Genomic DNA, 72,089 nt, shown 5'->3' with positions numbered 1-72,089 from the left:
GTTTGCTCGTCTTTTCAATATTTAGGAAGGGGAAATAAACAAAAAAATAAGTTTTATCTTTAAATATCCTTAGCAACGCTACTGCTTTTTCATTAGATTAAGTGTGAGTAGTTTAAGTTGCAGCAGTGTGAGTCACTGATATTGTGGCTAAGATAAGCAGCTTAACAAATACTACTAATATTATAATGTATGAGTTTATACTCACACACAATCTGGGAAACCTGACAAAATAATACAACTTAATGCTTCGGTAATAACAACAATATTAAGAAAAACAACAACTTACAGATATGTTTATATGCAAGGAGATATAATATGTATTTGAAATAAATTTAATTTTGATATAAAATACTTTATATCAAATAATTTAGAAAAGACTAAGAACAGAACTATAACGGAACAGAACTAGAACAGAACTAGAACAGAACTAGAACAGAACTAGAACAGAACTAGAAAAGAACTAGAACAGAACTAGAACAGAATTAGAACAGAACTAGATCAGAACTAGAACAGAACTAGAACAGAACTAGAACAGAACTAAAACAGAACTAGAACAGAACTAGAACAGAACTAGAACAGAACTAGAACAGAACTAGAACAGAACTAGAACAGAACTAGAACAGAACTAGAACAGAACTAGAACAGAATAGAAACAGAACTAGAACAGAACTAGAACAGAACTAGAACAGAACTAGAACGAACTAGACAGAACTAGAACAGAACTAGAACAGAACTAGAACAGAACTAGAACAGAACTAGAACAGAACTAGAACAGAACTAGAACAGAACTTGAACAGAACTAGAACAGAACTAGAACAGAACTAGAACAGAACTAGAACAGAACTAGAACAGAACAGAACAGAACTAGAACAGAACAGAACAGAACAGAACAGAACAGAACAGAACAGAACAGAAACAGAACAGAACAGAACTAGAACAGAACAGAACTAGAACAGAACAGAACAGAACAGAACTAGAACATAACAGAACTAGAACAGAACTAGAACAGAACTAGAACAGAACTAGAACAGAACTAGAACAGAACTAGAACAGAACTAGAACAGAACAGAACTAGAACTAGAACAGAACTAGAACTAGAACAGAACTAGAACAGAACTAGAACAGAACTAGAATAGAACTAGAACAGAACTAGAACAGAACTAGAATAGAACTAGAACAGAACTAGAACAGAACTAGAACTTAATTCCACTTGAAGTGGATAAGAAATTATCCATGTTTAGTTGTGTAGTTGCATAGAAATGTCCTTACATTTGTCTGCCTGTCAGTAAGTATTTTATTTTGTTTTTAATTCTTAAGATTTCTTCTTTAATATTTATATAACAGGAACAGATTTTTTGGTTTATTGTTTATCAACATTGTTTTAAGTCTATATGATATGTTTATATAATATTGTAAATATGTATGAGTATATAATATATACATTCGTATCTATGTTTATTTATTTAGACTCATACATATCTTGTTTATTATAAATGATTCTAACATTCATTCATTCAACTGCCTTTGAGGTCCCCAGATACTAACAAAACGACATCATATTTTTCCAGTTGCCAGCCGGCTAGTAAACCATAAACATAATCTTCCTTCCTCCCAACAAATTAAAGAGTTTGAGATAAATTATAAGATTTTAGGGCATAAATTACATAAGTACTAAGACTAAGGCGGTCTGAAAATTTATTTTGGTAATTATAAATAATTTAAGATTTTTATACCCATCATCAAAAAAGATGGGGGGTATATTGATTTTGTCATTCCGTTTGTAACACATCGAAATATTGGTCATAGACCCACAAAAGTATATATATTCTCGGTCCTCATTAATTTCTAAGACGATCTAGCCATGTCTGTCCGTCCGTCTGTCTGTCTGTATGTTGAAAGCACGATAGAGTCCGAATGGAAAGAGCTAGAGGATTGAAATTTCACATAAATATTTTTTATAGGTAATATTTGTTTGGTATTGAAAATGGGCAATATCGGTCCACGTTCTCGGATAGCCCCCATGCAAGTGGCCCCTCGAAAAGCAGCTTTAACAGCCATAACTTGTTTAAAAATACGAATATAGCGATGAAATTCGACATAAGTAAGTTTCTTATGATCACTATGAATCACTATGCAAAATTTTATGAGGATCGGTCCATAAATGACCCTACCCCCCATATAAGGTCCCCTTCAGAAAATGACTTTAACGCTTATAACTGGCCTAAATATACGAGTATATAGATGAAATTCGACATAAGTAAGTTTCATACAAGTCAAAATCTATCTAAAAAATTTTATGAGGACCGGTCCATGATTGACCCTACCCCCCATATAAGGTCCCCTTCAGAAAATGACTGCAACGCTCATTAATGGTTTAAAAATACGAGTGTAGCGATGAAATTCGACACAAATAAATTTAATACGAACCAAATTCTGTCTACCAAATTTTATGAGGATCGACCCATAATTGACCCTAAAACACAAACACCCCCCCCCCATATAAGGTCCCCTTCAGAAAATGACTGCAACGCTCATTAATGGTTTAAAAATACGAGTGTAGCGATGAAATTCGACACAAATAAATTTAATACGAACCAAATTCTGTCTACCAAATTTTATGAGGATCGACCCATAATTGACCCTACCCCCCTATATAAGGTCCCCTTCAGAAAATTACTTTAACGCTTATAACTGGCCTAAATATACGAGTATATAGATGAAATTCGATATAAACGAGGTTTGATGGTGGGAATATAAGATTCGGCATAGCCGAATATAACACTTTTACTTGTTCAAGTTCAAAATTAAAAATTTAAATTTTAAGGACATAAATTTACTTTTAAGGTCCTGGCAAAGGCTGCTGAAAGAAGCTAAAACTGTATCAATTGTTGTATCTAATTATTTTTAAACTTTTGCCAAAATTTGAACAATTATTGAGAATGTTTAAAAATGTTGTTACTTTAGGAGTTGAGCAGCAATATTTGAATAAAGTTTTTTTAAAATTTTGTTAACAATAAGATTTATTCTATATGCAAAACTTTTAACAAACTTTTTCTTTAATGAAAAGTCTTTACTTTGAATTGACTTTTCTGTCCGCCCCAAAGGATGACAGACAGACAGACAGACAGACTACGTGTGTGAGAATTCATGTTTACGAATCTGTGTGTTTACGTAATAAATATATTTTTATTAGTAAATATCACTTGTGTAAAAACACATGCTGTGTTTTATTTTATTATATTCTATTTATTTATTCCTTTTTTAACTGTTGTTATGATTACAGGGCCATTTTTCTATGACAATGACCCATAACAAATAAATGTCTATGTTCTTAATATTTGTTTCTATCTCTTTCTCTCTCTCTCTCTCTAGCGCACTTTTGCTATCCTCTTTAAGAGAATTTGTTAATGTATGTGTAAAGATTCATATCTAAACTGCTTTAAGTATAAACAGGGACAAATGAAATCAGTGGTCAGTCTTTAGTTATAAATGTTAATAGGACAAAATAAAAACTTTTCTCCTTTTACTCGGTCCTCTGTATATGAAATTACCATAAGTTTTCTCTTGTTCATAAATGCTTTTAGTAATTTTATTAAAAACATTCTATTTTATATTTTCTTATGACCAGCATTTAACCTTTTGTCTAAATGTCAGCAGCAACAATATTAGACTAAAGTCCGAGCAAAAAAAGAAAATAGACTATAAACTATTTATCTGGAGAAAATATGTGTCACAAAGAAAATGAAAACAATGAAGAGCGTATCAAAGTAAGGGGGAAAGAGACACAAGGATAATAGACAACTTTGTCGATAACTGTTTTATGTAGTTTTCATTTAATTTATGAAAAATTATAGAAAAATAGTTTTATTAACAATGTTCTACTTTTGTGTTAGTTCTGTTCTAGTTCCGTTCTAGTTCTGTTCTAGTTGTGTTCCATTTCTATTCTAGTTCTGTTCTAGTTCTATTGTAGTTCTATTCTAGTTCTGTTCTAGTTCTGTTCTAGTTCTATTCTAGTTCTATTCTAGTTCTGTTCTAGTTCTGTTCTAGTTCTGTTCTAGTTCTGTTCTAGTTCTGTCCTAGTTCTGTTCTAGTTCTGTTCTAGTTCTGTTCTAGTTCTGTTCTAGTTCTGTTCTAGTTCTGTTCTAGTTCTGTTCTAGTTCTATTCTAGTTTTGTTCTAGTTCTGTTCTAGTTCTGTTCTAGTTCTAGTTCTGTTCTAGTTCTGTTCTAGTTCTGTTCTAGTTCTGTTCTAGTTCTGTTCTAGTTCTGTTCTAGTTCTGTTCTAGTTCTGTTCTAGTTCTGTTCTAGTTCTGTTCTAGTTCTGTTCTAGTTCTGTTCTAGTTCTGTTCTAGTTCTGTTCTAGTTCTGTTCTAGTTCTGTTCTAGTTCTGTTCTAGTTCTGTTCTAGTTCTGTTCTAGTTCTGTTAGTTCTGTTCTAGTTCTGTTCTAGTTCTGTTCTAGTTCTGTTCTAGTTCTGTTCTAGTTCTGTTCTAGTTCTGTTCTAGTTCTGTTCTAGTTCTGTTCTAGTCTGTTCTAGTTCTGTTCTAGTTCTGTTCTAGTTCTTGTTCTAGTTCTGTTCTAGTTCTGTTCTAGTTCTGTTCTAGTTCTGTTCTAGTTCTGTTCTAGTTCTGTTCTAGTTCTGTTCTAGTTCTGTTCTAGTTCTGTTCTGTTCTAGTTCTGTTCTAGTTCTGTTCTAGTTTCTGTTATAGTTCTGTTCTAGTTCTGTTCTAGTTCTGTTCTAGTTCTGTCTAGTTTGTTCTAGTTCTGTCTAGTTTCTGTTCTAGTTCTGTTCTAGTTCTGTTCTAGTTCTGTTCTAGTTTCTGTTCTAGTTCTGTTCTAGTTCTGTTCTAGTTCTGTTCTAGTTCTGTTCTAGTTCTGTTCTAGTTCTGTTCTAGTTCAGTTCTAGTTCTGTTCTAGTTCTGTTCTAGTTCTGTTCTAGTTCTGTTCTAGTTCTGTTCTAGTTCTGTTCTAGTTCTGTTCTAGTTCTGTTCTAGTTCTGTTCTAGTTCTGTTCTAGTTTTGTTCTAGTTCTGTTCTAGTTTTGTTCTAGTTTTGTTCTAGTTCTGTTCTAGTTCTGTTCTAGTTCTGTTCTAGTTCTGTTCTAGTTCTGTTCTAGTTCTGTTCTAGTTCTGTACTAGTCTGTTCTACTTCTGTTCTAGTTTTGTTCTAGTTTTGTTCTAGTTTTGTTCTAGTTCTGTTCTAGTTCTGTTCTAGTTCGTTCTGTTCTAGTTCGGTTCTAGTTCTGTCCTAGTTCTGTTCTAGTCTTCTGTTCTAGTTCTGTTCTAGTTCTGTTCTAGTTCTGTTCTAGTTCTGTTCTAGTTCTGTTCTAGTTCTGTTCTAGTTCTGTTCTAGTTCTGTTCTAGTTCTGTTCTAGTTTTGATCTAGTTTTGATCTAGTTCTGTTCTAGTTCTCTTCACTTCAAAGTTATTTAAAGTTTGTTAAAGATGTCAGCAATTTAATGCCAATTTTTAGTATTAAAATTCCTTTGTCAATATTGTTCTTTACATTTTTACATTACGTATTAAAAGTCCATTTTATCCAATTTTCATTTTTTGTTGAATTTTTTTCAAACTACTTTTTCTTGTGCTTGCATTCATTAGACTTTAATTTAAAGTTCTTTTGAATAACTTCATTAAATCTTTTAGTTTTTATTTTTCTTTCTGCCAATTTCCATACAAATCGTTGTCCCAAAAAATACAAAAAATTTTTGCAAATTCTTTTTCATTTAAACAATTGATTGAAATTTTTGTTTTCAGTTCAAAAATAAATATTTATTTTTATTATTGCTTAAAACTTGTTTACAAATATTTTATCATAAAGTATTTTACAAATAAATTTCATTTTATTGGCCTTAAAGAGACAGACGGACAGTTATTGCAATGAGAAATTTTTCGAAATAATATTATTCATTAAATTATTTATATTACCAACAGCATATGGAGACCTTCAGTAATAACCTATCTGTATAATTGTGCTTTATCCTTTCTTTGTTGACTCTTTTTTAGATATATTTTTTTGCTGGTTTCATGAATAAATTTTGTCGTTTTGTTCAAAATAAAATCATAAATTCTGATTCAAGGAGACAAATTAATGAAGATTATTTTAATAAATAAGTTTTATTGAAGCAAAACCAGTATAAAATATTTTTATATTTTTGGCAAACTTTTAGGAAAAAATATCTTAAGGATATTAGAATTTCAAAAATTGGGGCACCATTTTGCTTATTGGGTTAACAATATCCAATGTATTTTTTAATTTTTGTTTTTGTTATCCAATTGTTGTCCATTACCTTTAAATTTCTTTATGAACAGAATAAAAGCTACGTTAATGTTGTTTCTCAAATTTTCATAAGAAAAAGTCCTTCTTCAGATATATTTTAGCAAATTTTTTACATTTCACAAATCAATTTTTGAACAGATTTGGAAACCAATGCAGTCAGTTATTGCTACCATGATGATTTTTAATTAACAAAAATTTAGAATTTTTGTTTGGGAAATTTTAATGGCTACGAGATTATTTCATTTGAGACTAAAACGAGAGATACACGAGAAGTTCTAGAAGATGAAAGAAATTATAGGAAACTAAGATTTAACTAGAACTGAACTAGAACTGAACTAGAACTGAACTAGAACTGAACTAGAACTGAACTAGAACTGAACTAGAACTGAACTAGAACTGAACTAGAACTGAACTAGAACTGAACTAGAACTGAACTAGAACTGAACTAGAACTGAACTAGAACTGAACTAGAACTGAACTAGAACTGAACTAGAACTAACTGAACTAGAACTGAACTAGAACTGAACTAGAACTGAACTAGAACTGAACTAGAACTGAACTAGAACTGAACTAGAACTGAACTAGAACTGAACTAGAACTGAACTAGAACTGAACTAGAACTGAACTAGAACTGAACTAGAACTGAACTAGAACTGAACTAGAACTGAACTAGAACTGAACTAGAACTGAACTAGAACTGAACTAGAACTGAACTAGAACTGAACTAGAAACTGAACTAGAACTGAACTAGAACTGAACTAGAACTGAACTAGAACTGAACTAGAACTGAACTAGAACTGAACTAGAACTGAACTAGAACTGAACTAGAACTGAACTAGAACTGAACTAGAACTGAACTAGAACTGAACTAGAACTGAACTAGAACTGAACTAGAACCTGAACTAGAACTGAACTAGAACTGAACTAGAACTGAACTAGAACTGAACTAGAACTGAACTAGAACTGAACTAGAACTGAATAGAACTGAACTAGAACTGAACTAGAACTGAACTAGAACTGAACTAGAACTGAACTAGAACTGAACTAGAACTGAACTAGAACTGAACTAGAACTGAACTAGAACTGAACTAGAACTGAACTAGAACTGAACTAGAACTGAACTAGAACTGAACTAGAACTGAACTAGAACTGACCTAGAACTGAACTAGAACTGAACTAGAACTGAACTAGAACTGAACTAGAACTGAACTAGAACTGAACTAGAACTGAACTAGAACTGAACTAGAACTGAACTAGAACTGAACTAGACCTGAACTAGAACTGAACTCGAACTGAACTAGAACTGTGCTAGAACTGAACTAGAACAGAACTGGAACTGAATTAGAACAGAACTAGAACTGAACTAGAACACAACTAGAACTGAACTAGACCTGAACTAGACCTGAACTTGAACTGAACTAGAACTGTACTAGAACTGAACTAGAACAGAACTGGAACTGAATTAGAACAGAACTAGAACTGAACTAGAACACAACTAGAACTGAACTAGAACTGAACTGAATCTTAACTAGAACTAAATCTAAACTATTACCTTATTATTAATATTAATCATACGTCACTGCTATAATATATATCATACGTCATATTTTCAAAATAAAGTAATATTAATCATACGCCACAGATAGATATATTTAAATAACATATTAAATTTGAACATGTATTAAATAACTATTTTCTCTTTTTCTTACAGGTAATTTTCTAATGTTGAAAAGTAATGCTTGTCATATCTCTTTGTAATCTAATAAAGGTAATTTATAGTTTAATAGAAATTTTTTAATTTTTTTTCTGGTCCCTAAATTTCTCACTCCTATTACCTTTTGCCCATAAATTTTGTTTACAATTTCAATTATCCTTATTTTCATCTAACTATGCATGTTAACTATTTTTTAACAAACATGCCTCAAAGTATGCTAAACATTTTCGGTTTGATTTTTCAATTTGTTTTATAGTAATAAAAAGTTCGAGTAACATGTTTAGGGCAAATAAGAGAAAATTGAGCTGGTATGTGTGTGTCGATGTTTTGAAAAAAAAAGAAAACGAATATATCATTTTTAATGGCCAATTGAAACAAAAGTTAACTAAAAATAGTTAACAAAACACTACTGCTGCTAACTAATGTCACTAAAACAAATACCTATAGAGATCAGAGTATACTAACACACAGAAACAGGCAAACATTTATATGAATATGAATGAGTAGAAGTACAGATAGAAAAATAATATGACACAAAGTTATAAAGTTATAATGATTTAAAGTTTTAAGGTTACAATGAAGTTATAAAATTATAAAGTTATAAAGCTATAAAGTTATAAAGGTATAAAGTTATAAAGTTATAAAGTTATAAAGTTATAAAGTTATAAAGTTATAAAGTTATAAAGTTATAAAGTTATAAAGTTATAAAGTTATAAGGTATAAAGTTATAAAGTTATAAAGTTATAAAGTTATAAAGTTATAACGTTATAAAGTTCTCCCGTTTCCCGTTCTCCCGTTCTCCCGTTCTCCGTTCTTCCCGTTCTCCCGTTCTCCGTTCTCCCGTTTCTCCCGTTTCTCCCGTTCTCCCTTTCTCCGTTCTCCCGTTCTCCCGTTTCTCCCGTTCTCCCGTTCTCCTTCTCCGTTTCTCCTTCTCCCGTTCTCCCGTTCTCCCGTTCTCCCGTTTCCCCGTTTCTCCGTTCTCCCGTTTCCGGTTCTCCGTTCTCCCTTTCTCCCGTTCTCCCGTTCTCCCGTTCTCCCGTTCTCCCTTCTCCCGTTCTCCCGTTCTCCCGTTTCCCTTCTCCCGTTCTCCCGTTCTCCTGTTCTCCCCTGTTCCCCGTTTCGTTTTTCCGTGTCTGTGTGTCTCCCCTGTTTGTCTGTGTGTTTTGTGCTGGTGTCACTTTAGGCTCTCCAATCGGCATTAAACTGACAATGTTGGCATATTTGCTAGAGAAAACATAGAAAAGGTTTACAACAAAAAAACTGCTGCAAACAACAAATAATAGAGCAGCAGCAACAAGAACAATTGCAGGTATTAACATAAAAATTGCAGGCAACAAGCAACAGTAGTTAAAACAAACATTTGTTTAAACATAAATATTATTCTATGACAGCACAACAAAACACTTACGCACACATGTCTCTCTGTAACTATGACTTTTTATGGCCGACTTTAAATGTATTTGTAAAATCAGTTATGTACGTACGTATGTATGTCTGTGTATGTATTAGAGTGCACATTTAATGGCCGAAAAACAATTTTGTTGAGCTTTTTCACAATTGTCATAATACGAATCTTTTGTGATGCTGAATGAGAGCCTACATTTGTTTGTTTATTAGTAGCCATCGTTAATGGCAAGTGTCTCTCCTGTCTGTAGATGTCACAATTTTTATGACACACAAGTAGTTGTTAAAACCAGAGAACAGTTTGTACCAAATAGACAAATTTTTCTGTTGTTCCTTTAATAAAAACCAATTATAAATGCTGCAAAAAAAACTGGTATCAGTTACAGTTATTACTTACAGTTGGTAGGAGTTTGAGGAAAGGTTTACATAGAGAGCAATGAAGCAAAAAATCATGTTTATAGATAGTCTACAGGTATTGGCTAAGAGGTAAAACATTTGAGGACCGAGTTTGAAACAAACAAAATTTTAATTGTAAACTTAAGAAGGACGGACATAACGACAGCTAGAAAGTAGCACAAGTTAGCAATAGCTAGTCAAGGTAGAAGATACTAGCTAAAATTTATGTTTTTAAAAATTTGTTTAAATAAATTTTATAAATAACATCTTTAAGGCCAAATTTTTAAAGTTTTCGATTATATTTCTTGTTTCTTGTGAACTCACTAGTAACGAAAATTCATTAAACTCTCTAAAACAGTTAAAATATTTGCTGAACATTCTTTAGTTTAAAAGTTATAAGTTTTTTAAGAAATTTACTCTATAATTAATATTAATCATACGCTCTGTATGCCAACAATAGAAAATTAATAAATATTGAGAGAAATGAACTTATCTAACTTTATAACTTTAAAAACTTTATAACTTTATATCTTTATATCTTTATAACTTTATAACTTTATAACTTTATAACTTTATAACTTTATAACTTTATAACTTTATAACTTTATAACTTTATAACTTTATAACTTTATAACTTTATAACTTTATAACTTTATAACTTTATAACTTTATAACTTTATAACTTTATAACTTTATAACTTTATAACTTTATAACTTTATAACTTTATAACTTTATAACTTTATAACTTTATAACTTTATAACTTTATAACTTTATAACTTTATAACTTTATAACTTTATAACTTTATAACTTTATAACTTTATAACTTTATAACTTTATAACTTTATAACTTTATAACTTTATAACTTTATAACTTTATAACTTTATAACTTTATAACTTTATAACTTTATAACTTTATAACTTTATAACTTTATAACTTTATAACTTTATAACTTTATAACTTTATAAATTTATATCATTACAACTTAATAACTGTATAACTTTACCACAATTCATTTAAGGTCCTTTAACCTTAAATAAACCTAATTTTCAAGCTTGAACTCTTTAACATTTAAATTTTGGGCAAAATTTTAAAAGTGCTTTAATAGTCTTGAATTCTTCACTCATATGGATTTCCAGAACACTTGATATAAGCTTTATACTTTGTAGGTGTTCTTTTACTCACATATAAATAACACTTGCATACATAAATAAGCTTTTAAACTTTTTTTTTTACAAAAAACCTTTCCAAAAATAAAATACGCGTTACTACAACATTTTGAAACAACTTTACTTTCCTTTTGTTAAAATTTGATTTTGAGTTTTATTCACCTTAAAAAACACTTTGTTCTTCTTGTTGCTCAGAGTGACAAACAATTGATTCGTGTTGCTGCTGCCACTTTTTTCTTTTCTTTTTTGTTAGCAGAAGAGATTTATTTTTATTTCTTTTAAGATTTATTTTTACTTTTTTTTTTGTATTAAGTTGTTGCCATTTTGATTTTATACAAAAACATTGCTCCTGACAAGATTAAGCATGTTGTATGCTATGAACAATATTAAGTAGGAAATAAAAAATAAATATTTTAAGATTTTTTTTTTTTAATTTAATCTAAGAAATTTAAAGAAAAAACGAAAGTGATTTTAAAAAGATGTTGTAGGTATTAAAACCTATAAATCTAGGCTTTTAAATGTGTTTTATAGTTTTAAAATATATTTGTTAGTTTGGCTTGTATAGCGTTTTTAGTAATTATAGTCCATAATTAATATTAATCATACGCCACCAGGAGTGTTATTTTAAAATGTTTATTAATTAGTTAATTCTGGTAATTTTGCATATTTTTCTTCTAGATTTGCTTTGTTTAGTTAGTTTTTACATTGCGGTTATGTTAAACTTTTAAAATTTGCTTTACATTGTTTAAAATTTGTGTGTTTTAAAAAATATTTTCTCTTTCTGTCTGTAGATGTGTTTTTTTTTTCAGGCATACAAATCAAATTAATCTGTATGCTTTGTACAATTTATACACCATAAATCAACAATTTAATTCAATTGCAAATACCCAATATAACCAATATCGACGTGATTTTTCTCGTAGTTTTTTTTTTTTTAATTTTTTATAGAGAATGCAAAACTCTACGCACTTCTAGTGTTACACAGTGAGAAAAATACCATAAATTTTTGTTTAAATGCAGCCAGTGAATGTCTAACAAATGCTGGCAGCAACACGCAAAGCATACAAATGAGCAGGTTTTTGAGGTGAGGAAAGGCATTTTCAAGTTGTAGCGGTAGGGCAGCAGTGGAGGCATTAAATTGTGGCGATAGTGGTAAAGTTTAAACTATATAGATAGTTGGATTGCTTTTGGTTTTATTTTTATTTTCTTTTTTATTTAATAAAACAAATCACCATAAATTTTACAAGTGGGCTTTTAAAGCGACCAAAGTAGAGTGGTGCAGCATTTGCTAGTATTGTGGATGAAAGTAATGGCAAAATTTTATACCAGTGTGGTTAAGTTTGTTTGCAGAGAATGATAAATTGTTAAAGGAATGAAAAATGTATATATTTTATAACATTTACTTTCAGTTTTATTTTTATTTTATTCTAGTTTTAAATATCGAAAGTGGGTTAAAGTTTTATTGGAAATTTGAAGAAAAATTAAAAAAAGTTTCAAGATTTTTCATTGAAGTCTTATTAAATCAAAACAGATTTTGAACTGTTATAGTAATTTGTAAAGAAATATTGCCGAATTAGTATTAATCATACGTCAGGGAGTTCTTACTTATTAATTAAACAAACATTTATTTAAAAAAATGTTATAAAGTTATAAAGATATAAAGTTATAAAGTTATAAAATTATAAAGTTATAAAGTTATAAAGTTATAAAGTTATAAAGCTATAAAACTATAAAGCTATAAAGTTATAAAGTTGTAAGGTTATAAAGTTATAAAGTTATAAAATTATAAAGTTATAAAGTTGTAAAGTTATAAAGTTATAAAGTCATAAAGTTATAAAGTTATAAATTTATAAAGTTATAAAGTTATACAGTTATACAGTTATAAAGTTATACAGTTATAAAGTTATACAGTTATAAAGTTATAAAGTTATAATGTTATAAAGTTATAAAGTTATAAAGTTATAAAGTTATAAAGTTATAAAGTTATAAAGTTATAAAGTTATAAAGTTATAAATTTATAAAGTTATAAAGTTATAAAGTTATAAAGTTATAAATTTATAAAGTTATAAAGTTATACAGTTATACAGTTATAAAGTTATACAGTTATAAAGTTATACAGTTATAAAGTTATAAAGTTATAAAGTTATAATGTTATAAAGTTATAAAGTTATAAAGTTATAAAGTTATAAAGTTATAAAGTTATAAAGTTATAAAGTTATAAAGTTATAAAGTTATAAAGTTATAAAGTTATAAAGTTATAAAGTTACAAAGTTATAAATTTATAAAGTTATAAAATTAGACAAATATCAAAAAAGGAAATAAAAGCTTAAGCAAAAAATTAAAAAGAAACGAAATTTGGGTCACGGAAGCTTTTGCCTGGAGTTATCAAATCGGGTTTATATAGCAAAACAACAAAAACAAAGACATAAATCAAATTAGAGACATAACTTGATTCTCTAATAGACATTCCCGCAGACCTATGGAAATCTAGCAGACATTCCATTAGACATGCTTAACAAGATTTATGTCTCTTATAAGGAACCTCTCCCCCAGCGTGTTTGTGTCAAATTTGTAAGCAATACTTTAGGAAACTTTTCATATAGTCAAACATATCATCATACATATCCCTTGGCCCAGGATATTATTAAATAGCAAGTGTCGTTAGTGTTTTCTACACATGAACAAGATGAATACAAGAGTCTATATGTGTGTATGTGTTTGTATTGTGGTATGAGGACTGGTATGTTTTCTCATCTAGTTTTAAGCTTTTGGAAAAAATTTCAATAACTTTTTCCCCTTCTCCCAACGCCTGTTTAAATTATGAAAATATTTAATGGGGATTACAAAAAAAAATGAGGAGAAAATTGTAAAATGTGTTAAACAAATTGCTGCCTAGGAGTGGGGGATTTGAACACTTGACTAAAAAAGTCTTACACACAGAACTTAACAACCGATATAATGAATAGAACCAAGAAAAAAATATTGATTTTCTTTTTTTTATTAAATTAAATTTTAGTATTAGATTTTATTATTACATTTTGCTGTTATTAAAAAAAGAAATGTTCCACACAACATCAATCAAATTAATGGGAGCATTTTTTTTCAACTTTTTTTGGTAATCGGTTTCATATTTTGTTCATAACATTCTTTTGTTACAATTTTCTAGCTAAAATTGTTCCATCTTTTGAAATCTTTTGTTAACAAGTTTATTTTTTTGGGGGGACTTTTTGAAAACAGTTTAATATAATTTTTTATTAAATCCAAACTTTAACCTTTTTTTTGTTATAAAAGCTGACACCTAAAAGTAGGCTAAAGTTTTGCAAAGGCAAAAAACTTTATTGATGAGTGATGAAAAGAAGATTATTAACTAATTAATTTTTCTTTTCAAAAGCATATATAGAAATACTTAAAACTTTTTCTCTTCTTTTATTTCTCTTTCAAGAATTACAAAAATATTTATGTAATTTTGTTCATTTCCTTTAATAAAAAAAAACTATTTTAATTGCTGTCAAAACAATTATTCAACATATTTTGTATTTTTGTTTTAATTATAATGGCCATTTAAATTCCACTGGCGACATTTACTTAATAATTTGCAACCATAAACTATGAAAATAAATAACAAATAACAGTAAATATTGTAAATAATAAATAAAAAATATATAAAACAAACAAAATTTTAATGAATAAATGTTTGCAGTAAAATATTAACTGAGGAAAAAATTGGTAACAAAGTAATGCTGTTAAGGGCCGACTACATAAAACCCTACAACGCCAAAAGCAGTTCTAGTTCTGTTCCAGTTCTGTTCTAGTTCTGTTCTGTTCTAGTTCTGTTCTAGTTCTGTTCTAGTTCTGTTCTAGTTCTGTTCTAGTTCTGTTCTAGTTCTGTTCTAGTTCTGTTCTAGTTCTGTTCTAGTTCTGTTCTAGTTCTGTTCTAGTTCTGTTCTAGTTCTGTTCTAGTTCTGTTCTAGTTCTGTTCTGGTTCTGTTCTAGTTCTGTTCTAGTTCTGTTCTAGTTCTGTTCTAGTTCTGTTCTAGTTCTGTTCTAGTTCTGTTCTAGTTCTGTTCTAGTTCTGTTCTAGTTCTGTTCTAGTTCTGTTCTAGTTCTGTTCTAGTTCTGTTCTAGTTCTGTTCTAGTTCTGTTCTAGTTCTGTTCTAGTTCTGTTCTAGTTCTGTTCTAGTTCTGTTCTAGTTCTAGTTCTGTTCTAGTTCTGTTCTAGTTCTGTTCTAGTTCTGTTCTAGTTCTGTTCTAGTTCTGTTCTAGTTCTGTTCTAGTTCTGTTCTAGTTCTGTTCTAGCTCTGTTCTAGATCTGTTCTAGTTCTGTTCTAGTTCTGTTCTAGTTATGTTCTAGTTCTGCTCTAGTTCTGTTCTAGTTTTGTTCTAGTTCTGTTCTAGTTCTGTTCTAGTTCTGTTCTATTTCTATCTAGTTCTGTTCTAGTTCTGTTCTAGTTCTGTTCTAGTTCTGTTCTAGTTCTGTTCTAGTTCTGTTCTAGTTCTGTTCTAGTTCTGTTCTAGTTCTGTTCTAGTTCTGTTCTAGTTCTGTTCTAGTTCTGTTCTAGTTCTGTTCTAGTTCTGTTCTAGTTCTGTTCTAGTTCTGTTCTAATTCTGTTCTAATTCTGTTCTAGTTCTGTTGTAGTTCTGTTGTAGTTCTGTTCTAGTTCTGTTCTAGTTCTGTTCTAGTTCTGTTCTAGTTCTGTTCTAGTTCTGTTCTAGTTCTGTTCTAGTTCTGTTCTAGTTCTGTTCTAGTTCTGTTCTAGTTCTGTTCTAGTTCTGTTCTAGTTCTGTTCTAGTTCTGTTCTAGTTCTGTTCTAGTTCTGTTCTAGTTCTGTTCTAGTTCTGTTCTAGTTCTGTTCTAGTTCTGTTCTAGTTCTGTTTAGTTAGTTCTGTTCTAGTTCTGTTCTAGTTCTGTTCTAGTTCTGTTCTAGTTCTGTTCTAGTTCTGTTCTAGTTCTGTTCTAGTTCTGTTCTAGTTCTGTTCTAGTTCTGTTCTAGTTCTGTTCTAGTTCTGTTCTAGTTCTGTTCTAGTTCTGTTCTAGTTCTGTTCTAGTTCTGTTCTAGTTCTGTTCTAGTTCTGTTTTAGTTCCGTTCCAGTTCTGTTCTAGTTCTGTTTTAGTTCTGTTCTAGTTGTGATCTGAGTTCTGTTCTAGTTCTGTTCTAGTTCTGTTCTAGTTCTGTTCTAGTTCTGTTCTAGTTCTGTTCTAGTTCTGTTCTAGTTCTGTTCTAGTTCTGTTCTAGTTCTGTTCTAGTTCTGTTCTAGTTCTGTTCTAGTTCTGTTCTAGTTCTGTTCTAGTTCTAGTTCTGTTCTAGTTCTGTTCTAGTTCTGTTCTAGTTCTGTTCTAGTTCTGTTCTGTTCTAGTTCTGTTCTAGTTCTGTTCTAGTTCTGTTCTAGTTCTGTTCTATGTTCTGTTCTAGTTCTGTTCTAGTTCTGTTCTAGTTCTGTTCTAGTTCTGTTCTAGTTCTGTTCTGTTCTGTTCTGTTCTAGTTCTGTTCTAATTCTGTTCTAGTTCTGTTCTAGTTCTGTTCTAGTTCTGTTCTAGTTCTGTTCTAGTTCTGTTCTAGTTCTGTTCTAGTTCTGTTCTAGTTCTGTTCTAGTTCTGTTCTAGTTCGGTTCTAGTTCTGTTCTAGTTCTGTTCGAGTTCTGTTCTAGTTCTGTTCTAGTTCTGTTCTAGTTCTGTTCTAGTTCTGTTATAGTTCTGTTATAGTTCTGTTCTAGTTCTGTTCTAGTTCTGTTCTAGTTCTATTCTAGTTCTATTCTAGTTCTGTTCTAGTTCTGTTCTAGTTCTGTTCTAGTGCTGTTCTAGTTCTCTTCTAGTTCTGTTCTTGTTCTGTTCTAGTTCTGTTATAGTTCTGTTCTAGTTCTATTCTAGCCCAAAAATATGCTACATTAATACTAAATATGTGTTAATAAGCAACGTAAGTCCAATATAACTAAAAAATTGTAATAATTTTATTACTACTACTATAAGTTATTATTTGTAGTTAAAGTAAATTGTACTACACACAAGTAACTATTGTTGTTGCTTATAATTATAAACAAATATTTTCATTGAAGTGCATTATTTTGCACATAATTTTGATGAGAAAAAACGTTGTAAATTTAAATTTAATTTAAAATTTTGCATAATTATTAAGCTGTTATAAACATGTGTAAGTGTGATTTTAAAAGTTATTAATATAAATAATAAATTTGTTAGGTTTACAGATAATGATATTGCTTTAAACGTTTCAAAACTAATTGTTAAAGTAACTAAAATCTTATAAAGGACTTTTAATGTAAAATATTAATTATGCCTTTTGGTTTGAAATTGTTTTAAATTTTAAGATGTATTGTATAACTTTCTAATTAGTTGCTTTTACGCCTAACGAAATTTGTTCACAAAATAAATTGCATATTTTGCTTTCTAACTAAAATTCAAAAACTATAGCCTATTTTAGGGCAGTCGAAAGAAAATTATCAAACTTTTTGTTTTGTATGAAAATTTTGTTGCTTTTGACAGCAAAGTAATCAAAAACTAAAGCAAAAAATATCAGTTTTTTTTCAAGAATTTGAATAATACAAGTCTATAGAAAATTGTTAAATAAACATTACTTTTTATTTGACAACAAACCAAAATACATACACATGACTTTTATACAAATGTTTGGGTGTAAGTACAAGAACTAATTTAAAATTCATGCTTGAAACTACATTAGAAACAAACAATTGTTGGTGTGTAGTGGTGGTAGTTTTATAGAGATAAAAAAAAGGAAAACACATACCCTGTAGTTCGAAGTGGCGCAGCCGGACTCCAACCCCAGAAGTAGCTTCTCTGTAGCATACTTAGGGGAACTAAAGTAATGATTGTATCTTCTCTTAGTGTTAAAACGATATTCCAAATATTCGCTATCAAAACTGCTGGTACCCATTATACTTGACAATTCACATACATACATACATACCCATGTGTGAGTAAATATTCTTGCTTTTGTGATATTATTTGTCTCTGGGGTATTTTTGTAAAAAGTTAAATAACAATTGTTGGTTTTAGTTGTAAAATAAGGACAATGAAGTTTCTAGTCTTCTTGTAAAAAAGAAAATATAAATATTAAGACCCAATTTTTCGAACATTTTGTTACAGAAAAATTTTTTAAATATTCACACATGTGTTATTATGTATAGACAAATACCAATGCATACATACATCTGTATGTATGTTAAACAATGACATTGTAATACTTTTGTTTAATAAAATTCTTTTTCTATAACAAAAATTCTTTATTATTAAACTCTAGTTTGTTAAATACCCACATGAATTTGTTTTTGCGTTGTATTTAAATATTTTTGGGACATGTGTTAGCATACCAATGAAGAAGACAAGAAGGTTATAGGAAAATTAGATCATCATTTTAGTTTTCCAAAAGACAATATACAAATAACAAAACCACTATAAAAAACAACTATTTTTAGAAAGCCTTAACTCAAAAGAAAACAATTGTAGACTACTTTAAGGCTTCAAGCAAAAACCACTTTAATAAAACAGATTTTTTAATAAATCCTTAAAGTAGACTATGGAATTTCTTACGTTTTCTTTAGCAAGAGCAAATTTTTCTTTTAAAATGTTTTATTTTAAAATTTTATAACTTATAAATTTATAACTGTATAACTTTATAACTTTATAACTTTATAACTTTATAACTTTATAACTTTATAACTTTATAACTTTATAACTTTATAACTTTATAACTTTATAACTTTATAACTTATAACTTTATAACTTTATAACTTTATAACTTTAATAACTTTATAACTTTATAACTTTATAACTTTATAACTTTATAACTTTAGTAACTTTATAACTTTATAACTTTATAAACTTTATAACTTTATAACTTTATAACTTTATAACTTTATACTTTATAACTTTATAACTTTATAACTTTATAACTTATACTTTATAACTTTATAACTTTATAACTTTATAACTTTATAACTTTATAACTTTATAACTTTATAACTTTATACTTATAACTTTATAACTTTATAACTTTATAACTTTATAACTTTATAACTTTATAACTTTATAACGTTATAACTTTATAACTTATACTTATACTTTAATAACTTTATAACTTTAACTTTATAACTTTATAACTTTATATAACTTTATAACTTTATACTTTATAACTTTATAACTTATAACTTTATAACTTATAACTTTATAACTTTATAACTTTATAACTTAACTTTATAACTTTATAACTTTATAACTTTATAACTTTATAAGTTTATAAGTTTATAAGTTTATAAGTTTATAGGTTATAAGTTTAAAGTTATAACTTTATAACTTTATAAGTTTATAACTTTATAACTTTATAACTTAATAACATTTTAATAAGTTCTAGTTCAGTTCAAGTTCAGTTCTAGTTCTAGTTCATTTCTAGTTCTAGTTCAGTTCTAGATCGTTCTGTTCTAGTTCTGTGCTAGTTCTGTTCTGGTTTTGTTCTGTTCTAGTTCTGTCCTAGTTCTGTTCAGTTCTAGTTCAGTTCTAGTTCAGTTCTAGTTCAGTTCTAGTTCAGTTCTAGTTCAGTTCTAGTTCAGTTCTAGTTCAGTTCTAGTTCAGTTCTAGTTCAGTTCTAGTTCAGTTCTAGTTCAGTTCTAGTTCAGTTCTAGTTCAGTTCTAGTTCAGTTCTAGTTCAGTTCTAGTTCAGTTCTAGTTCAGTTCTAGTTCAGTTCTAGTTCAGTTCTAGTTCAGTTCTAGTTCAGTTCTAGTTCAGTTCTAGTTCAGTTCTAGTTCAGTTCTAGTTCAGTTCTAGTTCAGTTCTAGTTCAGTTCTAGTTCAGTTCTAGTTCAGTTCTAGTTCAGTTCTAGTTCAGTTCTAGTTCAGTTCTAGTTCAGTTCTAGTTCAGTTCTAGTTCAGTTCTAGTTCAGTTCTAGTTCAGTTCTAGTTCAGTTCTAGTTCAGTTCTAGTTCAGTTCTAGTTCAGTTCTAGTTCAGTTCTAGTTCAGTTCTAGTTCAGTTCTAGTTCAGTTCTAGTTCAGTTCTAGTTCAGTTCTAGTTCAGTTCTAGTTCAGTTCTAGTTCAGTTCTAGTTCAGTTCTAGTTCAGTTCTAGTTCAGTTCTAGTTCAGTTCTAGTTCAGTTCTAGTTCAGTTCTAGTTCAGTTCTAGTTCAGTTCTAGTTCAGTTCTAGTTCAGTTCTAGTTCAGTTCTAGTTCAGTTCTAGTTCAGTTCTAGTTCAGTTCTAGTTCAGTTCTAGTTCAGTTCTAGTTCAGTTCTAGTTCAGTTCTAGTTCAGTTCTAGTTCAGTTCTAGTTCAGTTCTAGTTCAGTTCTAGTTCAGTTCTAGTTCAGTTCTAGTTCAGTTCTAGTTCAGTTCTAGTTCAGTTCTAGTTCAGTTCTAGTTCAGTTCTAGTTCAGTTCTAGTTCAGTTCTAGTTCACGTTCTAGTTCAGTTCTAGTTCAGGTTCTAGTTCAGTTCTAGTTCAGTTCTAGTTCAGTTCTAGTTCAGTTCTAGTTCAGTTCTAGTTCAGTTCTAGTTCAGTTCTAGTTCAGTTCTAGTTCAGTTCTAGTTCAGTTCTAGTTCAGTTCTAGTTCAGTTCTAGTTCAGTTCTAGTTCAGTTCTAGTTCAGTTCTAGTTCAGTTCTAGTTCAGTTCTAGTTCAGTTCTAGTTAGTTCTAGTTCAGTTCTAGTTCAATTCTAGTTCATTCTTGTTCAGTTCTAGTTCAGTTCTAGTTCAGTTCTAGTTCAGTTCTAGTTCAGTTCTAGTTCAGTTCTAGTTCAGTTCTAGTTCAGTTCTAGTTCAGTTCTAGTTCAGTTCTAGTTCAGTTCTAGTTCAGTTCTAGTTCAGTTCTAGTTCAGTTCTAGTTCAGTTCTAGTTCAGTTCTAGTTCAGTTCTATTCAGTTCTAGTTCAGTTCTAGTTCAGTTCTAGTTCAGTTCTAGTTCAGTTCTAGTTCAGTTCTAGTTCAGTCTAGTTCTCATCTAGTTCAGTTCTGGTTCTCTTCTAGTTCTGTTCTAGTTATTATTATTATTATTTTTTTTTTGTTGAATATACATACATACATATGTATACAGGCGAACCTTTCACTTATGCAATAAAAATAAATATTAAATTTAAATGTAACATATTTTCTGTCTCAGAGTAAAACAAAAGGCTCCACATAAAATTATAAAATAAAAAATTTTATACTAATATTTGTGGTTTTCAGTTAAATTTTATACAATTGCTGTGCAAGTTTGTTGGCATTCAACAAAATACTCGTTTCTGCAAAGTGTTTGCCTTTTAGGGCCAAAGGATTATAGCCTGGCTAAAAATCTTCGGAAAAAATCAAGCCCAGGATTTAACTGGCATTAGGAAAAAAAAGGAGATTTTTGTTCAGCATTGTATTGTTTATTGGCTTAAGTATACAAGGCATTATAGCAGTAAAAAAAAGAAAAAGGAGAAAAAAAATTAAAATCAAAATAAATTATATGTTTATTTTTGTTCATTTCATGTTGTATTTTCATTCTTAAACAAATACCCTTGATTGAGGTTTCTTTTTTTTTTTGTTTTGCTTGCAAAGTGAGCCCATGCCTGTTACCTTCCAGTTACAGGAGTTTGGTAATAATGCTGAAAAGCCAACTCAGTAAGGAATATTGCCAAGTTAACCGCAAAATTTGTTAACCCTAATTTTCAGTTTTAAGAAATATACTTTTTGTAGTTTCCTTTTCTTCAGTTTCTTTCAAAGTAAATTTACATTTAAGCAGAAAACATGGACAATTTTATTCAAATAACTTGTCTGAATATAAATAGAACTTTAAAGTTTTAAATTTTTTTATTAGAGGATAAAAAATTAGAGCATGGGTTAGTAATGGGAAAGGAAATCATAGATTTTCTATTTCCTTTCGAAAAACAAAGGAAATGAACAATTGGTCTTATGAAATTATTCATGGTTTTGGCCTTTATTGACATAACATTTCAAGAAACTAAAGACTTACAAGTAAATCTGCATCTCATGGTTGTGCTAAAATGACAAGAGGATTCTTAATTTATTATTGCAAATATTATGAGGATGTTTTTCTCAAAAAAATAGAAATTTCTTAGAAATATCAAAATTTACATATAATACCAGCTTAAGGCTAGAAGTTTTTTTTAAGCTTAAACATTTATGAGAGTGAGAAAGATGAAAACTGAAAGAAAGAAATTATAATTTAACATGAAATAAGCAAACAAGAAAAAAATGAATGAAGGGTTTTGATGAAAATTAACATGTAAAAACTAAAGCACACATTAGGGCGATAGAAATATTTATAATTTAATAGCCTAGTTTAAGGATAACCGTAACAAAATGTTTCTATTATTTTAGAGGTTATTACGAAATCAAATAATCAGGAAATTTGTAAACAAATTTATTGAATTGTAAGAACTTAATTAATTCAGAAGAGAACTAGAACAAAACTTGTACTGAATAGAACTCAACTAGAACAGAACTAGAACAGAACTAGAAAAGAACTAGAACAGAACTAGAACAGAACTAGAACAGAACTAGAACAGAACTAGAACAGAACTAGAACAGAACTAGAACAGAACTTGAACACACTGGAACACAACTAGAACACAACTAGAACAGAACAGAACTAGAACGGAACAGAACTAGAACAGAAATAGAACAAACTAGAACAGAACTAGAACAGAACTAGAACAGAACTAGAACAGAACTAGAACAGAACTAGAACAGAACTAGAACAGAACTAGAACAGAACTAGAACAGAACTAGAATAGAACTAGAACTAAGAACTAGAACAGAACTAGAACTGAACTAGAACAGAACTAGAACTGAACTAGAACAGAACTAGAACAGAACTGAACAACTGAACACAACTAGAACACAACTAGAAAGAACAGAACTAGAACAGAACTAGAACAGAACTAGAACAGAACTAGAAAAGAACTAGAACAGAACTAGAACAGAACTAGAACAGAACTAGAACAGAACTAGAACTGAACTAGAACAGAACTTGAACACAACTGGAACACAAACTAGAACACAACTAGAACAGAACAGAACTAGAACGGAACAGAACTAGAACAGAAATAGAACAGAACTAGAACAGAACTAGAACAGAACTAGAACAGAACTAGAACAGAACTAGAACAGAACTAGAACAGAACTAGAACAGAACTAGAACAGAACTAAAACAGAACTAGAACAGAACTAGAACAGAACTAGTACAGAACTAGAACAGAACTAGAACAGAACTAGAACAGAACTAGAACAGAACTAGAACAGAACTAGAACAGAACTAGAACAGAACTAGAACAGAAATAGAACAGAACTAGAACAGAACTAGAACAGAACTAGAACAGAACTAGAACAGAACTAGAACAGAACTAGAACAGAACTAGAACAGAACTAGAACAGAACTAGAACAGAACTAGAACAGAACTAGAACAGAACTAGAACAGAAAGAACAGAAATAGAACAGAACTAGAACAGAACTAGAACAGAACTGGAACAGAACTAGAACAGAACTAGAACAGAACTAGAACAGAACTAGAACAGAACTAGAACACAGAACTAGAACAGAACTAGAACAGAACTAGAACAGAACTAGAACAGAACTAGAACAGAACTAGAAACAGAACTAGAACAGAACTAGAACAGAACTAGAACAGAACTAGAACAGAACTAGAACAGAACTAGAACAGAACTAGAACAGAACTAGAACAGAACTAGAACAGAACTAGAACAGAACTAGAACAGAACTAGAACAGAACTAGAACAGAACTAGACAGAACTAGACAGACTAGAACAGACAGAACTAGAACAGAACTAGAACAGAACTAGAACAGAACTAGAACAGAACTAGAACAAACTAGAACAGAACTAGAACAGAACTAGAACAGAACTAGAACAGAACTAGAACAGAACTAGAACAGAACTAGAACAGAACTAGAACTAGAACAGAACTAGAACAGAACTAGAACAGAACTAGAACAGAACAGAAAGAACTAGAACTAGAACAGAAGAAACTAGAACAGAACTAGAACAGAACTAGAGAACAGAACTAGAACAGAACTAGAACAGAACTAGAACAGAACTAGAACAGAACTAGAACAGAACTAGAACAGAACTAGAACAGAACTAGAACAGAACTAGAAACAGAACTAGAACAGAACTAGAACAGAACTAGAACAGAACTAGAACAGAACTAGAACAGAACTAGAACAGAACTAGAACAGAACTAGAACAGAACTAGAAACAGAACTAGAACAGAACTAGAACAGAACTAGAGAACAGAACTAGAACAGAACTAGAACAGAACTAGAACAGAACTAGAACAGAACTAGAACAGAAACTAGAACAGAACTAGAACAGAACTAGAACAGAACTAGAACAGAACTATAGAACAGAACTAGAACAGAACTAGAACAGAACTAGAACAGAACTAGAACAGAACTAGAACAGAACTAGAACAGAACTAGAACAGAACTAGAACAGAACTAGAACAGAACTAGAACAGAACTAGAACAGAACTAGAACAGAACTAGAACAGAACTAGAACAGAACTAGAACAGAACTAGAACAGAACTAGAACAGAACTAGAACAGAACTAGAACAGAACTAGAACAGAACTAGAACAGAACTAGAACAGAACTAGAACAGAACTAGAACAGAACTAGAACAGAACTAGAACAGAACTAGAACAGAACTAGAACAGAACTAGAACAGAACTAGAACAGAACTAGAACAGAACTAGAACAGAACTAGAACAGAACTAGAACAGAACTAGAACAGAACTAGAACAGAACTAGAACAGAACTAGAACAGAACTAGAACAGAACTAGAACAGAACTAGAACAGAACTAGAACAGAACTAGAACAGAACTAGAACAGAACTAGAACAGAACTAGAACAGAACTAGAACAGAACTAGAACAGAACTAGAACAGAACTAGAACAGAACTAGAACAGAACTAGAACAGAACTAGAACAGAACTAGAACAGAACTAGAACAGAACTAGAATAGAACAGAACTAGAACAGAACTAGAACAGAACTAGAACAGAACTAGAACAGAACTAGAACAGAACTAGAACAGAACTAGAACAGAACTAGAACAGAACTAGAACAGAACTAGAACAGAACTAGAAACAGAACTAGAACAGAACTAGAACAGAACTAGAACAGAACTAGAACAGAACTAGAACAGAACTAGAACAGAACTAGAACAGAACTAGAACAGAACTAGAACAGAACTAGAACAGAACTAGAACAGAACTAGAACAGAACTAGAACAGAACTAGAACAGAACTAGAACAGAACTAGAACAGAACTAGAACAGAACTAGAACAGAACTAGAACAGAACTAGAACAGAACTAGAACAGAACTAGAACAGAACTAGAACAGAACTAGAACAGAACTAGAACAGAACTAGAACAGAACTAGAACAGAACTAGAACAGAACTAGAACAGAACTAGAACAGAACTAGAACAGAACTAGAACAGAACTAGAACAGAACAGAACTAGACAGAACTAGAACAGAACTAGAACAGAACTAGAACAGAACTAGAACAGAACTAGAACAGAACTAGAACAGAACTAGAACAGAACTAGAACAGAACTAGAACAGAACTAGAACAGAACTAGAACAGAACTAGAACAGAACTAGAACAGAACTAGAACAGAACTAGAACAGAACTAGAACAGAACTAGAACAGAACTAGAACAGAACTAGAACAGAACTAGAACAGAACTAGAACAGAACTAGAACAGAACTAGAACAGAACTAGAACAGAACTAGAACAGAACTAGAACAGAACTAGAACAGAACTAGAACAGAACTAGAACAGAACTAGAACAGAACTAGAACAGAACTAGAACAGAACTAGAACAGAACTAGAACAGAACTAGAACAGAACTAGAACAGAACTAGAACAGAACTAGAACAGAACTAGAACAGAACTAGAACAGAACTAGAACAGAACTAGAACAGAACTAGCACAGAACTAGCAATACAGAACTAGAACAGACTAGAGTTATCAGAAACTGAATTATGACTGAACCAATAAACAGCTTAATGAAGCTGGAATATGAAAATCTCTTTTTGGCAAAACTATTTCTAACATGTGTTTGACTTCAAATCTAACTAAATATTATAATTTTGCCCGCAATAGTACATTTATTCCAATATATTTGTACACAAATACATTTCAACATTTATGTACATATGCTTCGGTTTGTACCTCTTTCCCCCCATTCACTATCTAACTATGTATTCACTGTCATTTTCTAATATACATACAATAAAATCTTAATAAAGCACATCATAAATACTAGACAACAATTGCATACAATTGTCCTTTTTGTCATTGTTCTGTCAAAGGTTTTTTCCACTTACATGTGTATACATTTAGTGCTAAAGAACGTGAGTGAAAGAGAGTTAGAGGGGTAAAGGAATATTTCATTTTCCAGGAATGTGTCCTTATTGTATTTACATGTGTCATCATTACAGTTGATTGTTTATTATTTATTTCATGGGTTTGTATCAGGGCTATTTACTGTTGTGTAATCCAACATTCTGGTTTCGATTTGATTCATGTCAGATGTTGGCTTTCAATGTAATTGTATAAGGTTTGAAGGATAACTTAAATTTTGTTTGCATGAGTTTAAGGTTTAATTGTATGGGTAAAATGAAGTGAATAGTAAGCCGAAAAGAGGAAGGACATTACATTTTTGGTAGAAAAGTTTTAATCTTTAAAATTTTGTAACCACACACCTTGTCTTTTAACATGGGTTTTCCCTCCTCCTTTTTCCACACCTCTCAGCTGGTCCTGGTCATAAATTTTCTATTATTTCCTGTCTCCTTTTATAACAATTTCCAATTCTTTTGCTCTAGAGACATGTTTCAATTTTAACACCAAGTCAAATGGAACGTAAGTAAAGGAAACGGAAATTGTGATGGCGTACACTTGAATTATTTCTTGCGCCATGTAATTTTTTTTCTCATCACTCGCCAGGTGTAAATAACTATTGAATTACACAGTTTTTGCTGGCTAACAAACTGTAAACAGAAATAATAAAAATAAAAATAACAATAATAATTTCTAGCAAAAATACCAAGAAAATCTAACAAGTTTATTACAACAAAAAAAAAAAAAAATAATTTCAAATTGTGTTCTCTTCCCAACATAAATAGAAATTACATGCAATTGATATAAAAATAAAAATATATTTTCTTTACAATTTATATATTGATATTAATTTTTATTAAAGCTGTAACAGCAATGACAACTAAACGGAAAATTGTAACTGACAATTTTCGCAAAAAGAAAAAAAAAAAAAAACTGAAAATAAATGTTATATTAAAATTCAAACAAGCTAAAAAAATTGTTTTTAAAATTTTTGATCATCAAATAAAAATATATTATATAAAATCATTGATTGGAAAGTATGGCATGAGTTTTTTTCTATATCGGAATATTATACAATATTCAATTGTTTAAGTATTTATGTATATGGAACAGATGGTTATGGCGATTTGAATGTATAAAGTATTTTATTTTTTTAAATATCTACAATACATGAATAACTAATAAAGAGAAGGTAAGGGCAACAGTAATTTACTGACAGAAACTGGAACAGAATTAGAACATAACTAGAATAGAACTAGAACAGAACTAGAACAGAACTAGAACAGAACTAGAACAGAACTAGAACAGAACTAGAACAGAACTAGAACAGAACTAGAACAGAACCTAGAACAGACTAGAACAGAACTAGAACAGAACTAGAACAGAACTAGAACAGAACTAGAACAGAACTAGTACAGAACTAGAACAGAACTAGAACAGAACTAGAACAGAAACTAGAACAGAACTAGAACAGAACTAGAACAGAACTAGAACAGAAATAGAACAGAATAGAACATAACTAGAACAGAACTAGAACAGAACTAGAACAGAACTAGAACAGAAATAGAACAGAATAGAACAGAACTAGAACAGAACTAGAACAGAACTAGAACAGACTAGAACAGAACTAGAACAGAACTAGAACAGAAATAGAACAGAAATAGAACATAACTAGAACAGAACTAGAACAGAACTAGAACAGAACTAGAACAGAACTAGAACAGAAATAGAACAGAACTAGAACAGAATTAGAACAGAACTAGAACAGAACTAGAACAGAACTAGAACAAAACTAGAACAGAACTGGAACAGAACTAGAACAGAACTAGAACAGAACTAGAACAGAATTAGAACAGAACTAGAACAGAACTAGAACAGAATTAGAACAGAATTAGAACAGAACTAGAACAGAACTAGAACAGAACTAGAACAGAACTAGAACAGAACTAGAACAGAACTAGAACAGAACTAGACAGAACTAGAACAGAACTAGAACAGAACTAGAACAGAACTAGAACAGATAGAACAGAAACTAGAACAGAACTAGAACAGAACTAGAACAGAACTAGAAACAGAACTAGAAACAGAACTAGAACAGAACTAGAACCAGAATAGAACAGAACAGAACTAGAACAGAACCTAGAACAGAACTAGAAAAGAACTAGAACTTAGAACAGAACTAGAAACAGAACTAGAACAGAACTAGAACAGAACTAGAACAGAACTAGAACAGAACTAGAACAGAACTAGAACAGAACTAGAACAGAACTAGAACAGAAATAGAACAGAAACTAGAACAGAACTAGAACAGAACTAGAACAGAACTAGAACAGAACTAGAACAGAACTAGAACAGAACTAGAACAGAACTAGAACAGAACTAGAACAGAACTAGAACAGAACTAGAACAGAACTTGAACAGAACTAGAACAGAACTAGAAACAGATCTAGAAGAGAACTAGAACATGAACTAGAACAGAAACTAGAACAGAACTAGAACTAGAATAGAACAGAAACTAGAACAGAACTAGAACAGAACTAGAACAGAACTAGAACAGAACTAGAACAGAACTAGAACAACTAGAACTAGAACTAGAACTAGAACAGAACTAGAACAGAACTAGAACAGAACTAGAACAGAACTAGAACAGAACTAGAACAGAACTAGAACAGAACTAGAACAGAACTAGAACAGAACTAGAACAGAACTAGAACAGAACTAGAACAGAACTAGAACAGAACCAGAACAGAACTAGAACAGAACTAGTACAGAACTAGAACAGAACTAGAACAGAACTAGAACAGAACTAGAACAGAACTAGAACAGAACTAGAACAGAACTAGAACAGAACTAGAACAGAACTAGAACAGAACTAGAACAGAACTAGAACAGAACTAGACTAGAACAAAATTGAACTGGAACAGAATTAAATCTCAAAGTAGACTAGAGATCATTCATTCAACCTTTAAGGAAAATTCCTTTTTTCCCATCTTTATGGTTCGTTTTTTCATCACTTTCCATATAATTCTATGTAAATGTTGTTTGTTGTTGTTGGACTTGTTTTGTTCTATGGTTGTCATTTTCAATTAACATTTAATACTTTTTTTTCTTTTTGCCATTTTTCCCATTTATTTCATCAGGCATAAGGCCGGTTACCATACTAGCAAAAATTTTCCCTTTTTTTTAATTTGTATCTCTTTTGCCGGCTTTTTTTGCATTATTTTCTCCATGATAATTGTGATTGAATTTTACGCTTGATGTAGGATTTATATCCATCATTTGTATAACTATGTTAAATTTGTTGTGTTTTTTTGTTGTTGCTGTTTTTATTTTCTATATAAAATTCCAATTACCCTACAGACCCAGATTAGCAAGTGGTGAAGTTTAGTGGGGAATGAGTGATGTAAATGGAATTACAAAAGAGAAAAAAGGAAAAAAATCAATTGTTTTGTAAATTGGAAATAGAAAAGTTGAGTTGTAAATATAATTGGATATAAATAGCTTGAACTGTAAAAAGCAAATGCTGCAATTTCAGGGGAAAAGGAGAGAGAGGTTGGGTTAAGATTCACATTGAATTGTTGGAGTAGTTAAGGGGGCAGGGGGAAGTTAGCGTTAGACTAGTAAAAGCTCATATTTCTAAAAGAATTCCTAATGTTAACGGGAAATTTATTAAAGTACCTGGAATTTTTCTTCGATCTTAAATTAATCAATCATTGTTGCTCAAAAGTAGCTGGTGATTTGTCTGCCTTGTTCGGCAGGATTACTTCTTCAATTGTTGCTGCTGCTTTTCTTGTTGCTTCCATTCGTTATGTGCAATTTTCTGTAATTTCTCTTATTTTATTACAATTCGTTTGTTTAAACAAAACAATTTTGTTGTCAGGAACTTAACTAAAAATTTCCTTCAAAAGCAAAAAAAAAAAAAAAAACTGTTGATTGTGGGTTGATCAACCTGCAAACATTTGTCGGTGATTGCTGCTTTACCAGTGAAATACAAATAAAAAGCGGAAATATAAATCTTCTTTTAATTTTCTATACATTTACTTACGACTACAAATTTTGTCTAATATTTCAACTTATAAGTAAATTGCTGAGAAAAGCCAAACCATAAAGACTTTTCTCTTCAAAGCAAAAACACAAGAAAAAAGTTCTTTCGTCTGAAATTCATTGAAACGTGCTGTCATTAAATGCGATTGATTAAAGGCAACAGGGAATGATTGTTTATGATTATTCATCAAAGCGTATTTGAGTTGAAGGGAAAATAACAGATAAATGGCAAATATCATTTTTTTCTCTCAGTATATACTTTTTTCTGCGGGATAATGTCTTAAGAACGTTTTAAGAAATTATTTAAAAGGAATTCTTTTTCTTGTTATTTGCATAGAAATGGATATTAAAAATATTAAAATATTTGTATTTATTAAAAAGGCAAATATGTAAATAAGATGGGGATTAAAAAAGCCATGAAGTAGGCAATGGTTTTTTTTCATGCTATAATTGAAAAACTTTAAAGGAAAATGTATTAACAAATTATGTTCTTAGCTCTATTTCAAATCTAATTCTGGTTCTAGTTTCTATTCAAGTTCTGTTCTAGTTCTGTTCTTGATCTGTTCTAATTCTGTTCCTTAGTTCTGTTCTAGGTTCTGTTCTAGTTCTGTTCTAGTTCTGTTCTAGTTCTGTTCTAGTTTCTGTTCTAGTTCTGTTCTAGTTCTGTTCTAGTTCTGTTCTAGTTCTGTTCTAGTTCTGTTCTAGTTCTGTTCTAGTTCTGTTCTAGTTCTAGTTCTGTTCTAGTTTTCTGTTTTTCAGTTCTGTTCTAGTTCTGTTCTAGTTCTGTTCTAGTTCTAGTTCTGTTCTAGGTTCTGTCTAGTTCTGTTCTAGTTCTGTTCTAGTTCTGTTCTAGTTCTGTTCTAGTTCTGTTTCTAGTTCTGTTCTAGTTCTGTTCTAGTTCTGTTCTAGTTCTGTTCTAGTTCTGTTCTAGTTCTGTTCTAGTTCTGTTCTAGTTCTGTTCTAGTTCTGTTCTAGTTCTGTTCTAGTTCTGTTCTAGTTCTGTTCTAGTTCTGTTCTAGTTCTGTTCTAGTTCTGTTCTAGTTCTGTTCTAGTTCTGTTCTAGTTCTGTTCTAGTTCTGTTCTAGTTCTGTTCTAGTTCTGTTCTAGTTTCTGTTCTAGTTCTGTTTCTAGTTTTCTGTTCTAGTTCTGTTCTAGTTCTGTTCTAGTTCTGTTCTAGTTCTTGTTCTAGTTCTGTTCTAGTTTCTGTTCGAGTTCTGTTCTATCGTTCTAGTTCTGTTCTGTTCTGTTCTGATTCGGTTCTAGTTCTGTTCTAGTTCTTGTTCTAGTTCTGTTTCTAGTTCTGTTCTAGTTCTGTTCTAGTTCTGTTCTAGTTCTGTTCTAGTTCTGTTCTAGTTGCTGTTCTAGTTCTGTTCTAGTTCTGTTCTAGTTCGTTAGTTCTAGTTCTGTATCTAGTTCTGTTCTAGTTCTGTTCTAGTTCTGTTCTAGTTCTGTTTCTAGTTCTGTGCTGTTCTAGTTCTGTTCTAGTTCTGTTCTAGTTTCTGTGTCTAGTTCTGTTCTAGTTCTGTTCTAGTTCTGTTCTAGTTCTGTCTGTTCGGTTCTAGTCTGTTCTAGTTCTGTTTCTAGTTTCTGTTCTAGTCTGTTCTAGTTCTGTTCTAGTCTGTTCTAGTTCTGTTCTAGTTCTGTTCTAGTTTCTGTTCTGTTCTGTTCTAGTTTGTTCTAGTTCTGTTCTAGGTTCTGTTCTAGTTCTGTTCTAGTTCTGTTCTAGTTCTGCTTCTAGTTGCTGTTCTAGTTCTGTTCTAGTTCTGTTCTAGTTCTGTTCTAGTTCTGTTCTAGTTCGGTTCTAGTTCTGTTCTAGTTCTGTTCTAGTTCTGTTCTAGTTCTGTCTAGTTCTGTTCTAGTTCTGTTCTAGTTCGGTTCTAGTTCTTCTGTTATAAGTTCTGTTCTAGTTCTGTTCTAGTTCTGTTCTAGTTCTGTTCTAGTTCTGTTCTAAGTTCTGTTCTAGTTCTTTTCTAGTTCTGTTCTAGTTCTGTTCTAGTTCTGTTCTAGTTCTGTTCTAGTTTCTGTCTAGTCTGTTCTAGTTCTGTTCTAGTTCTGTTCTAGTTCTGTTCTAGTTCTGTTCAAGTTCTGTTTCTAGTTCTGTGCTAGTTCTGTTCTAGTTCTGTTCTAGTTCTGTTCTAGTTCTGTTCTAGTTCTGTTCTAGTTCTGTTCTAGTTCTGTTCTAGTTCTGTTCTAGTTCTGTTCTAGTTCTGTTCTAGTTCTGTTCTAGTTCTGTTCTAGTTCTGTTCTAGTTCTGTTCTAGTTCTGTTCTAGTTCTGTTCTAGTTCTGTTCTAGTTCTGTTCTAGTTCTGTTCTAGTTCTGTTCTAGTTCTGTTCTAGTTCTGTTCTAGTTCTGTTCTAGTTCTGTTCTAGTTCTGTTCTAGTTCTGTTCTAGTTCTGTTCTAGTTCTGTTCTAGTTCTGTTCTAGTTCTGTTCTAGTTCTGTTCTAGTTCTGTTCTAGTTCTGTTCTAGTTCTGTTCTAGTTCTGTTCAAGTTCTGTTCTAGTTCTGTTCTAGTTCTGTTCTAGTTCTGTTCTAGTTCTGTTCTAGTTCTGTTCTACTTCTGTTCTAGTTCTGTTCTAGTTCTGTTCTAGTTCTGTTCTAGTTCTGTTCTAGTTCTGTTCTAGTTCAGTTCTAGTTCTGTTCTAGTTCTGTTCTAGTTCTGTTCTAGTTCTGTTCTAGTTCTGTTCTAGTTCTGTTCTAGTTCTGTTCTAGTTCTGTTCTAGTTCTGTTCTAGTTCTGTTCTAGTTCTGTTCTAGTTCTGTTCTAGTTCTGTTCTAGTTCTGTTCTAGTTCTGTTCTAGTTCTGTTCTAGTTCTGTTCTAGTTCTGTTCTAGTTCTGTTCTAGTTCTGTTCTAGTTCTGTTCTAGTTCTGTTCTAGTTCGTTCTAGTTCTGTTCTAGTTCTGTTCTAGTTCAGTTCTAGTTCTGTTCTAGTTCTGTTCTAGTTCTGTTCTAGTTCTGTTCTAGTTCTGTTCTAGTTCTGTTTTTTTTCTAGTTCTGTTCTACTTCTGTTCTAGTTCTGTTCTAGTTCTGTTCTAGTTCTGTTCTAGTTCTGTTCTAGTTCTGTTCCAGTTCTGTTCTAGTTCAGTTCTAGTTCTGTTCTAGTTCTGTTCTAGTTCTGTTCTAGTTCTGTTCTAGTTTGTTCTGTTCTGTTCTGTTCTAGTTCTGTTCTAGTTCTGTTCTAGTTCTGTTCTAGTTCTGTTCTAGTTCTGTTCTAGTTCTGTTCTAGTTCTGTTCTAGTTCTGTTCTAGTTCTGTTCTAGTTCTGTTCTAGTTCTGTTCTAGTTCTGTTCTAGTTCTGTTCTAGTTCTGTTCTAGTTCTGTTCTAGTTCTGTTCTAGTTCTGTTCTAGTTCTGTTCTAGTTCTGTTCTAGTTCTGTTCTAGTTCTGTTCTAGTTCTGTTCTAGTTCTGTTCTAGTTCTGTTTTAGTTCTGTTCTAGTTCTGTTCTAGTTCTGTTCTAGTTCTGTTCTAGTTCTGTTCTAGTTCTGTTCTAGTTCTGTTCTAGTTCTGTTCTAGTTCTGTTCTAGTTCTGTTCTAGTTCTGTTCTAGTTCTGTTCTAGTTCTGTTCTAGTCTGTTTAGTTCTGTTCTAGTTCTGTTCTAGTTCTGTTCTAGTTCTGTTCTAGTTCTGTTCTAGTTCTGTTCTAGTTCTGTTCTAGTTCTGTTCTAGTTCTGTTCTAGTTCTGTTCTAGTTCTGTTCTAGTTCTGTTCTAGTTCTGTTCTAGTTCTGTTCTAGTTCTGTTCTAGTTCTGTTCTAGTTCTGTTCTAGTTCTGTTCTAGTTCTGTTCTAGTTCTGTTCTAGTTCTGTTCTAGTTCTGTTCTAGTTCTGTTCTAGTTCTGTTCTAGTTCTGTTCTAGTTCTGTTCTAGTTCTGTTCTAGTTCTGTTCTAGTTCTGTTCTAGTTCTGTTCTAGTTCTGTTCTAGTTCTGTTCTAGTTCTGTTCTAGTTCTGTTCTAGTTCTGTTCTAGTTCTGTTCTAGTTCTGTTCTAGTTCTGTTCTAGTTCTGTTCTAGTTCTGTTCTAGTTCTGTTCTAGTTCTGTTCTAGTTCTCTTCTAGTTCTCTTCTAGTTCTGTTCTAGTTCTGTTCTAGTTCTGTTCTAGTTCTGTTCTGTTCTGTTCTGTTTTGTTCTAGTTCTGTTCTAGTTCTGTTCTAGTTCTGTTCTAGTTCTGTTCTAGTTCTGTTCTAGTTCAGTTCTAGTTCAGTTTTACTTCAGTTTTACTTCAGTTCTAGTTCAGTTCTTGTTCAGTTCTAGGTCTGTTCTAGTCTAGTTCTAGTTCTGTTCTAGTTCTGGTTTAGTTCTGTTTTAGTTCTGTTTTAGTTCTGTTCTAGTTCTGTTCTAGTTCTGTTCTAGTTCTGTTCTAGTTCTGTTCTAGTTCTGTTCTGTTCTAGTTCTGTTCTAGTTCTGTTCTAGTTCTAATCTAGTTCTGTTCTAGTTTTGTTCTAGTTTTGTTCTAGTTCTGTTCGGTTCTGGTTTAGTTCTGTTTTAGTTCTGTTTTAGTTCTGTTCTAGTTCTGTTCTAGTTCTGTTCTAGTTCTGTTCTAGATCTAGTTCTGTTCTAGTTCTAATCTAGTTCTGTTCTAGTTTTGTTCTAGTTTTGTTCTAGTTTTGTTCTAGTTTTGTTCTAGTTCTGTTCGGTTCTAGTTCTGTTCTAGTTCTGTTGTAGTTCTCCTCTGGTTCTGTTCTAATTCTGTACTAGTTCTGTTGTAGTTCTGTTCTAGATCTGTTTTAGTTTTCTTTTAATTTTTTAAAAATTTATTTAAAATTACTTTTAAAGCCAACTTATTTTGTCGTTTATCTTATTTATAAATAGTTTATAAATAATTCAAATTTTATTATATTCGTGTGTTTTAAAAACTAAATTAACAAATTATTGTCTTTTATCATTATAATTAGAGTAAAAATTATTTTATAATACAAAAATACTTAATTAAAATTTTAAAGCTAATAACAATAGTTTAATTAAATAAAATTAAAATTCTTTGGAATTTAACAATAAACTTAAATTTAACAAATATTTAAATAGAAAATAAAAACATAATTTAAAAATTAATATCCCAACCACTGGTTTCTGGAGGAGGATCCACATCATTTTCCACGCCTGAGGGGCCAAAGTATTGCAAATCGGTATTACTGGTAATGGGGCGTTTAATGGGTGAGGGCAGTTGTTTATTGCGCAACTTTTGCCAGTCTAAACTATCGAACCAGCTAAGGAATGAAATGGAATTAATAAAATAGAGCTGAAGTTTAGGTTTTAGTTTCAGTTGTTTAAACTTTAGGTACCTGTGCCTTTTAATATCCAAAATACCCTTTCTTTGATAGCCCAACCTTTCGGCGGGCAATTGTTTGCATAAAGCTTTTATTAAACCCTGAGCCGATTTGGGTATTTTTGAGGGCATTTGTACTACATCAATGCCACCCAATATTTGTTGATAGATTTTGATTTGATTTTGTCCTCTAAAGGGTGTCTTACCCACTAGCAATTCAAATATCAAAATACCCAAAGCCCAATAGTCTACAGAACGATCATGACCTCTGTCTAAAATAATTTCGGGAGCCACATATTCTGGGGTGCCGGCAAAAGTATGAGTTTTTTGATTAGTGGGTATGTGTTTGGCAAAACCAAAATCGACCTAAACAAGGATTTTTTTTATAAGTTAACAAAGTTTTTTAAATCATATCGAATTCCTACCAATTTACAATAACCATCGGTGGTCAACATTAAATTCTCCGGTTTCAAGTCCCGATAGATAATATTATGGGAATGTAAAAAGTCAAAAGCTTCCACCACACAACCGGCTATAAAACGAGCAGTCTTTTCATCAAAAAAGCGTCGCTGAGACATTACCGTCCAAACATCGCCACCCATGCAGGCCTCCATTAGGAAATAGACAAATTTCTCATTGCGGAAGGTTTTAAATAATCTTTAAGAAACCATTTGAAATACAATAATTTGGGAGAAAACTTTTAAAAGCTTTTTTTTCCAAAAAACTTACTCTATTATAAAGGGAGAACTGCGACATTTCATCATGACATGTTTCTCACTATAGACATGTTCGATCTGATCCTGTTTAACAATATCAATTTTCTTAATTATCTTCAAAGCAAACGTCTTATTATCATAAGACACTAAATCAACTTTGCCAAAAGCACCCGAGCCTAAAGTGGCAATTTTCTTTAAGTCTGTTAACTCCACATTGGCATATTCATTATCGAATTCGGATTTGCGATTACCATCACTACTGCGCGATTCCTGGCTTTCGCTGGGCAGTTCTCTTAGTTGTGGTATGGTGCCCAAGTAGCTGATAAAAGCTCTAAAAGAGTGAAACCATATAATAACAAAACTCTCTTTAACTCTCTTTGAAACTTACTCTCTATCCAATTTCAAAACCTCAGTGCCCGGAGCATCAGCATAGACACTGGCTTGTCTACAGTCCGCATTCAGCAAGGCCTGTTCTCCAAAGTAATCTCCTCGTTTTCTGCGATCTACCACTCTCTCCTCACCATTTTCGTTTAACTTCTTAATAGTCACCGTGCCTCCCCGTATAATAAAGAACTCATTGCCTATATCACCCTCCTTAACTATGCAGGTATTAGTCTCAAAGAATTTCTGTAAATGAAAACTCAGATAATAGCAGAACATGGAATTTCATTACCCCTACTCACCCTTTGCAACAAATCCACCACTTTACCCAAAACATCTTCACCCAAATCATTAAGAAACGGTGCCGATCTTAGGAAATTTAAATTCTCCTCCCTTTCCTTTGAACCCGATATAACCATGATCTTGCGGAATTTATCACGATCAATTTTCCAAACACTAGCATTGGTTGCCGCTCTTATCGAAGCGAATCTTTTGGCATTATACAATATAGCCAATTCTCCGAAAACGGTACAGGGTCCAAAATTACCAATAAGTTGACCCTGTTTGATAACATCAAAACTACCCTCCTCGGAAACATAGATTTCGGAACCCTCATCGTTTTCATTGATTATAAAACTATTCTGTTTGAAATGCACCAGTTCCATGGCATCAATGACCATTTCTTTGCGTTCCTTGTCCATGTAGTTATTGAGAAAATCATTTTTCTCTATGGCGGTACGTATGAGATTACGGGATCTGTGGATTTGAAATAAAGAATTGATTATAAATAAATATTACTTTTTTAATTGAAACTTACTTTTCATCTTTTTCGATGTATTCAATTTGTACATCCTTTTTAATGGGCAAATTGGCACGGGTGAATATCAAACCTCCCTCTACACGATGGGATTTGGGAGAATCTCCACTACTGTCACTGTCTTTAGGTGAAGGAGTGGATTCCTGGTTAGATGTAAAACACAAAAATAAGTTCATTTATAAATAATAAAAAGATTAATGAGAGTCAAATGGAGTTCAATGAAATGTTATAAAAAGCTTTTCTTAAGAAAAAGCTTTATTCCCTTAAAATTCTTTTCATAAGAAAAAGCTTTATTTTCTTGAGGGAGTAATAGTTTTCTGGAGACGAACAATTCTACTCCTTAAGGAAATGAAAGTTTTTTAAACAAAAAGCTTTTCTAAACAAAAAGCTTTATTCACTTAAAGGAGTAAAAGCTTTACTTACTTAAGGAAGTAAAAGCTTTGCTCAATTATGATCAAGATTTTGTAAAGAAATAGCTTTTAAAAAGAGAAAGTTGATCTAAGGAAAATTCCTTTCTAAAGAGAAAGCTTTTAAAATAAGCTTTAGTAAATAAGTTTTTCTAATAAAAAAGCTTAACTTCCTTAAGGGAATAAAAGGTGTTCCAAAAATGCAGTTTTATACAATAAGATTTTCTAAAACTTTTAAAAGTTAAAAGCTGTTCTAGCTTTACACCATTAAGGGAGTAAAAGCTTTTCTAAAGAAAAATCGTTTATATGGGTGCAAAAACTATTCTAAGGAGAAAAACTTTAGCCTCTTTTAAATGAGTAAAAGCTACTCTAAAGAAAAAGCTTTCCTAAAAAAGTTAAAAGCTATTTTAACGAATAAACTTTACTTTTTTCAGGGATAATAGCTATTCTAAAGAAAAAGCTTTACTCACTTAAGAGGTGTGCTAAAGTTAAATCACTTCTTAACATATTTCTCTAATGAAAAAGCTTTTCCAAACGAAAAACTTATTTATGCATAAAGTTTTCTAAACGAAAAGCTTAATAAACATAATGTTTTTCTAAAAAAACAGTAAAAAACAATAAACTTTTCTTAAAGTAAAAGCGTTTTTAAATAATTTTTTTAATGCAATTTTTTTAAAGACAATGCTCTTTTAAAGAAAAAGCTTTCTTAAATAAAAAGCTCATTTAAAGAATTATTTTTATTAAATAAAAAGCTCTTTTAAAGAAAAAGCTTTTAAAATAAAAAGCTCTTTTAAAGAAAAAGCTTTTAAAATAAAAAGCTCTTTTAAAGAAAAAGCTTTTAAAATAAAATTTTTTTTTAAGAAAAATAAATAACAAGTTTTTTAAGAAAAAGCTTTTCTAAAGGCAACGTTGTTTTTAAGTAAATTTTTTTTAATAAAAAGCTTTTCTAAAATAAAAGCTGTATTAAAGAAAATTATTTATTTCCTATGGAAGTAAAAGCTCTTGCAAACAAACGCTTTACTTCCTGGTTCTAAAGAAAAAACTTTACTTAAAGAAAAAGCTTTACTCCCTTAATGTTAATTAAGCTTTGCTTATAAAAGCTTCACTCCTCTTTTAAAGATCTTTTAAAGAAAAAAGCGTACTTAAATAAAAAGCTCTTTAAAAGAAGCTCTTTTAAAGAAAAAGCTTTCTCAAATACAAAGCTCAGTTAAAGAAAAACCTTTCTTAAATATAAACCTCTATTGAGGAAAAAGCTTCGTTAAATAAAAAGCTCTTTTAGAGGAAAAGCCTTCTTAAATAAAAAGTTCTTTTAAAGAAAATGAAAAATATTATTTTTTGATAAAAGCTTTTCTAAAGTAAAATCTTATTTTTAACAAAAAGCTTTTTTTAATAAAAAGTTATTTTTAAGAAAAAGCTTTTTTAAATGAAAAGTTTTTTTAAGAAAAAGCTTTTTTTAATGAAAAAATTTTTTAAAGAAAAAGCTTTTTGAAATAAAAAGTTTTTTTTAAGAAAAATAAAGTTTTTTAAGAAAAAGCTTTTCTAAAGGAAACGTTGTTTTTTAGTAAAATTTTTTTGATAAAAAGCTTTTCTAAAGTAAAAGCTTTACTAAAGAAAATTATTTATTTCCTATGGAAGTAAAAGCTCTTGTAAAGAAACGCTTTACTTCCTGGTTCTAAAAAAAACCTTTACTTAAAGAAAAAGCTTTATTCTTTAATGTTAATTAAGCTTTTCTTATGAAAGCTTTACTCCTCTTGACTTATTTTCTGAATCACTGCTCTTTAATTTTGTTATCTTTCACTAAACCATTTTTAAAACCAAAAAAGCATTTTCCTTTATTTACAAACTCCCTGATTTTTACCTCTACTTGCACACCAGAATCTCGTGCTGTGGAATCACTTGTCGCTGATTTTGTTGTTGCTGTTGTTGCATTTGCATCTGTTAGTGATGTTGAATCATCATCAATTTGATGTTTAAGTACTTCGTCTAAAGTAAATTTGGCAGACTTACGCAACTGTAAGAGAAGTGCAGGAAGAAACGAGAAAAAAAAACAAAATAATATCTTTCAAAAGCTCCAGGTAGTTGAAGTTGAAGCAGAAGGATAAATTGAAAGAAAGAAACAAATTTCATAGAGAAACAAAATCATTGTGTTAGAACAGTTTATGTTATGTTAAGTAGCAAAAACATCAACAACAAGAAAACGAAAACGAAAAAAACACCTTTAAATTAGTGATTTAGTATTAGTAATTAAACAATAACAAATATACAACATCAAAGATAACAAGTGCAAGTTTAGTTAGAGTAAGAGTAAATTTTAATTAACATACCGTTACAAGGAAACAGAAAGTAGAGAAATGAACATTTTTCATAAAAAGTTGAGGTGTTGAGAGACTAGAGTGAATGGAGTATTTTTTCTAGTTTGTGTGGGTAGTATTAGGAGGTGAGACTAAAATTGTGTTATGGTTCTTTTCTCTATTTGGGTCATTTTTAATTAAGTAACATTATGAAAGGTTTAAGAATTTTATTACGATGTTTAAAAGCAGTTATCTGTTTAGAATAATTAATTAAAATTTGTGAAACTAATGCCGAGAAGGTACTTGAAAAGTACTTTTGAGAAATTTTGGACCTGATACTTCTCATCACTGTTTAAATTTTAACTCTTAGCTTTTTGACGCTTCTTAAAGTTGGATAAATTTATTTTTACTACTTTTGTCTTTTCGTCTTCATGACTTTACGAATTGTTGTTTTATTTCTTAAACATGCCAAGGTTTTGCTGCAAATAACAGTGGGACTAGTTAAAGTAAAAAATTTGCTTAGGAAAAGAATAAATTTTGCGGTATAAATGACTTCCTCAGAGTTCTCTAACTTTTAAAGTAAAAACTGAACAACTTTTCTACTAAAAAGTTGCTTAAAGTCTAAACAACTTTTCGAGAAAACAGTTTAAAAAAAGTTTTTCAGTAAAAAGATGCACAGACTCTGAACAACTTTTCTAATACAAAGTTGCTCAGACTCTGAACAACTATTCCCGCAAAAGGTTGCTCAGAGTCTGAACAACCTTTATAGTAAAAGGTTACTTAGAATCTGAACAACTTTTCTAGTCAAAGGTTGCTCAGATTCTGAACAACTTTTCTAGTAAAAAGTTGCTCAGAGTCTGGAAAGCTTTCCTACTAAAAGGCTGCTAAGAGTATGAACAACTTTTCTTGTAAAAAATTTCTCAGATACTAAAAAACTTCACAATTTAATGTTGCCCGGAGTCCGAGCACTTTTTAGTAAAAAGTTGCTCATATTCTGAACCACTTTTCTAATCAGAAATGCTCAAATTCTGCAAAACTTTCTAGTAAAAAGTTTCTGAGTGTCTGAACAACTTTTCTAGAAAGAGTTTCTCAGAGTTTGATCAACTTTTGTAACAAAGAGTTGCTCAGAGTCTGAACAACTTTTCTCTTAAAAAGTTGCTCAGAGTCTGATCATCTTTTCTGATAAAAAGTTGCTCAGAGTCTGATCATCTTTTCTACTTAAAAGTTGCTCAGAGTCCGTACAATTTCTCTAGTAAAAAGTTACTCAGAGTCTGAACAACTTTTCTAGTTAAAAGTTGCTCAGAGTCCGAACATCTTATCTATTAAAAAGTTGCTCAGATTCTGAACATCTTTCTAATAAAAAGTTGCTCAGAGTCTGAACAACTTTTCTAGTAAAAAGTTGGTCAGAGTCTGAACAACTTTCTAGTAAAAAGTTGCTTAGAGTTTGAACAACTTTCTAGTAAAAAGTTGCTTAGAGTCTGAACAACTTTTCTAGTAAAAAGTTGCTCAGAGTCTGAACAACTTTTCTAGTAAACAGTTTCTCAGAGTCTGAACAACAGTTCTAGTAAAAAGATTCGGAACAAATTTTCTAGTTAAAAGTTGCCGGGAGTCCGATCAGTGTTTCTAGTAAAAAGTTGGTCAGTGTTTGAACAACTTATCAGAGACTGAACAGCTTTTCTAGTAAAAAGTTGCTCAGAGTCTGAGCAATTAGTAAAAAGTTGCTCTGAGTCTGAGCAACTAGTAAAAAGTTTCTCTGAGTCTAATCAACTAGTAAAAAGTTGCTCTGAGTCCGGACAACTTTTCTAGTATAAAGTTGCTCAGATTCTGAGGAACTTTTCCAGTAGAAAGTTGTTCAGATTCTGAGCAATTTTTAAGTGGAAAGTTTCACAGATTACAGACAACTTTTCTAGTAAAAAATTACTCAGAGTCTGAACAATTTTTCTCGAAAAAAGTTGACAAGACTCTGAACTACATTTCTCGGAAAAAGTTGATCAGAGTCTGAGTCAGTCAGTGTCTTAACAACTTTTCCAGGATGAAGTTGTTCACAGTCTATTCCATTTCTCTAGTAAAATTTCAAATGAAAAATTGTGTTTTTTCAAACCCACGGTTCCTCATTTGTTTCTACTTTTCTTATCTCTGTAGCAAATATTTCATCGTGTCTTTTTGAAAATAAACCCAGTCGTTTGTTTAAACAACAACTCAGCATTTTTTTTAAACTGATACATATTATAGTCTGAATAGGGAAAAAGTAGGTATTAAGCTAGACCAAGGGATTATAACAAGTCCGGGAAATTTGAGAATATTGCAAAAAGTATTTGGAATATAAAACTTTAATTTTTACAACGATATGGATTAAGACTAGATTTTTAATTTTAAAATCAGTTTGTTAAGGAGTCAGTATCTGTAGTAAAGCTTTAACATGTTATACATATATTTACTCTGAGTTTATTTTGTTGTTGTTATTGTCATTTGAGTATTCATGCGTTAAACATGTTTAAGAGAAAGATAGAAAAATGAAAGAAAGAGGAAAAAATTGAAAAAATTCCCCTGTTAAGAAACAAGGAAGTCAAAAGTTTAGGCTTGTGTGTGTGTACATATGTATGTGTGTGGGTGGGATGATGTGTGCTTGAGTTATATGAGAAAAAAAATGTGATTAAATGCATGTTTGCCTGTTTGTAAGTCATGCATGTTGCATGTAGAAAATTTCTTACTTTAGCACATCCGTTATGCGTTGATGCTGTTAGTGATGATGATGCTGTTGATGTTGCTGTTGATGCTTTATGCACTTCCGTTTCCGTTAAATTTCTACTCGTCAACATAGCATCTTCTTGTATGGTGGGTGTGGATGGTGCTACAGCATACGGCTGCTGTTGTACACTTGCAGCAGTGTCACATGAACCACGTTTACTTTTGGAATTCTTAAGGGACAATATCGAGGGTGAGTGAGCTACAACCAAAGGCGAGGGGGGCAAGGGAGGTGGTGGTGGTATATTTACTATGTCTTTTTCCAATATCACTTCATGTTGTGACGATAGCGTAGAGTTATTGGTGGGAGTACGAGTAAATTTACTCAGTTTATTACTAGTATTGCTGGGTAGCTTACTGTTGCGCAATTTGGCATTTAAAATATCAAAAGTTTTCGAACTAAACGAAGTATTGGGTGAAGCATATTTACTATCCACACAATCCTCGGCAAAATCAACTACCAATACCTCTTCGGATACTTTTCTTTCATCCTCCTCATCGGTATCATCATGTTCATCATGGGTGCCTATAAAAAATTTCGCCTTATTGTCATTAGCATGCTCCGCGGCAGTATTGCCTTCAATTGTGGGTTGTTCGGTGGGCAAAGCTGTTGGTCTTCTTTCTTTGACCGGTTTTAATTTGTTTTGCTTTTGTGAACTTTGCGAAGGATGAGGATGATGTTTGGCATTGGCCGCTGCTGTGCCATTTGTTAAACCATTCGTATTTAATTGGCCATTGTTTATGGAACGTGGCTTTTTGGTAATGAATTTTTTATTACTATTATTTACACCATTGGCCAGTATGGTTGCTGCTGGAGATGTTGCTGCTATTTTAGCATGATTGTTGTTGTTGTTGCTGTTTCTGTTGTTATTATTTAGATGACTTGTTAAGATACTTTGTCTTTGGCCAGCTGGTTTTAAACGCTATGTTTGTTATACATATATATATATATTTTTCATATTTTTCATATTTTTCATATTATTAAGTTAGTTAAAGTGTTGTTTGTTAGTTATTCAAGGCAAATATGCAGATGTTTGTGTAAGTGTTAGCAAAAGTTTACAATAAAAACATTTAAAATTTAACAGTTTTGTTACCAAAAATTGAGAAAAAAAAAAACCAGAAAGTATTAGAATTACAAATGGAAATTAGCAACATTTTAATTAACATTTATTTTATTAAATAACAAATATTTAGATGCTGAATACTTACTTCACTGGCTTTGGGCGTGAAAAATGCTGATTCATCACGTCGTATATAACGGCCAATTTGCTGTAATTGAAAAAAAGAAAAATATTAAAATTAACAAAACTGAAATTTATAATAAAAGAAATTTATAATAAAGAAATTTATAATAAAACTAAAATTAAGAATTTTTTAATCAAAAAAGTGTTCCAGACTCTGGGCAATTTTTTGCTACAAAAGCTGCTCAGATACTGATAAACATTTTAAAAGAAAAGTTTTTCTAACCCTGAGCAACAAGAAAAACTGTTTTTAATGTGAGCAACTTTATACAAGAAAAGTTGTTTTAACTGTGAGCAACATTCTGAGTATCTAGAAAAGCAGTTCAGAATGTAAGCAACTTTTAACTAGGAAAGTTGTTCACAATCTGAACAATTTTTTAATGGAAAAGTTGTTTGGACTCTGAGCAGCTTTTTACTAGAAAAGTTGATCAATCTCTTACTCGAAAAGCTGCTCAAACTCTAAACATCATTTTACTAGGAAAGTTGTACAGTCTCTGAGCAACTTTTTACTGGCAAAGTTGTTCAGACTCTAAGCAATATTTTACTAGTAAAGTTGTTCAGCCAGCAACTTTTTACTAGAAAAGTTGTTTAGGCTCTGAACAATTTTTTTCTAGTTAAGTTGTTCTAACTGTGAGCAACTTTTGACTGAAAAACCTGTTCAGACTCTGAGCAACATTTTGCTAGAAAAGTTGTTCAGACTCTGAGCAATTTTTTACTAGAAAAGTTGTTCGGACTGTGACCAACTTTTGACTAGAAAAGTTGTTCAGATTCTGAGCAACTTTTTACTAGTAAAGTTGTCCTGACTTTGAGCAACTTTTTACTAGAAAAGTTGTTCAGCCTCTGAGCAACTTTTTACTAGTTAAGTTGTTCTAACTTTGAGCAAATTTTAACTGAAAAACATGACTCTGAGCAACTTTTTACTAGAAAACTTGTTCAGACTCTAAGCTATTTTTTACCAGAAAAGTTCTTCGGACTGTGAGCAACTTTTTACTAATAAAGTTGTTCTGACTCTGAGCAACTTTTGACTAGAAACGTTGTTCAGACTCTGAGCAACTTTTTACTAGAAAAGTTGTGTTGACTCTCAGCAACTTTTTACTAGTAAAGTTGTTCAGCCTCTGAGCAACTTTTTACTAGAACAGCTGTTCAGACTTACCGCAACATTTCACTAGAAAAGTTGGTTATGCTCTGAGCAACTTTTTACTAGTAAAGTTGTTCTGACTCTGAGCAACTTTTTACTAGAAAAGTTTTTCAGCCTCTGAGCAACTTTTTATTAGAAAAGTTGTTTAGCCTCTGAGCAACTTTTTATTAGAAAAGTTGTTTAGCCTCTGAGCAACTTTTTACTAGAAATGTTGTTTAGACTCTGAGCAACTTTTTACTAGAAAATTTGTTTAGCCTATGGGCAACTTTTTACTAGAAAAGTTGTTCAGCCTCTGAGCAACTTTTTACTACAAATGTTGTTTAGCCTATGGGCAACTTTTTACTAGAAAATATGTTCTAACTGTGTGTAATGTTTTACATTTTTGAAACTATAAAAAAGTTTTCTAGTATAGTACAACTTTTTCCCCTCATTGTATATCTTAAACATGTATCATTATCATTACATTTTTCTTTCTATTTATATCTTTTAACAGATATGAGAAAAAATAAAACAAATAATTATCTTTTTTTTTAAAGAAAAATATTGCAACTTTATTGTTTGCTATAAAAACACTTGTTTAAATATTAAATAAAAAAAATTTATTTAATGAAATTTTTGTTCAATTTTCCAAATATAGGTAAAATCAACTCAAACATGCGTTTGCGTCATTTATGTTAAATTTTAATTTAAATATTTATTTTCAAGTTAAATAAGATTATTTGTTTTTTTTAATATTTAATTAAAATTTCACAAATTTTGAATAATTCTTACACTTTAAGTAATAAAATTATAGCATAAAGCTATTTTTGGTAAACTTATGGTAATGAAAGTTGCTCATATGTGTAACGACCTCCTATTGTTCTGAGACGTAGCAGTCTTTGAGCAAATTTTTACTGGAAAAGTTGAAAGGAATATGAACAACTTTTTGCAAGAAAAGCTATTTAGACTCTTTTATTTTAGCTGCTTTTTACTAGAAAAGTTGTTTAGAATCTGAGCAACTTTTGACTAGAAGAATTGCTCAGTCACTGAGCAACTTTTCATTATTAAAGTTGTTCAGACTCGGAGCAACATTTGACTAGAAAAGTTCTTCAAACTCTGAGCAACTTTTGACTAGAAAAGTTGTGCAGATCTGAGCAACGTTTTGCTAGAAAAGTTGTTCATACTCTGAGCAACTTTTTTCTAGAAAAATTATTCAATTTCTGATCAACTTTTTACTTGTTCAGACTCTGAGCAACTTTTTGCTAGAAAAGTTGTTCAGACTCTGAGCAACTTTTTACTAGAGAAGTTGACTAGACTCTGAGCAACTTTTTACAAGAAAATTTGTTCAGACTTTCGGCAACTTTTGACTAGAAAAGTTGTTCTGAATCTGAGCAAGTTTTACTAGAAAAGTTGTTCAGACTCTTGGCAACTTTTTACTAGAAAAGTTGTTCATACTCTGAGCAACTTTCTACTAGAAAAGTTGACTAGACTCTAAGCAACTTTTTACAAGAAAATTTGTTCAGACTTTCAGCAACTTTTGACTAGAAAATTTGTTCTGACTCTGAGCAATTTTTACTAGAAAAGTTGTTCAGACTCTGAGCAACTTTTTACTAGAAAAGTTGTTCATACTCTGAGCAACTTTTTACTAGAAAAGTTGACTAGACTCTAAGCAATTTTTTACTAGAAAAGATGATCAGACTCTGAGCAACTTTTGAATAGAAAAGTTGTTAAGACTCTGAACGAGTTTTGACTGAAAAAGTTGTTCAGACTCTGAGCAACTTTTGTCTAGAAAAGTTGTTTAGACTCTGACCAACGTTTTGCTATAAAAGTTGTTCGGACTCAGACCAACTTTTCACCAGAAAATTTGTTCAAACTCTGAGCAACTTTTTGCTAGAAAAGTTGTTCTGACTCTGAGCAACTTTTACTAGAAAAGTTGTTCAGACTCTGAGCAACTTTTGAATTGAAAAGTTGTAAAGACTCTGATCAACTTTTTACTAGAAAAGTTGTTCAGACTCTGAGCAACTTTTCACTATAAAAGTTGTCTGTACTCTGAGCAACTATTTACTAGTAAAGTTGTTCGGACTCTGAGCAACTTTTTACTAGAAAAGTTGTTCAGACTCTTTTAGAGAGATATTGTTCATATTCTGAGCAACATTTTGATGAAAATGTACAAAATTAATTGTATAACAAATTGTATTTCCCTTAAATCAAACAATTACATTTTGGCAAATTAGCATAACATTTCTCTGAATATGTTGCCAGATATTAAATAATTTAAATTTCCTTTCAAACATCTAAACCTAAACAATTTTCTTTCAAACGTCACTTATCTAATTTCCTATTATCTTTATTATTTAAAGAAAATATACAAAACGTGAGAGAAATTTTTGCGTAAGAAAATATAACATTCCAGTTCTTTTGACTTGTTATTAGAATCTAGAAGAACAAATAAATTTAAACAGCCACCACATGTCAAGTTAAAAATGTAAATGATAAAGTAACAAAATAATAGAGAAAAAACACTTGTATTTTGAAATTGAACAAAAGAGAATCTCCCCCCACCCTATTGCTTGGGTTTATGTGTTTTATCTGCCCCTAGGTGGGAATTTAAGTTTGTATTGTAAATAGGTGTAGGAATACTCACACAAGTCAAATGCCAAAATAAAAGATATTTCAATAATATTATTTCTTTTTATTTTAAATTAACTGACTTAATCAATGTCAATGTGATAAAGACGAGGTAGGCCTACACATTCCAATACAATTTGAAATTGAAATAAATAACAGCAGGGGAAAGTGGGAGCTAAGGATAAAGGCTGTAAGAGATAAGGTAAACATGTTGGAATGGAGGGGTTTGTAAAAAGTATTTTTCTAAGCAACTTTATACAACTTTTTAGCAACTTTTTATCAGAAAAGTTGTCCAAATTCACACCAAATGTTTACTAGGAAAGTTGCTCAGACTGTGAGCAACTTTTTAGCAGAAAAGTTGTTCAGACTGTGAGCTAGAAAAGTTATTCAGACTGTAAGCAACTTTTTATCAGAAAAGTTTTTTAGATTCAGAGCAAATTTTTACTAGAAAAGTTGTTCAGACTGTGAGCAACTTTTTACTAGGAAAGCTGTTCAGACTGAAGGCAACTTTTTATCAGAAAAGTTGTTCCGATTCAGAGCAAATTTTTACTAGAAATGCTATACGCAATTGTTTACTGGAAAAGCTGTTCAGACTGTGAGCAACTTTTTACTAGAAAAATTGTTTTAACTCTAAGCTACTTTTCACCAGAAAAGTAGTTCAGACCGTAAGCAACTTTTTACCAGAAAATTTGTTCAGTGTCTGCTAAAAATGTTGTTCAGACTCAGAGCAACTATCTGCTAGAAAAGTTGTTAAGACTCTCAGCAACTTTCTGCTAGAAAATTTGTTGAGCAAAACGTTTTTCGGGTTCTGAATAACTTTCTACTAGAAAAGTCGTTCAGATTCTGTGTAACTTTTTACTAGAAAAGTTGTATAAACTCTTAGCAACTTTTGATTAGAAAAGTTGTTCAGAATCTGAGTATAATAGTACTACAAATGTTGTTCAATTTCGTAGCAAATTTTTACTAGAAAAGTTGTTCAGTTTCGGAGCAACTTTTAACTAGAAAAGTTGTTCAGTTTCGGAGTAACTTTTTACTAGAAAAGTTGGTCAGTTTCGAAGCAACTTTTTGCTGGAAAAGTTGTTCAGACTCTGGGCAACTTTTTATTAAAAAGGTTGTTTAGATTCTGAGTATCATTTTACTGGAAAAGTTGTTCAGTTTCAGAGCAACTTTTCACTGGAAAAGTTGTTCAGATTCAGAGCAACTTTTTACTAGAAAAGTTTTTCAGTTTCGGAGCAACTTTTTACTTGAACAGTTGTTTAGACTCTGACTAACATTTTACTAGAAAAGTTGTTCAGTTTGGGAGCAACTTTTTTCTTGAAAAGTTGTTTAGACTCTGACTAACTTTTTACTAAAAAAGTTGTTCAGTTTCGGGGCAACTTTTTACTAAAAAAGTTGTTCAGACTCTGAGCAACTTTTTTACTATAAAAGTTGTTCAGTTTCGTAGCAACTTTTTACTAGAAAAGTTGGTCAGTTTCGGAGCAACTTTTTACTAGAAAAGTTGTTCAGACTCTGAGCAACTTTTTATTAGAAAAGTTGTTTAGGCTCTGAGCAACTTTTTATTAGAAAAGTTGTTTAGGCTCTGAGTATCATTTTACTGGAAAAGTTGTTCAGTTTTGGAGCAACTTTTTACTGGAAAAGTTTTTCAGTTTCGAAGCAACTTTTTACTAGAAAAGTTGGTCAGCTTCGAAGCAACATTTTACTAGAAAAGCTGTTCAGTTTCGGAGCAACTTTTTACTTGAACAGTTGTTTAGACTATGACTAACATTTTACTAGAAAAGTTGTCCAGTTTCGGAGCAACTTATTACTAAAAAATTTTTCAGAATCTGACCACCTTTTTTCTAGAAAAGTTGTTCAGTATCTAAGCAACTTTTTTCTTTAAAAGTTGTTTCCCATCTTAGCAACTTTTCACTTTAATGCCAACTATTTATGTATTTTGTCTTAAATGCCTATAACTTGATGACTTTGTTTTCTTTTATAGGTCATTGAAACATCAAAGTACTTTTTCCGTTACTTTTTATGATTTTAAAAATAAAATTTATTCCATTTCGTTTTATTTGTTAAAACATTTATAGTAAAATGCCATATGTGAGTCACTGAAATTTCCTTTTATTTCTGCTAGGGCATACATAAAAAGAAGAAAAACCCATCAATGTTTTATTGACTTCATTGTTGATATATTGAGAGCACGGAAATCAGTATCGCTTTTTGTGGGCTTCCTTGGAAGTTAGGCAAGATAAACACCTTTAATAGAGGTTTGATAAAAATCTTATTAATGCTTAGAGGAAGTTTTGCCTTAAATTTACATTTGTTAAGCATTTTAAAGAGGGGAGGAGGGGAGTAAATAAGAAATAAATAAAATGAAAAGAAATCAAACATGATGTTTGTTAGAAGAAAATAAATTTTGACAAACACTCAAAGAAAAATAAGGGAAAATAAAAAAAATATTTAAAAAAATACACAATTTAAAATCACAAATTCTATAGTGTTTATTTTAGTTTACATTTTAAACATTTTCTAGTGCAACTTAATAAACCCCCCACTGTGTATCGCCCCCAACCCCATGAAGTTTACATTGTCAAGAAAAAAATGTTGTCTTTCAAACAATTGTCGTGCTTGTATGTGGAATTTCTTTTCTGTTTGTCTGTCTTATCTCTAACGTTTATGTCAAATGATGCGTGAACCGCATTCAAATGCTTTTTTTCCCCCCAAAAAAAGGAAAATACTCACTCCAAAAAAGTAACGTGATAAAGAAAACTACGTTAGGGGGGTTCAATATCAGAAACATTCCAATTTTGTTTTTATCAATACAAATGATTGAAAAAATATAAACTGTAACAAAATTGTTCAAGCACTTAAGTGACAGGGAGTACAGTGAAGAGCAAAATTGATAATATGTTCAGTTTAGCAAGTTTTTCTACTATAAAAGTAGTTCGGACTCTGAGCAACTTCTTACTGGCGAAATTGTTCCGACTTTGAGAAAATTTTACTTTTTACTAGAAAAGTTGCCTAGACTCTGAGCAACTTTTTACTAGAACAGTTGTTCATACTCCGAGCATTTTTTTTACTAGAAAAGTTGTTCAGACTCCGAGCATTTTTTTACTAGAAAACTTTTATAGACTCTGAGCAACTTTTTAGTAGAAAAGTTGTTCAGACTCTGAGCAACTTTTTAGTAGAAATGTTGTTCAGACTCTGAGCAACTTTTTACCAGAAAAGTTGTTCAGACTCTGAGCAACTTTTTACCTGAACAGTTGTTCAGACTCTAAGGAAATTTTTACCAGAAAAGTTGTTCAGACTCTGAGCAATTTTTTATTGAAAAAGTTGTTCAGAAACTTATAAAATTTTTACTAGAAAAGTTGTTTGGACTCTGAGCAACTTTTTACTAGAAAAGTTATTTAGACACTGAGCAACTTTTCACTGGAAAATTTTCTTGGACTCTGCGCAACTTTTTACTAGAAAAGTTGTCCATACTCTGAGCAACTTTTTACTGGAAAAGTTGTTTAGACTCTGAGCAACTTTTTCCTAGAAAAGTTGTGTAGACTCTGAGCAACTTTTTGCAAGGAAAGTTGTTTAGACTCTGAGCAACTTTTTACTAGAAAAGTTATTCAGACTCTGAGGAACTTTTTACTAGAAAAATTGTCTAGACTCTAGAAAAGTTGTCCAGACTCTGAGCAACTTCTTACTAGAAATGTTATTCAGACTCTGGGCAACTTTTTGCTAGAAAAGTGATTTAGACTCTGAGCAACTTTTTACTAGAAAAGTTATTCAGACTCTGAGAAACTTTTTACTGGAAAATTTCCTCAGCAACTCAGACTGTGATGAACTTTTTGCTAGAAAGTTGTTTAGACTCTGAGCAATTTTTTACTAGGAAAGTTGTTCAGACTCTGAGCAAATTTTTACTAAAAAAGTTATTCAGACTCTCATCAACTTTTTACTAGAAATGTTGTTCAGATTCGGAGCAACTTTTTTCTAGAGAAGTTGTTTAGACTCTGAGCAACTTTTTGCCAGAAAAGTTGTCTAGACTCTGGACAACTTTTTGCCAGAAAAGTTGTTTAGACTCTGAGAAACTTTTTTCTAGAAAAGTTATTCAGACTCTGAACAACTTTTTACTAGAAAATTTGTTCATAATCTGAACAACTTATTACTAGAAAAATTATTCAGAATCTGAGCAACTTTTTGTTAGAAAAGTAGTTTAGACTCAGAGCAACTTTTTACTAGAAAAGTTGTTCGGACTTTGAGCAACTTTTTGTTAGAAAAGTAGTTTAGAGTCAGAGCAACTTTTTACTAGAAAATTTTTTCAGACTCTGAGCAACTTTTTACTAGAAAAGTTGTTTACACTCTGAACAACTTTTTACTAGAAAAGTTGTTCAAGCTCTCAGCAGCTCAGATTCTAGATTTTTGCTTAAAAAGTTTTTCAGAATCAGTATAATTTTCAACTTCGTAAAAAGTTGTCCGTCCTTCCACATATCGTTTAATTTTTCATTTATAACTTATTTTTATCATCTACTGTAAAATTTCTCCTCCCCCTCTACTAGCAACGTGTTAAGTAAATATCATTCACTTCTTCTTCTTCTTTTTTCCAAGGTGCAAATAAAGACACATAAATCATTTTTTTTCTTACGTTTTCTGGTAACAATATTATTTCTGTTGTCATATTGCCAACTAAGATTTTTGATAACCTAATCAGCCAACTAACAAGAAATGAAAGTTGAGGGGAAGAAAGGAATACAGGAAAACGTGATAATAATTTAAATATTATTTTTTTGGTAAACAATTTTTTAATATTGCAATAAAATTTAATTTTATATAATGAAATTATACCTTTAACTCACTGTTTGAATATGATTTGTTTTTGCTTACTTTTTTTTTTTCTTTTATATTGTTGTGTTTTAATTACATTATTTAATTTTGCTTGATTTATTTCAATGCAATTTATTGTTACAATTTATTTTAGTTTTTTTTTTGTTGTTGAGATTTTTTTTTATCAAATTACTAACTTACTACTCTATATCAACAGAGTATCTATGCCCACCGCAAAAATAATCAATGCTGTTTATAAATTAATGCCCCATAAAACAATATAAATAAATGAAAAAATAAAAAATTGTTAAAGCTGCATTGACGATAAAATTCTGAAAAAAATATCTACTATTATTTATATATGTATGTTTTTTTTTTGTTTTTGTTTTATTATCAATGACGTTGAAAGTTTGTTTTGTATTTTAACATTTTCTGTTTGTTTTTACTTTCTCGTTTTTCCAGTGTAAAATGTTATATTTTATCAGTTCTTTTTTGTGTTGTTGGCTTTTTGTTCTATTTTATTGATAAATAAATAATAAAAATAATTCACTTGCTTAAATAATAATAAAAAAATAAATGTTTTAACACATTATTATTTTTTCAATAATTAATAAGGTTTTTAAGAGAATTTTTTAAATTAAAAATGTACAAAATTTCGTCATGGTAACAAATTTTGATACTAGAATAGAGCTAGAACAGAACTAGAACAGAACTAGAACAGAACTAGAACAGAACTAGAACAGAACTAGAACAGAACTAGAACAGAATTAGAACAGAATTAGAACAGAACTAGATCAGAACTAGAACAGAACTAGAACAGAACTAGAACAGAACTAGAACAGAACTAGAACAGAACTAGAACAGAACTAGAACAGAACTAGAACAGAACTAGAACAGAACTAGAACAGAACTAGAACAGAACTAGAATAGAACTAGAACTAGAACAGAACTAGAACAGAACTAGAACAGAACTAGAACAGAACTAGAACAGAACTATAACAGAACTAGAACAGAACTAGAACAGAACTAGAACAGAACTAGAACAGAACTAGAACAGAACTAGAACAGAACTAGAACAGAACTAGAACAGAACTAGAACAGAACTAGAACAGAACTAGAACAGAACTAGAACAGAACTAGAACAGAAGTAGAACAGAAAAGAACTAGAACTGAACTAGAACTGAACTAGAACAGAACTAGAACAGAATTAGAACAGAACTAGAACAGAACTAGAACAGAACTAGAACAGAACTAGAACAGAACTAGAACAGAACTAGAACAGAACTAGAACAGAACTAGAACAGAACTAGAACAGAACTAGAACAGAACTAGAACAGAACTAGAACATAACTAGAACAGAACTAGAACAGAACTAGAACAGAACTAGAACAGAACTAGAACAGAACTAGAACAGAAACTAGAACAGAACTAGAACAGAACTAGAACAGAACTAGAACAGAACTAGAACAGAACTAGAACAGAACTAGAACAGAACTAGAACAGAACTAGAACAGAACTAGAACAGAACTAGAACAGAACTAGAACAGAACTAGAACAGAACTAGAACAGAACTAGAACAGAACTAGAACAGAACTAGAACAGAACTAGAACAGAACTAGAACAGAACTAGAACAGAACTAGAACAGAACTAGAACAGAACTAGAACAGAACTAGAACAGAACTAGAACAGAACTAGAACAGAACTAGAACTGAACTAGAACAGAACTAGAACAGAACTAGAACAGAACTAGAACCGGACTAGAACAGAACTAGAACAGAACTAGAACAGAACTAGAACAGAACTAGAACAGAACAGAACTAGAACAGAACTAGAACAGAACTAGAACAGAACAGAACAGAACTAGAACAGAACTAGAACAGAACTAGAACAGAACTAGAACTAGAACAGAACTAGAACTAGAACTAGAACAGAACAGAACTAGAACAGAGCTAGAACTAGAACAGAACTAGAACAGAACTAGAACAGAACTAGAACAGAACTAGAACAGAACTAAGAACAGAACTAGAACAGAACTGAACAGAACTAGACACAGAACTAGAACAGAACTAGAACAGAATAGAACGAACTAGAACAAACTAGAACAGAACTAGAACAGAACTAGAACAGAACTAGAACAGAACTAGAACAGACTAGAAGCAGAACTAGAACAGAACTAGAACAGAACTAGAACAGAACTAGAACAGAACTAGAACAGAACTAGAACAGAACTAGAACAGAACTAGAACAGAACTAGAACCAGAACTAGAACAGAACTAGAACAGAACTAGAACAGAACTAGAACAGAACTAGAACAGAACTAGAACAGAACTAGAACAGAACTAGAACAGAACTAGAACAGAACTAGAACAGAACTAGAACAGAACTAGAACAGAACTAGAACAGAACTAGAACAGAACTAGAACCGGACTAGAACAGAACTAGAACAGAACTAGAACAGAACTAGAACAGAACAGAACAGAACAGAACAGAACAGAACAGAACTAGAACAGAACTAGAACAGTACTAGAACAGAACTAGAACGGACCTAGAGCAGAACTAGGACAGAACTAGAACAGAATTAGAAAAGAACAAGAACAGTACTAGAACAGAACTAGAACAGAACTAGAACAGACTAGAACAGAACTAGAACAGAACTAGAACAGAACTAGAACAGAACTAGAACAGAACTAGAACAGAACTAGAACAGAACTAGAACAGAACTAGAACAGAACTAGAACAGAACTAGAACAGAACTAGAACAGAACTAGAACAGAACTAGAACAGAACTAGAACAGAACTAGAACAGAACTAGAACAGAACTAGAACAGAACTAGAACAGAACTAGAACAGAACTAGAACAGAACTAGAACAGAACTAGAACAGAACTAGAACAGAACTAGACAGAACTAGAACAGAACTAGAACAGAACTAGAACAGAACTAGAACAGAACTAGAACAGAACTAGAACAGAACTAGAACAGAACTAGAACAGAACTAGAACAGAACTAGAACAGAACTAGAACAGAACTAGAACAGAACTAGAACAGAACTAGAACAGAACTAGAACAGAACTAGAACAGAACTAGAACAGAACTAGAACAGAACTAGAACAGAACTAGAACAGAACTAGAACAGAACTAGAACAGAACTAGAACAGAACTAGAACAGAACTAGAACAGAACTAGAACAGAACTAGAACAGAACTAGAACAGAACTAGAACAGAACTAGAACAGAACTAGAACAGAACTAGAACAGAACTAGAACAGAACTAGAACAGAACTAGAACAGAACTAGAACAGAACTAACTAGAACAGAACTAGAACAGAACTAGAACAGAACTAGAACAGAACTAGAACAGAACTAGAACAGAACTAGAACTAGAAACTAGAACAGAACTAGAACAGAACTAGAACAGAACTAGAACAGAACTAGAACAGAACTAGAACAGAACTAGAAACAGAACTAGAACAGAACTAGAACAGAACTAGAACAGAACTAGAACAGAACTAGAACAGAACTAGAACAGAACTAGAACAGAACTAGAACAGAACTAGAACAGAACTAGAACAGAACTAGAACAGAACTAGAACAGAACTAGAACAGACTAGAACAGAACTAGAACAGAACTAGAACAGAACTTAGGAACAGAACTAGAACAGAACTAGACAGAACTAGAACAGAACTAGAACAGAACTAGAACAGAACTAGAACAGAACTAGAACAGAACTTAGAACAGAACTAGAACAGAACTAGAACAGAACTAGAACAGAACTAGAACAGAAACTAGAACAGAACTAGAACAGAACTAGAACAGAACTAGAACAGAACTAGAACAGAACTAGAACAGAACTAGAACAGAACTAGAACAGAACTAGAACAGAACTAGAACAGAACTAGAACAGAACTAGAACAGAACTAGAACAGAACTAGAACAGAACTAGAACAGAACTAGAACAGAACTAGAACAGAACTAGAACAGAACTAGAACAGAACTAGAACGAACAGAACTAGAACAGAACTAGAACAGAACTAGAACAGAACTAGAACAGAACTAGAACAGAACAGAACTAGACAGAACTAGAACAGAACTAGAACAGAACTAGAACAGAACTAGAACAGAACTAGAACAGAACTAGAACAGAACTAGAACAGAACTAGAACAGAACTAGAACAGAACTAGAACAGAACTAGAACAGAACTAGAACAGAACTAGAACAGAACTAGAACAGAACTAGAACAGAACTAGACAGAACTAGAACAGAACTTGAACAGAACTTGAACAGAACTTGAACAGAACTAGAACAGAACTAGAACAGAACTAGAACAGAACTAGAACAGAACTAGAACAGAACTAGAACAGAACTAGAACAGAACTAGAACAGAACTACTAGAACAGAACTAGAACAGAACTAGAACAGAACTAGAACAGAACTAGAACAGAACTAGAACAGAACTAGAACAGAACTAGAACAGAACTAGAACAGAACTAGAACAGAACTAGAACAGAACTAGAACAGAACTAGAACAGAACTAGAACAGAACTAGAACAGAACTAGACAGAACTAGAAGAGAACTAGAAGAGAACTAGAACGAACTAGAAGAGAACTAGAACAGAACTAGAACGGAACTAGAACAGAACTAGAACAGAACTAGAACAGAACTAGAACAGAACTAGAACAGAACTAGAACAGAACTAGAACAGAACTAGAACAGAACTAGAACAGAACTAGAACAGAACTAGAACAGAAGTAGATTTTATGATTTTGGAAAAAAAAATATTTTACGTTTTTAAAAAATAAACATTTTGGAAGAATTTTTTTAATATTGATTGTTTTACCCAATTAGCCTTTATTAAATAAAAAAATTAGAAAAATTAAAAAAAAAAAAAAAAATTTTTATTTGAAAAAAACTATGCAATAAAATATTAAACATCTTTTTATAGTACTCTTAATAAATATTTTAAACTATATATTACCAATTGTATTAATAACATAAAAAATATCATTAATTTATATTATTATATTTATATTGTGTTAATAAAAATTATTATTAATTTATATTAATACTTAAGTTTTTTTCATTGGAAGCAAATATTATAAAAAAACCACAAAAGGAAATTGTTTTTAATATGCTTTTTTATAGAACAATAATGAAATACTAAAACACACTAACTAACATTTTTTTCTTTTGCTAAAATATTTTTATTCTGAATGGTTTTTAAAGGGATATCAATTAGTTTCTAATTCATGATTTGAACAAATTTAGTTAATTGCTAACAACTTTTCATCATTGGAAATTATAATAGATATGACTACATAGAAATGTTGGAGTGGAGATAATGTTGTGATATCTATTTGTCATGGTTACAGCAGAAAAAAAAAATATTGAAAAAAAACTTGAAAATTTTTGCGGTTTTCTTATAGCAAAACTATTAGAAATATTTTATTCATAGAAATACTACAAATACTTTATGACTTAATGCTCTCAAGGGGGCTTCCCCATAGAGGTTTTAGAGAAAATTTTACAATTAAAGGTTTATTAATCATTAAGGCGAAATTGATTTGCTAGAAAATTCTTTCTGCTAAATCACAACTCACCCATAAAAAATAATTACAACAATTTGGTCTCTAAAAGAAATTAGAAAATATTTGTCAAATAAAAAAGTTGAAAATTCTTAAGAAGTTAAGAACACCAAGTAGATTAGTCAACTTTCGAGATTAAAATTAATTTTTTAGTAACAAATTGTCAACAGACAAACCATCACCCTATTTTCAAAATTTAACATACATATTGACGTCATTCGTCAAAGAAAATCTTTTGAATATGATTTATTTCTCTCAAATATGACAAGATACCTTCCATATTTTATTAAGATTTTAAATACTAAAATGTCTTATTTATTTCAATAAATTTTAACAATCAATCAACATTTTGATAAAATTATTGACAGTGATATTAAAATGTTTTTCAAAATCTATTTGAGACTTAAATCTTCAAATATGCTTTTCATTATCTATTTGACAGAATTGTTGAGAATTTAAATCACAAATTGTCAGTTTTAAATCAAAGTGTCTAAAAAGCCTAAAGCAGTCTAACTGAGACTCAATTGACAGCGTCATATTAAAGACAATTTTGAAATCTAAAGATAAAAATATTTACGATAGAGCTGAAATAGAACAGAACTAGAACAGAACTAGAACAGAACTAGAACATAACTATAACAGAACTAGAACAGAACTAGAACAGAACTAGAACAGAACTAGAACAGAACTAGAACAGAACTAGAACAGAACTAGAACAGAACTAGAACAGAACTAGAACAGAACTAGAATAGAACTAGAACAAAACTGGAACAGAACTAGAACAGAACTAGAACGGAACTAGAACTAGAACAGAACTAGAACAGAACTAGAACAGAACTTAGAACAGAACTAGAACAGAACTAGAACTGAACTAGAACAGAACTAGAACAGAACTAGAACAGAACTAGAACAGAACTAGAACTAGAACAGAACTAGAACAGAACTAGAACACAACTAGAACACAACTAGAACAGAACAAAACTAGAACAGAACACAACTAGAACAGAACTAGAACAGAACTAGAACAGAACTAGAACAGAACTAGAACAGAACTAGAGCAGAACTAGAACAGAACTAGAACAGAACTAGAACAGAACTAGAACAGAACTAGAACAGAACTAGAACAGAACTAGAACAGAACTAGAACAGAACTAGACAGAACTAGAACAGAACTAGAACAGAACTAGAACAGAACTAGAACAGAACTAGAACAGAACTAGAACAGAACTAGAACAGAACTAGAACAGAACTAGAACAGAACTAGAACAGACTAGAACAGAACTAGAACAGACTAGAACTAGAACTAGAACAGAACTAGAATAGAACTAGAACAGAACTAGAACAGAACTAGAACAGAACTGAACGAACTAAACAGAACTAGAACAGAACTAGAACAGAACTAGAACAGAACTAGAACAGAACTAGAACAGAACTAGAAACAGAACTAGAACAGAACTAGAACAGAACTAAAACAGAACAGAACTGAAACAGAACAGAACTAGAACAGAACACACCACACAATTAGAACACAACTAGAACAGAACTAGAACAGAACTAGAACACAACTAGAACACAACTAAAACACAACTAGAACACAACTAGAATACAACTAGAACACAACTAGAACATAACTAGAACACAACTAGAACACAACTGAAACACAACTAGAACACAACTAGAATACAACTAGAACATACTAGAAACAACTAGAACACAACTAGAACACAACTAGAACACAACTAGAACACAACTAGAATACAACTAGAACACAACTAGAACACAACTAGAACATAACTAGAACACAACTAGAACTCAACTAGAACACAACTAGAACACAACTAGAACAAAGCTAGAACAGGACCAGGACAGTTTTTTTGCTAAAATAAATGTTTACCAAACTTTTAGTCGGAAGTTGCTTTGGTACTTTTTCGTATAGTATTTAAAGCCTACACCACTATAGTGGGGAGGGTGTTATGAGTTTGTGCCGATTTTTTTAACGCACAAAAATATTGGTTCTACACCCACCTTGAAATATGCCCATCGACTCAGAATCACTTTCTGAGTCGATTACGATATGTCCGTCCGTCCATCCGTCTGTCTGGCAGGATGTCCATGTAAACCTTGTGCGCAAGCTATAGACCACATTTTTCACAAAATTTGTACCATGCGACTCAAGGACGATGCCTGTTGAAAATGGTTAAAATCGGTCCATTATTTTCACTTTAGTCCCTATACAACCTGACCTTCCAATTAGGGGTTTTTAATTCAGAACTACATCAAATATACTACTATCTCTCCATAAATGACCACTAATGTCGGAAAAGTGAAGAAATGTGACTATACTTTCCTACTTGTTTTCTGTTTCATTTGTTTTAACATATAAGATAACTTATACTATTTTGTTATGTTTTGGTACTTTTTACAAAAAAGTACTTTTGCACAATTTTTACAGATTTTTATTTTTGGTTGGAAATAGTTTCTTGTTAGTTATTCTTTGTGTTAGTCCATTTAGTTAGATATTTTGAAGTAAAGAAAGGTTATTTTTGACTTACCACTGTACTATCTGTATTATTCAACACCGTATCCTTATTCTCGTCCTTTTCTGGTGTGAAACTATTCTTCTGGCGAGCATGAAATTTAAAACGAGGAAAACAGGCCATGATGAAGACCTTTTCGATTAACAAATATTTCACAAATTTATTTAACAATTCTATGATTTCTTTAAACAAATAACAATAATTTTTTGGCAATAAAGCTTTGTAATTATATAATAAATGAACATGATTAACGGAATGTATAAAAACACTATAATTATTTAATATCAATAAAATAGGCTTCTTTTATAGACGTTTATTAGGTATTCAAAGGCGCGTGTTGTCTGGCTGTTTTCTTTCAAACATAAACGATGATTTGGCACAAATTACTGAAAGTAAAAGAATATAAAATAAAAGGATAAATAATAATTACAATAATCAATAACAAAGTAAAATGTAATTTGTGTGTAATAATTGTTAATATAATTTTCTGCTTAAATTTACTTTCATTTATAACAATAATTTTATTTGAATAGAATATAAAAACAAATAACAAATATTAATCTAACGCACGATTTAGATAAGAAACTTGTTATTCTGTTTATTAGGGCTAAAAGGGTTGAAATGGGTCTAAACTATTTTTTGGGGCTTTCAAATCCCCTTTTGCCCTCTTCAGTACACAACACATGTTGTCACATATTTTTGAATGACGAAACTTCTATATATTAAAAGCTTGTTAGCTTATCTTGGCGCATAGCTGCTTATTTGTCTACAAATTGACGAAAATTATAGGTAATTTTATTTTATTTATTAATTTTTTTTTTTATTTGTTGTATGTTTTTCCTCTACGTCAATTTATTTAACTTGTTTTTTTTTTAAAACGTTTCATTTTGAATTATTTATTTGTTATCAATACACTTGAACAATTTGTTCACAATTGATTAGATTTTGCATTTAGCTAATAGTAGTTTTTTTTAATGTTTCAAATTATTCTACCAGAAATACAAGACATTTCAAAACATAGAAATTCTTTTGCTATTTTCTCGCCTTTAGATTATTAAATGCTAAAGTTGAAACGATTGTAATCCCCTCGATTACAGGAGAATTTTTATACATTAATGATTAGGCAAAGACCTTGTAAAATTTCTTTACAAATTTTTTGAAGATTAGACCATAAATTAAAGTTCTGTTCTAGTTATAGTTCTGTTCTAGTTTAGTTCTGTTCTAGTTCTGTTCTAGTTCTGTTCTAGTTCTGTTCTAGTTCTGTTCTAGTTCTGTTCTAGTTCTGTTCTAGTTCTGTTCTAGTTCTGTTCTAGTTCTGTTCTAGTTCTGTTCTAGTTCTGTTCTAGTTCTGTTCTAGTTCTGTTCTAGTTCTGTTCTAGTTCTGTAGTTCTGTTCTAGTTCTGTTCTAGTTCTGTTCTAGTTCTGTTCTAGTTCTGTTCTAGTTCTGTTCTAGTTCTGTTCTAGTTCTGTTCTAGTTCTGTTCTAGTTCTGTTCTAGTTTGTTCTAGTTGGTTCGTTCGTTCTAGTTCGTTCTAGTTCGGTTCTAGTTCTGTTCTAGTTCTGTTCTAGTTCTGTTCTAGTTCTGTTCTAGTTCTGTTCTAGTTCTGTTCTAGTTCTGTTCTAGTTCTGTTCTAGTTCTGTTCTAGTTCTGTTCTAGTTCTGTTCTAGTTCTGTTCTAGTTCTGTTCTAGTTCTGTTCTAGTTCTGTTCTAGTTCTGTTCTAGTTCTGTTCTAGTTCTGTTCTAGTTCTGTTCTAGTTCTGTTCTAGTTCTGTTCTAGTTCTGTTCTAGTTCTGTTCTAGTTCTGTTCTAGTTCTGTTCTAGTTTCTGTTCTAGTTCTGTCTAGTCTGTTCTAGTTCTGTTCTAGTTCTGTCTAGTTCTGTTCTGTTCTGTTCTAGTTCGTTCTAGTTCTGTTCTAGTTCTGTTCTAGTTCTGTTCTAGTTCTGTTCTAGTTCTGTTCTAGTTCTGTTCTAGTTCTGTTCTAGTTCTGTTCTAGTTCTGTTCTAGTTTCTGTTCTAGTTCTGTTCTAGTTCTGTTCTAGTTCTGTTTCTAGTTCTGTTCTAGTTCTGTTCTAGTCGTCTAGTTCTGTTCTAGTTCTGTTCTAGTTGTTCTGTTCTGTCTAGTTCTTGTTCTAGTTCTGTTTCTAGTTCTGTTCTAGTGTCTGTTCTAGTTCTGGTCTAGTTTGTTCTAGTTCTGTTCTAGTTCTGTTCTAGTTCTGTTCTAGTTCTGTTCTAGTTCTGTTCTAGTTCTGATTCTAGTTCTGTTCTAGTTCTGTTCTAGTTCTGTTCTAGTTCTGTTCTAGTTCTGTTCTAGTTCTGTTCTAGTTCTGTTCTAGTTCTGTTCTAGTTCTGTTCTAGTTCTGTTCTAGTTCTGTTCTAGTTCTGTTCTAGTTCTGTTCTAGTTCTGTTCTAGTTCTAGTTCTGTTCTAGTTCTGTTCTAGTTGTGTTCTAGTTCTGTTCTAGTTCTGTTCTAGTTCTGTTCTAGTTCGGTTCTAGTTCGGTTCTAGTTCTGTTCTAGTTCTGTTCTAGTTCTGTTCTAGTTCTGTTCTAGTTCTGTTCTAGTTCTGTTCTAGTTCTGTTCTAGTTCTGTTCTAGTTCTGTTCTAGTTCTAGTTCTGTTCTAGTTCTGTTCTAGTTCTGTTCTAGTTCTGTTCTAGTTCTGTTCTAGTTCGGTTCTAGTTCGGTCTAGTTCTGTTCTAGTTCTGTCTAGTTCTGTTCTAGTTCTGTTCTAGTTCTGTTCTAGTTCTGTCCTAGTTCTGTTCTAGTTCTGTTCTAGTTTTGTTCTAGTTCTGTTCTAGTTCTGTTCTAGTTCTGTTCTAGTTATGTTCTAGTTGTGTTCTAGTTGTGTTCTAGTTGTGGTTCTAGTTGTGTTCTAGTTGTGTTCTAATTGTGTTCTAATTGTGTTTAGTTGTGTTCTAGTTGTGTTCTAGTTGTGTTCTAGTTCTGTTCTAGTTCTGTTTTAGTTTTGTTCTAGTTGTGTTCTAGTTCTAGTTGTGTTCTAGTTGTGTTCTAGTTCTGTTCTGGTTCTGTTTCTAGTTCTGTTCTAGTTCTGTTCTAGTTCTGTTCTAGTTCTGTTCTAGTTCTTTTCTAGTTCTGTTCTAGTTCTGTTCTAGTTCTGTTCTAGTTCTGTTCTAGTTCTGTTCTAGTTCTGTTCTAGTTCTGTTCTAGTTCTAGTTCTGTTCTAGTTCTGTTCTAGTTGTGTTCTAGTTCTGTTCTAGTTCTGTTCTAGTTAGGTCTGTTCTGTTCTGTTCTGTTCTAGTTCTGTTCTGTTCTGTTCTAGTTCTGTTCTAGTTCTGTTCTAGTTCTGTTCTAGTTCTGTTCTAGTTCTGTTCTAGTTCTGTTCTAGTTCTGTTCTAGTTCTGTTCTATGTATGTTCTAGTTCTGTTCTAGTTGTGTTCTAGTTGTGTTCTAGTTGTGTTCTAGTTGTGTTCTAGTTGTGTTCTAGTTCTGTTCTAGTTCTGTTCTAGTTCTGTTCTAGTTCTGTTCTAGTTCTGTTCTAGTTCTGTTCTAGTTCTGTTCTAGTTCTGTTCTAGTTCTGTTCTAGTTCTGTTCTAGTTCTGTTCTCGTTCTGTTCTGGTTCTGTTCTAGTTCTGTTCTAGTTCTGTTCTAGTTCTGTTCTAGTTCTGATCTAGTTCTGTTCTAGTTCTGTTCTAGTTCTGTTCTAATTCTGTTCTAGTTCTGTTCTAGTTCTGTTCTAGTTCTTTTCTAGTTCTTTTCTAGTTCTTTTCTAGTTCTGTTCTAGTTATGTTCTAGTTCTGTTCTAGTTGTGTTCTAGTTGTGTTCTAGTTATGTTCTAGTTGTGTTCTGGTTGTGTTCTAGTTGTATTCTAGTTGTGTTCTAGTTCGGTTCTAGTTTTATTCTAGTTCTGTTCTAGTTCTGTTCTAGTTCTGTTCTAGTTCGGTTCGTGTTTGGTTCAAGTTCTGTTCTTGTTCTGTTATAGTTCTTCTTTTGTTCTTTTCTGGATCTTTTGTGAACAAGTTCCAGAAGGTTAATTAATAAAACTTTCATCAAAATGTTGCTTGCCTTAGTAATCTCATAAAATGTCTTTTATGTTTGTAGAAGACATATAACCGTGTGTTTTTAATTAATAATTTTAAATAAATTTTTTTTATAGATAATTTCCGGTTTTTTAGAAACATCAAAAGAGAGCTGCGAGAAACCTAACAGTTGGCTTTTTAAAGAAATTTTTAATTCAATACGTTTCAAGTGCAAATAATTAATGAAGTAATCTTTACTTTTATCTGGAATTATTCCGAAAATATTTTAAAAAAATATATAAATTAAAATAAATTTTTACCTTTTTTGTACACAATTTTATACTCCATCTACTAAATAAAAATGACAACACAAATATTTTATGTAGAAAAACGAAATTGCCACAGCATCAAAAATATTTAACAGGTTGGCAGAAAAGAAAAAAATTAACACTATTTACTGCAATCTTCTTACACTTTTTTCAAACAAATTTCCGGTTTCCGGTCACATTAAAAAAATGAGAATTTAAAAAACGACAACACACAACCACAAAATGCCATTTTAACATTTGTTGTGCATAAAACATTTTTTTGTTGCAGTAATTTTTTTGTATTTAAATCATTAAATATTTATTATAGAAACTGGTAAAGGTAATTATTTTATATTTTTTATTTATTTTTTTTTTAAGAATTTATGGAGGTATTACACCAAAACACCTTTTATTTTAATTAATTATGTGTAATAATTTTTGTATTATTTTTCCATTAAATTTTCTTTTTATTTTACGTTTTTTCGTAATTATTTCCATTTCATTTTGTAATATTATTTGTTTTTTTTCGTTCTTTGTCATAAAAAATGAAATTGAAATGTTTCGTAGTTGCAAAAGACGAACACAAAAAAAATCGAGTGAAAACACCTGCTATCTTGGAAGCTGATAACTCAACTAATTTAACGCATTCAATTTAAATTGCCAATTTACGAGTAGTGGAAAAAAATAAAATAAAGTACAAAATTATACACGTACAATCATATCATTTGAAGAAGTACTAAATGAAGCATATACACACACCGATAAACTCAAACGGAGGGACAGACAGACATTAAAAGTACAAGTATAGCTGGTGGGGTTTTTTGGTATTGTGAGTCTATTAAGGGGTGTTGCGGCAAGAACTTAACCTAGAAACAGTGGGCTATATGAGGAAAAGTAAAGGCGCTTAATGATTTCTTGTGTAAAACTTAGTTGAAGGTCGTTTCAGTTCTTATGTAGTTGAGTTCTAGTTCATTTATAGTTCAGTTCTAGTTTACTTTTAGTTCAGTTCTAGTTAAGTTCTAGCTAACTTCTAGTTAAGTTCTGGTTCAATTCTAATTCAGTTCTAGTTCAGTTCTAGTTCAGTTCTAGTTCAGTTCTAGTTCAGCTCTAGTTTCAGTTCTAGTTCAGTTCTAGTTCAGTTCTAGTTCAGTTCTTGTTCAGTTTCTAGTTCAGTTCTAGTTCAGTTCTAGTTCAGTTCTAGTTCAGTTCTAGTTCAGTTCTAGTTCAGTTCTAGTTCAGTTCTAGTTCAGTTCTAGTTCAGTTCTAGTTCAGTTCTAGTTCAGTTCTAGTTCTGTTCTAGTTCTGTTCTAGTTCTGTTCTAGTTCTGTTCTAGTTCTGTTCTAGTTCTGTTCTAGTTCTGTTCTAGTTCTGTTCTAGTTCTGTTCTAGTTCTGTTCCAGTTCTGTGTCTAGTTCTGTTCTAGTTCTGTTCTAGTTCTGTTCTAGTTCTGTTCTAGTTCTGTTCTAGTTCTGTTCTAGGTTCTGTTCTGTTCTAGTTCTGTTCTAGTTCTGTTCTAGTTCTGTTCTAGTTCTGTTCTAGTTCTGTTCTAGTTCTGTTCTAGTTCTGTTCTAGTTCTGTTCTAGTTCTGTTCTAGTTCTGTTCTAGTTCTGTTCTAGTTCTGTTCTAGTTCTGTTCTAGTTCTGTTCTAGTTCTGTTCTAGTTCTGTTCTAGTTCTGTTCTAGTTCTGTTCTAGTTCTGTTCTAGTTCTGTTCTAGTTCTGTTCTAGTTCTGTTCTAGTTCTGTTCTAGTTCTGTTCTAGTTCTGTTCTAGTTCTGTTCTAGTTCTGTTCTAGTTCTGTTCTAGTTCTGTTCTAGTTCTGTTCTAGTTCTGTTCTAGTTCTGTTCTAGTTCTGTTCTAGTTCTGTTCTAGTTCTGTTCTAGTTCTGTTCTAGTTCTGTTCTAGTTCTGTTCTAGTTCTGTTCTAGTTCTGTTCTGTTCTAGTTCTGCTCTAGTTCTGCTCTAGTTCTGTTCTAGTTCTGTTCTAGTTCTGTTCTAGTTCTGTTCTAGTTCTGTTCTAGTTCTGTTCTAGTTCTGTTCTAGTTCTGTTCTAGTTCTGTTCTAGTTCTGTTCTAGTTCTGTTCTAGTTCTGTTCTAGTTCTGTTCTAGTTCTGTTCTGTTCTAGTTCTGTTCTAGTTCTGTTCTAGTTCTGTTCTAGTTCTGTTTCTAGTTCTTTCTAGTTCTGTTCTGTTCTAGTTCTGCTCTAGTTCTGTTCTAGTTCTGTTCTAGTTCTGTTCTAGTTCTGTTCTAGTTCTGTTCTAGTTCTGTTTAGTTCTGTTCTAGTTCTGTTCTAGTTCTGTTCTAGTTCTGTTCTAGTTCTGTTCTAGTTCTGTTCTAGTTCTGTTCTAGTTCTGTTCTAGTTCTGTTCTAGTTCTGTTCTAGTTCTGTGTTCTAGTTCTGTTCTAGTTCTGTTCTAGTTCTGTTCTAGTTCTGTTCTAGTTCTGTTCTAGTTCTGTTCTAGTTCTGTTCTAGTTCTGTTCTAGTTCTGTTCTAGTTCTGTTCTAGTTCTGTTCTAGTTCTGTTCTAGTTCTGTTCTAGTTCTGTTCTAGTTCTGTTCTAGTTCTGTTCTAGTTCTGTTCTAGTTCTGTTCTAGTTCTGTTCTAGTTCTGTTCTAGTTCTGTTCTAGTTCTGTTCTAGTTCTGTTCTGTTCTAGTTCTGTTCTAGTTCTGTTCTAGTTCTGTTCTAGTTCTGTTCTAGTTCTGTTCTAGTTCTGTTCTAGTTCTGTTCTAGTTCTGTTCTAGTTCTGTTCTAGTTCTGTTCTAGTTCTGTTCTAGTTCTGTTCTAGTTCTGTTCTAGTTCTGTTCTAGTTCTGTTCTAGTTCTGTTCTAGTTCTGTTCTAGTTCTGTTCTAGTTCTGTTCTAGTTCTGTTCTAGTTCTGTTCTAGTTCTGTTCTAGTTCTGTTCTAGTTCTGTTCTAGTTCTGTTCTAGTTCTGTTCTAGTTCTGTTCTAGTTCTGTTCTAGTTCTGTTCTAGTTCTGTTCTAGTTGCGTTCTAGTTCACTTCTAGTCCTGTTATAGTTTTTGGCCTTAAGTAGTTTCCTTCTCACTTTTGCTAATATCTATCAATTCGACAACAATCTCCATTTTTCTATTCGTTATTACAGCCATTTATATCTGCAATTCAAATCATTACTGCAATTTGACTAACTAATAACACAATTAATTGGCGAAATAGTTAATTAACTAATTAGTTAGTTAATTAGCTAATTAAACAACATTCTATCCCACTGTTAGAATTCAGTTTTCTCATGAAATGAGTTAAAAAAAGAAGAAAATATAAACGTAATTTTGTCGCCTACAATTACAAATAATAGCAAAAATAAAAACAACAACAATACTTAACAAATAAACCAAGAATATTTATTTTAGAGTTGTTGTTTTTGTTTCTTTTGTGGTTGTTGTTATAATTGTTATTGTTCTACTTCTTTAGCCCCAACAAACACTCATTGAGTAAGCAGAGGCAACTCATAAAAATAAATACAACAAAAAAAAAAAAGAAACAACAACTGAAAACAATCATAAAATAAAAAACAAATAAAATTTTGTATTTATTTTCTTTGACGTTTTTTTTGTTTTGTTTCTACTTTTAATGTGTGGTTAATGTTGTTTTTGTTGTTGCTATTACTGTTTCGATTTATTTATTTGTTTGATTGTGAATGAGTGATATTGATAACAAACCCCTTTACAGCCATACATACAGGCATGTGTGTGTTTGTTTTAGAGAGAGTCTGGGGGTGAGTATAAGAAATGAAAACAAACCTGAGCAATAAACAACAATAACAACAATACAAAAGGTGTAAGCAAATCAACTGTAAATATTTATATACATACATATGTATGTACATATGTATGTGTGTTTGCATGTTTGTTTACTCACACATTAACTACCGTGAAGAGAAATTGTGGAAAAAGGCCGTTAAGAAATTGTTATTTTGTTTTGTAAATGATAAAAAAATATGTGGAAAAATTACAACAATTTATAAATAAATAAACATTACTTTTGTTGCTATTATAAAAAAGCACTGTCTTAACTACAAATATTTTACAAAATAAATAAAATATTGTAAAAGAAAATGTATAAAATACCGGAAGAAACAGTGAAGAGTTCAATTCCATTTTGAAGCTAAAAAAACAATGTATCTATAATAGTTGTTGTTTGTAATCGACAAAATATTATTAATTATTACTTTAAGACTTTTGCTAGCTTTAAAAATGTTTATTGAAATTTTAAACAACTTATGTTAATTTTATATACAACAGTTACTTGTTTTAACAAATTTAACTGTTTTTTTATTTATTGAACAATATAGACAATATTTAATTTACATATTTAATTGTTTATTTTTGGGCCACATGTCTGCATTGCATTACACTGACAGATGTTTAGGGGTTTTTGAAGAAAATTATATTTAATAAACAAATGACTAAAAAACCTTAAATAATTAACATAAACAAGCAATAACAAATACTCGTCAATAGCCTAGACTATAAACTATACCACAGCCTAGATTATAGACTAGACTATAGACTAGACTATAGACTATACTATAGACTAGACTATAGACTAGACTATAGATTAGACTATAGACTAGACTAGACTATAGACTAGACTATAGACTAGGACTATAGACTAGACTATAGACTAGACTATAGACTAGACTATAGACAAGACTATAGACTTAACTATAGACTATACTATAGACTAGACTATAGACTAGACTATAGTCTAGACTATAGACTAGACTATAGACTAGGCTATAGACTAGACTATAGACTAGACTATAGACTAGACTATAGACTAGACTATAGACTAGACTATAGACTAAACTATAGACTAGACTATATACTAGATTATAGACTAAACTATAGAATAGACTATAGACTAGACTATAGACTAGACTATATACTAGACTATAGACTAGACTATAGACTAGACTATAGACTAGACTATAGACTATAGACTAGACTATAGACTAGACTATATACTAGACTAATAGACTAGACTAGACTATAGACTAGACTATAGACTAGACTATAGACTAGACTATAGACTAGACTATAGACTAGACTATAGACTAGACTATAGACTAGACTATAGACTAGACTATAGACTAGACTATAGACTAGACTATAGACTAGACTATAGACTAGACTATAGACTAGACTATAGACTAGACTATAGACTAGACTATAGACTAGACTATAGACTAGACTATAGACTAGACTATAGACTAGACTATAGACTAGACTATAGACTAGACTATAGACTAGACTATAGACTAGACTATAGACTAGACTATAGACTAGACTATAGACTAGACTATAGACTAGACTATAGACTAGACTATAGACTAGACTATAGACTAGACTAGACTAGACTATAGACTAGACTATAGACTAGACTATAGACTAGACTATAGACTAGACTATAGACTAGACTATAGACTAGACTATAGACTAGACTATAGACTAGACTATAGACTAGACTAGACTATAGACTAGACTATAGACTAGACTACTATAGACTAGACTATAGACTAGACTATAGACTAGACTATAGACTAGACTATAGACTAGACTATAGACTAGACTATAGACCAGACTATAGACTAGACTATAGACCAGACTATAGACTAGACTATAGACTAGACTATAGACTAGACTATAGACTAGACTATAGACTAGACTATAGACTAGACTATAGACTAGACTATAGACTAGACTGTAGACTAGACTATAGACTAGACTATAGACTAGACTATAGACTAGACTATAGACTAGACTATAGACTAGACTGTAGACTAGACTATAGACTATACTATAGACTATACTATAGACTAGACTATAGACTAGACTATAGATTAGACTATAGACTAGACTAGACTAGACTATAGACTAGACTATAGACTAGACTATAGACTAGACTATAGACTAGACTATAGACTAGACTATAGACTAGACTATAGACTAGACTATAGACTAGACTATAGACTAGACTATAGACTAGACTATAGACAAGACTATAGACTTAACTATAGACTATACTATAGACTAGACTATAGACTAGACTATAGTCTAGACTATAGACTAGACTATAGACTAGACTATAAACTAGGCTATAGACTAGACTATAGAACTAGACTATAGACTAGACATAGACTAGACTATAGACTAGACTATAGACTAACTATAGACTAGACTATATACTAGATTATAGACTAAACTATAGAATAGACTATAGACTAGACTATAGACTAGACTATAGACTAGACTATATACTAGACTAAGACTATATACTAAGACTAGACTATAGACAGACTATAGACTAGACTATAAGACTAGACTATTAGACTAGACTATATGAGACTAGACTATAGACTAGACTATAGACTAGACTATAGACTAGACTAGACTAGGCTAGACTATAGGACTAGACCTATAGACTAGACTATAGACTAGGACTTAGACTCGACTATAGACTCGACTATAGACTAGACTATAGACTAGGACTAGACTAGACTATAGACTAGACTATAGACTAGACTATAGACTAGACTATAGACTAGACTATAGACTATACTAGACTATAGACTAGACTATAGACTAGACTATAGACTAGACTATAGACTAGACTATAGACTAGACTATAGACTAGACTATAGACTAGACTATAGACTAGACTATAGACTAGACTATAGACTAGACTATAGACTAGACTATAGACTAGACTATAGACTAGACTATAGACTAGACTATAGACTAGACTATAGACTAGACTAGCCTATAGACTAGACTATAGACTAGACTATAGACTAGACTATAGACTAGACTATAGACTAGACTATAGACTAGACTATAGACTAGACTATAGACTAGACTATAGACTAGACTATAGACTAGACTATAGACTAGACTATAGACTAGACTATA

General features: G+C 31.3%; 1 protein-coding gene across 3 annotated transcripts; it reads right to left on the bottom strand.

Moving 5' to 3' along the window:
- Positions 1–35,154: 35,154 nt before the first annotated feature.
- LOC119610902 (cGMP-dependent protein kinase 1) lies at positions 35,155–65,793 on the bottom strand. Of its 3 annotated transcripts, none has more exons than XM_037966314.1 (12): positions 65,179–65,793; positions 60,902–61,272; positions 44,192–44,251; positions 42,949–43,905; positions 39,805–39,957; positions 37,540–37,682; positions 37,025–37,478; positions 36,730–36,968; positions 36,355–36,672; positions 36,051–36,282; positions 35,642–35,991; positions 35,258–35,566 (listed from the first exon to the last, which is right to left on the bottom strand). In XM_037966314.1, exons 2-12 carry the CDS (start codon positions 61,007–61,009, stop codon positions 35,401–35,403), a joined length of 3,180 nt encoding a protein of 1,059 aa, XP_037822242.1. In that variant the 5' UTR covers positions 61,010–61,272; positions 65,179–65,793; the 3' UTR covers positions 35,258–35,400. The 3 variants fall into 3 exon arrangements, with proteins under 3 accessions (XP_037822244.1, XP_037822242.1, XP_037822243.1); XM_037966315.1 differs by lacking the exon at positions 65,179–65,793 and adding an exon at positions 61,457–61,706; XM_037966316.1 differs by lacking the exon at positions 39,805–39,957 and having other exon boundaries at positions 35,155–35,566; positions 65,179–65,719.
- Between the last annotated feature and the right edge of the window lie 6,296 nt (positions 65,794–72,089).

The sequence above is a fragment of the Lucilia sericata genome, unplaced genomic scaffold (assembly GCF_015586225.1).
Source record: "Lucilia sericata isolate MDLA Ls3-8-SP2 unplaced genomic scaffold, ASM1558622v1 Contig001306F_arrow, whole genome shotgun sequence".
NCBI lineage: Eukaryota > Metazoa > Arthropoda > Insecta > Diptera > Calliphoridae > Lucilia > Lucilia sericata.
Note: the sequence above shows the minus strand (reverse complement) of the source record. Positions and strands in the feature narration are given on the sequence as shown.

Coding starts and splice junctions, on each gene's coding strand:
- LOC119610902 (XM_037966314.1), bottom strand. CDS start 61,009: ATGGCCTGTTTTCCTCGTTTTAAATTTCATGCTCGCCAGAAGAATAGT. Junction 36,969..37,024: donor TGGTGGATTTGTTGCAAAGG/GTGAGTAGGGGT, acceptor TTTCATTTACAG/AAATTCTTTGAGACTAATAC. Junction 35,567..35,641: donor TTGGATATTAAAAGGCACAG/GTACCTAAAGTT, acceptor TTCATTCCTTAG/CTGGTTCGATAGTTTAGACT.